Below are 72,089 nucleotides of genomic sequence, written 5' to 3'. Positions count from 1 at the left end.
TGCCCTAATCATATCTCTCAGTTGCTTAGAAAAAAGAATAAAAATTTTTTAATCAATCAGCTGGAGAACAAAAAAAAAAGCTTTAATTTCAGATATTTTTTTCAATTTTTTTTTGTATTGTATTCTTTGGAAAGCTTACATTTTCAGCTTTGATTAAATGCCCTAATCATATCTCTCAGTTGCTTAGAAAAAAGAATAAAAATTTTTTAATCAATCAGCTGGAGAACAAAAAAAAAAGCTTTAATTTCAGATATTTTTTTTTGTATTGTATTCGTTGGAAAGCTTACATTTTCAGCTTTGATTAAATGCCCTAATCATATCTCTCAGTTGCTTAGAAAAAAGAATAAAAATTTTTTAATCAATCAGCTGGAGAACAAAAAAAAAAGCTTTAATTTCAGATATTTTTTTCAATTTTTTTTTGTATGACAACCTATAATAAATTGTATATCGTTTGAAAGCTTACATTTTCAGCTTTAATTAAATGCCCTAATCATATCTCTCAGTTGCTTCAAAAAAAGAATAAATTTTTTTTAATCAATCAGCTGAGAACGAAAAAAAGCTTTCATTTCAGATATTTTTTTCCATTTTTTTTTGTATGACAACCTATAATAAATTGTATATCGTTTGAAAGCTTACATCTTCAGCTTTAATTAGATGCCCTAATCATATCTCTCAGTTGCTTAGAAAAAAGAATTAAATTTTTTTAATCAATCAGCTGGAGAACAAAAAAAAAGGCTTTAATTTCAGATATTTTTTTCAATTTTTTTTTGTATGACAACCTATAATCAATTGTATATCGTTGGAAAGCTTACATCTTCAGCTTTAATTAGATTTCCCAATCATATCTCTCAGTTGCTTAGAAAAAAGAATAAAAATTTTTTAATCAATCAGCTGGAGAACGAAAAAAAAAGCTTTAATTTCAGATATTTTTTTCCATTTTTTTTTGTATGACAACCTATAATAAATTGTATATCGTTGGAAAGCTTACATCTTCAGCTTTAATTAAATGCCCTAATCATATCTCTCAGTTGCTTAGAAAAAAGAATACAAATTTTTTAATCAATCAGCTGGAGAACAAAAAAAAAGCTTTAATTTCAGATATTTTTTTCAATTTTTGTTTGTATGACAACCTATAATAAATTGTATATCGTTGGAAAGCTTACATTTTCAGCTTTAATTAAATGCCCTAATCATATCTCTCAGTTGCTTAGAAAAAAGAATAAAAATTTTTTAATCAATCAGCTGGAGAACAAAAAAAAAAGCTTTAATTTCAGATATTTTTTTTCAATTTTTTTTTGTATGACAACCTATAATAAAAAGAATAAAAATTTTTTAATCAATCAGCTGGAGAACAAAAAAAAAAGCTTTAATTTCAGATATTTTTTTCAATTTTTTCTTGTATGACAACCTATAATAAATTGTATATCGTTGGAAAGCTTACTTTTTCAGCTTTAATTAAATGCCCTAATCATATCTCTCAGTTGCTTCAAAAAAGGAATAAAAATTTTTTAATCAATCAGCTGGAGAACGAAAAAAAAAGCTTTAATTTCAGATATTTTTTTTTAATTTTTTTTTGTATGACAACCTATAATAAATTGTATATCGTTGGAAAGCTTACATTTTCAGCTTTAATTAAATGCCCTAATCATATCTCTCAGTTGCTTAGAAAAAAGAATAAAAATTTTTCAATCAATCAGCTGGAGAACAAAAAAAAAAGCTTTAATTTCAGATATTTTTTCAATTTTTTTGGATGACAACCTATAATAAATTGTATATCGTTGGAAAGCTTACATTTTCAGCTTTAATTAAATGCCCTAATCATATCTCTCAGTTGCTTAGAAAAAAGAATAAAATTTTTTTAATCAATCAGCTGGAGAACGAAAAAAAAAGCTTTCATTTCAGATATTTTTTTCCATTTTTTTTTGTATGACAACCTATAATAAATTGTATATCGTTGGAAAGCTTACATCTTCAGCTTTAATAAGATGCCCTAATCATATCTCTCAGTTGCTTAGAAAAAAGAATAAAATTTTTTTAATCAATCAGCTGCAGAACAAAAAAATAGTTTTAATTTCAGATATTTTTTTCAATTTTTTTTTTGTATGACAACCTATAATAAATTGTATATCGTTGGAAAGCTTACATTTTCAGCTTTAATTAAATGCCCTAATCATATCTCTCAGTTGCTTAGAAAAAAGAATAAAAATTTTTTAATCAATCAGCTGGAGAACAAAAAAAAAAGCTTTAATTTCAGATATTTTTTTCAATTTTTTTTTGTATGACAACCTATAATAAATTGTATATCGTTGGAAAGCTTACATCTTCAGCTTTAATTCGATGCCCTAATCATATCTCTCAGTTGCTTAAAAAAAAGTTAAAATTTTTTAATCAATCAGCTGGAGAACACAAAAAAAAGCTTTAATTTCAGATATTTTTTTCAATTTTTTTTTTTGTATGACAACCTATAATAAATTGTATATCGTTGGAAAGCTTACATCTTCAGCTTTAATTAAATGCCCTAATCATATCTCTCAGTTGCTTAGAAAAAAGAATAAAAATTTTTAATCAATTAGCTGGAGAACAAAAAAAAGCTTTAATTTCAGATATTTTTTTCAATTTTTTTTTGTATGACAACCTATAATAAATTGTATATTGTTGGAAAGCTTACATTTTCAGCTTTAATTAAATGCCCTAATCATATCTCTCAGTTGCTTAAAAAAAAGAATAAAAATTTTTTAATCAATCAGCTGGAGAACAAAAAAAAAAGCTTTAATTTCAGATATTTTTTCAATTTTTTCTTGTATGACAACCTATAATAAATTGTATATCGTTGGAAAGCTTACATTTTCAGCTTTAATTAAATGCCCTAATCATATCTCTCAGTTGCTTCAAAAAAGGAATAAAAATTTTTTAATCAATCAGCTGGAGAACGAAAAAAAAAGCTTTAATTTCAGATATTTTTTTCAATTTTTTTTTGTATGACAACCTATAATAAATTGTATATCGTTGGAAAGCTTACATTTTCAGCTTTAATTAAATGCCCTAATCATATCTCTCAGTTGCTTAAAAAAAAGAATAAAAATTTTTTAATCAATCAGCTGGAGAACAAAAAAAAAAGCTTTAATTTCAGATATTTTTTCAATTTTTTTTTGTATGACAACCTATAATAAATTGTATATCGTTGGAAAGCTTACATTTTCAGCTTTAATTAAATGCCCTAATCATATCTCTCAGTTGCTTCAAAAAAAGAATAAAAATTTTTTAATCAATCAGCTGGAGAACGAAAAAAAAAGCTTTAATTTCAGATATTTTTTTCCATTTTTTTTTGTATGACAACCTATAATAAATTGTATATCGTTGGAAAGCTTACATCTTCAGCTTTAATTAAATGCCCTAATCATATCTCTCAGTTGCTTAGAAAAAAGAATAAAATTTTTTTAACCAATCAGCTGCAGAACAAAAAAATAGCTTTAATTTCAGATATTTTTTTCAATTTTTTTTTTGTATGACAACCTATAATAAATTGTATATTGTTGGAAAGCTTACATTTTCAGCTTTAATTAAATGCCCTAATCATATCTCTCAGTTGCTTAGAAAAAAGAATAAAATTTTTTTAATCAATCAGCTGGAGAACGAAAAAAAAAGCTTTCATTTCAGATATTTTTTTCTTTTTTTCAATTTTTTTTTTGTATGACAACCTATAATAAATTGTATATCGTTGGAAAGCTTACATCTTCAGCTTTAATTAAATGCCCTAATCATATCTCTCAGTTGCTTAGAAAAAAGAATAAAATTTTTTTAATCAATCAGCTGCAGAACAAAAAAATAGTTTTAATTTCAGATATTTTTTTCAATTTTTTTTTGTATGACAACCTATAATAAATTGTATATCGTTGGAAAGCTTACATTTTCAGCTTTAATTAAATGCCCTAATCATATCTCTCAGTTGCTTAGAAAAAAGAATAAAAATTTTTTAATCAATCAGCTGGAGAACAAAAAAAAAAGCTTTAATTTCAGATATTTTTTTCAATTTTTTTTGTATGACAACCTATAATAAATTGTAAATCGTTGAAAAGCTTACATTTTCAGCTTTAATTAAATGCCCTAATCATATCTCTCAGTTGCTTCAAAAAAAGAATACAAATTTTTTAATCAATCAGCTGGAGAACGAAAAAAAAAGCTTTCATTTCAGATATTTTTTTCCATTTTTTTTTGTATGACAACCTATAATAAATTGTATATCGTTGGAAAGCTTACATCTTCAGCTTTAATAAGATGCCCTAATCATATCTCTCAGTTGCTTAGAAAAAAGAATAAAATTTTTTTAATCAATCATCTGCAGAACAAAAAAATAGCTTTAATTTCAGATATTTTTTTTAATTTTTTTTTGTATGACAACCTATAATAAATTGTATATCGTTGGAAAGCTTACATCTTCAGCTTTAATTAGATGCCCTAATCATATCTCTCAGTTGCTTAGAAAAAAGAATAAAAATTTTTTAATCAATCAGCTGGAGAACAAAAAAAAAGCTTTAATTTCAGATATTTTTTTCAATTTTTTTTTGTATGACAACCTATAATAAATTGTAAATCGTTGGAAAGCTTACATTTTCAGCTTTAATTAAATGCCCTAATCATATCTCTCAGTTGCTTCAAAAAAAGAATACAAATTTTTTAATCAATCAGCTGAAGAACACAAAAAAAAGCTTTAATTTCAGATATTTTTTTCAATTTTTTTTTGTATGACAACCTATAATAAATTGTATATCGTTGGAAAGCTTACATTTTCAGCTTTAATTAAATGCCCTAATCATATCTCTCAGTTGCTTCAAAAAAAGAATAAAAATTTTTTAATCAATCAGCTGGAGAACAAAAAAAAAAGCTTTAATTTCAGATATTTTTTTCAATTTTTTCTTGTATGACAACCTATAATAAATTGTATATCGTTGGAAAGCTTACATTTTCAGCTTTAATTAAATGCCCTAATCATATCTCTCAGTTGCTTCAAAAAAGGAATAAAAATTTTTTAATCAATCAGCTGGAGAACGAAAAAAAAAGCTTTAATTTCAGATATTTTTTTCAATTTTTTTTTGTATGACAACCTATAATAAATTGTATATCGTTGGAAAGCTTACATTTTCAGCTTTAATTAAATGCCCTAATCATATCTCTCAGTTGCTTAAAAAAAAGAATAAAAATTTTTTAATCAATCAGCTGGAGAACAAAAAAAAAAGCTTTAATTTCAGATATTTTTTCAATTTTTTTTTGTATGACAACTTATAATAAATTGTATATCGTTGGAAAGCTTACATTTTCAGCTTTAATTAAATGCCCTAATCATATCTCTCAGTTGCTTCAAAAAAAGAATAAAAATTTTTTAATCAATCAGCTGGAGAACGAAAAAAAAAGCTTTAATTTCAGATATTTTTTTCAATTTTTTTTTGTATGACAACCTATAATAAATTGTATATCGTTGGAAAGCTTACATTTTCAGCTTTAATTAAATGCCCTAATCATATCTCTCAGTTGCTTAAAAAAAAGAATAAAAATTTTTTAATCAATCAGCTGGAGAACAAAAAAAAAAGCTTTAATTTCAGATATTTTTTCAATTTTTTTTTGTATGACAACCTATAATAAATTGTATATCGTTGGAAAGCTTACATTTTCAGCTTTAATTAAATGCCCTAATCATATCTCTCAGTTGCTTAGAAAAAAGAATAAAAATTTTTTAATCAATCAGCTGGAGAACAAAAAAAAAAGCTTTAATTTCAGATATTTTTTTCAATTTTTTTTTGTATGACAACCTATAATCAATTGTATATCGTTGGAAAGCTTACATCTTCAGCTTTAATAAGATGCCCTAATCATATCTCTCAGTTGCTTAGAAAAAAGAATAAAATTTTTTTAATCAATCAGCTGCAGAACAAAAAAATAGTTTTAATTTCAGATATTTTTTTCAATTTTTTTTTGTATGACAACCTATAATAAATTGTATAGCTTTAATTAAATGCCCTAATCATATCTCTCAGTTGCTTAGAAAAAAGAATAAAAATTTTTTAATCAATCAGCTGGAGAACAAAAAAAAAAGCTTTAATTTCAGATATTTTTTTCAATTTTTTTTTGTATGACAACCTATAATAAATTGTAAATCGTTGGAAAGCTTACATTTTCAGCTTTAATTAAATGCCCTAATCATATCTCTCAGTTGCTTCAAAAAAAGAATACAAATTTTTTAATCAATCAGCTGGAGAACGAAAAAAAAAGCTTTCATTTCAGATATTTTTTTCCATTTTTTTTTTGTATGACAACCTATAATAAATTGTATATCGTTGGAAAGCTTACATCTTCAGCTTTAATAAGATGCCCTAATCATATCTCTCAGTTGCTTAGAAAAAAGAATAAAATTTTTTTAATCAATCATCTGCAAAACAAAAAAATAGCTTTAATTTCAGATATTTTTTTTAATTTTTTTTTGTATGACAACCTATAATAAATTGTATATCGTTGGAAAGCTTACATCTTCAGCTTTAATTAGATGCCCTAATCATATCTCTCAGTTGCTTAGAAAAAAGAATAAAAATTTTTTAATCAATCAGCTGGAGAACAAAAAAAAAAGCTTTAATTTCAGATATTTTTTTCAATTTTTTTTTGTATGACAACCTATAATAAATTGTAAATCGTTGGAAAGCTTACATTTTCAGCTTTAATTAAATGCCCTAATCATATCTCTCAGTTGCTTCAAAAAAAGAATACAAATTTTTTAATCAATCAGCTGAAGAACACAAAAAAAAGCTTTAATTTCAGATATTTTTTTCAATTTTTTTTTGTATGACAACCTATAATAAATTGTATATCGTTGGAAAGCTTACATCTTCAGCTTTAATTAAATGCCCTAATCATATCTCTCAGTTGCTTCAAAAAAAGAATAAAAATTTTTTAATCAATCAGCTGGAGAACAAAAAAATAGCTTTAATTTCAGATATTTTTTTCAATTTTTTCTTGTATCACAACCTATAATAAATTGTATATCGTTGGAAAGCTTACATTTTCAGCTTTAATTAAATGCCCTAATCATATCTCTCAGTTGCTTCAAAAAAAGAATAAAAATTTTTTAATCAATCAGCTGGAGAACAAAAAAAAAAGCTTTAATTTCAGATATTTTTTTCAATTTTTTTTTGTATGACAACCTATAATAAATTGTATATCGTTGGAAAGCTTACATTTTCAGCTTTAATTAAATGCCCTAATCATATCTCTCAGTTGCTTAAAAAAAAGAATAAAAATTTTTTAATCAATCAGCTGGAGAACAAAAAAAAAAGCTTTAATTTCAGATATTTTTTCAATTTTTTTTTGTATGACAACCTATAATAAATTGTATATCGTTGGAAAGCTTACATTTTCAGCTTTAATTAAATGCCCTAATCATATCTCTCAGTTGCTTAGAAAAAAGAATAAAAATTTTTTAATCAATCAGCTGGAGAACAAAAAAAAAAGCTTTAATTTCAGATATTTTTTTCAATTTTTTTTTGTATGACAACCTATAATAAATTGTATATCGTTGGAAAGCTTACATTTTCAGCTTTAATTAAATGCCCTAATCATATCTCTCAGTTGCTTAGAAAAAAGAATAAAAATTTTTTAATCAATCAGCTGGAGAACAAAAAAAAAAGCTTTAATTTCAGATATTTTTTTCAATTTTTTTTTGTATGACAACCTATAATAAATTGTAAATCGTTGGAAAGCTTACATTTTCAGCTTTAATTAAATGCCCTAATCATATCTCTCAGTTGCTTCAAAAAAAGAATAAAAATTTTTTAATCAATCAGCTGGAGAACAAAAAAATAGCTTTAATTTCAGATATTTTTTTCAATTTTTTCTTGTATGACAACCTATAATAAATTGTATATCGTTGGAAAGCTTACATTTTCAGCTTTAATTAAATGCCCTAATCATATCTCTCAGTTGCTTCAAAAAAAGAATAAAAATTTTTTAATCAATCAGCTGGAGAACAAAAAAAAAAGCTTTAATTTCAGATATTTTTTTCAATTTTTTTTTGTATGACAACCTATAATAAATTGTATATCGTTGGAAAGCTTACATTTTCAGCTTTAATTAAATGCCCTAATCATATCTCTCAGTTGCTTAAAAAAAAGAATAAAAATTTTTTAATCAATCAGCTGGAGAACAAAAAAAAAAGCTTTAATTTCAGATATTTTTTCAATTTTTTTTTGTATGACAACCTATAATAAATTGTATATCGTTGGAAAGCTTACATTTTCAGCTTTAATTAAATGCCCTAATCATATCTCTCAGTTGCTTAGAAAAAAGAATAAAAATTTTTTAATCAATCAGCTGGAGAACAAAAAAAAAAGCTTTAATTTCAGATATTTTTTTCAATTTTTTTTTGTATGACAACCTATAATAAATTGTATATCGTTGGAAAGCTTACATTTTCAGCTTTAATTAAATGCCCTAATCATATCTCTCAGTTGCTTAGAAAAAAGAATAAAAATTTTTTAATCAATCAGCTGGAGAACAAAAAAAAAAGCTTTAATTTCAGATATTTTTTTCAATTTTTTTTTGTATGACAACCTATAATAAATTGTAAATCGTTGGAAAGCTTACATTTTCAGCTTTAATTAAATGCCCTAATCATATCTCTCAGTTGCTTCAAAAAAAGAATACAAATTTTTTAATCAAACAGCTGGAGAACGAAAAAAAAAGCTTTCATTTCAGATATTTTTTTCCATTTTTTTTTGTATGACAACCTATAATAAATTGTATATCGTTGGAAAGCTTACATCTTCAGCTTTAATAAGATGCCCTAATCATATCTCTCAGTTGCTTAGAAAAAAGAATAAAAGTTTTTTAATCAATCAGCTGCAGAACAAAAAAATAGTTTTAATTTCAGATATTTTTTTCAATTTTTTTTTGTATGACAACCTATAATAAATTGTATATCGTTGGAAAGCTTACATTTTCAGCTTTAATTAAATGCCCTAATCATATCTCTCAGTTGCTTAGAAAAAAGAATACAAATTTTTTAATCAATCAGCTGGAGAACAAAAAAAAAAGCTTTAATTTCAGATATTTTTTTCAATTTTTTTTTGTATGACAACCTATAATAAATTGTATATCGTTGGAAAGCTTACATCTTCAGCTTTAATTCGATGCCCTAATCATATCTCTCAGTTGCTTAAAAAAAGAATAAAATTTTTTAATCAATCAGCTGGAGAACACAAAAAAAAGCTTTAATTTCAGATATTTTTTTCAATTTTTTTTTTGTATGACAACCTATAATAAATTGTATATCGTTGGAAAGCTTACATCTTCAGCTTTAATTAAATGCCCTAATCATATCTCTCAGTTGCTTAGAAAAAAGAATAAAAATTTTTAATCAATTAGCTGGAGAACAAAAAAAAGCTTTAATTTCAGATATTTTTTTCAATTTTTTTTTGTATGACAACCTATAATAAATTGTATATCGTTGGAAAGCTTACATCTTCAGCTTTAATTAAATGCCCTAATCATATCTCTCAGTTGCTTCAAAAAAAGAATAAAAATTTTTTAATCAATCAGCTGGAGAACAAAAAAATAGCTTTAATTTCAGATATTTTTTTCAATTTTTTCTTGTATGACAACCTATAATAAATTGTATATCGTTGGAAAGCTTACATTTTCAGCTTTAATTAAATGCCCTAATCATATCTCTCAGTTGCTTCAAAAAAAGAATAAAAATTTTTTAATCAATCAGCTGGAGAACAAAAAAAAAAGCTTTAATTTCAGATATTTTTTTCAATTTTTTTTTGTATGACAACCTATAATAAATTGTATATCGTTGGAAAGCTTACATTTTCAGCTTTAATTAAATGCCCTAATCATATCTCTCAGTTGCTTAAAAAAAAGAATAAAAATTTTTTAATCAATCAGCTGGAGAACAAAAAAAAAGCTTTAATTTCAGATATTTTTTCAATTTTTTTTTCTATGACAACCTATAATAAATTGTATATCGTTGGAAAGCTTACATTTTCAGCTTTAATTAAATGCCCTAATCATATCTCTCAGTTGCTTAGAAAAAAGAATAAAAATTTTTTAATCAATCAGCTGGAGAACAAAAAAAAAAGCTTTAATTTCAGATATTTTTTTCAATTTTTTTTTGTATGACAACCTATAATAAATTGTATATCGTTGGAAAGCTTACATTTTCAGCTTTAATTAAATGCCCTAATCATATCTCTCAGTTGCTTAGAAAAAAGAATAAAAATTTTTTAATCAATCAGCTGGAGAACAAAAAAAAAAGCTTTAATTTCAGATATTTTTTTCAATTTTTTTTTGTATGACAACCTATAATAAATTGTAAATCGTTGGAAAGCTTACATTTTCAGCTTTAATTAAATGCCCTAATCATATCTCTCAGTTGCTTCAAAAAAAGAATACAAATTTTTTAATCAAACAGCTGGAGAACGAAAAAAAAAGCTTTCATTTCAGATATTTTTTTCCATTTTTTTTTGTATGACAACCTATAATAAATTGTATATCGTTGGAAAGCTTACATCTTCAGCTTTAATAAGATGCCCTAATCATATCTCTCAGTTGCTTAGAAAAAAGAATAAAAGTTTTTTAATCAATCAGCTGCAGAACAAAAAAATAGTTTTAATTTCAGATATTTTTTTCAATTTTTTTTTGTATGACAACCTATAATAAATTGTATATCGTTGGAAAGCTTACATTTTCAGCTTTAATTAAATGCCCTAATCATATCTCTCAGTTGCTTAGAAAAAAGAATACAAATTTTTTAATCAATCAGCTGGAGAACAAAAAAAAAAGCTTTAATTTCAGATATTTTTTTCAATTTTTTTTTGTATGACAACCTATAATAAATTGTATATCGTTGGAAAGCTTACATCTTCAGCTTTAATTCGATGCCCTAATCATATCTCTCAGTTGCTTAAAAAAAGAATAAAATTTTTTAATCAATCAGCTGGAGAACACAAAAAAAAGCTTTAATTTCAGATATTTTTTTCAATTTTTTTTTTGTATGACAACCTATAATACATAGTATATCGTTGGAAAGCTTACATCTTCAGCTTTAATTAAATGCCCTAATCATATCTCTCAGTTGCTTAGAAAAAAGAATAAAAATTTTTAATCAATTAGCTGGAGAACAAAAAAAAGCTTTAATTTCAGATATTTTTTTCAATTTTTTTTTGTATGACAACCTATAATAAATTGTATATCGTTGGAAAGCTTACATTTTCAGCTTTAATTAAATGCCCTAATCATATCTCTCAGTTGCTTAAAAAAAAGAATAAAAATTTTTTAATCAATCAGCTGGAGAACAAAAAAAAAAGCTTTAATTTCAGATATTTTTTCAATTTTTTCTTGTATGACAACCTATAATAAATTGTATATCGTTGGAAAGCTTACATTTTCAGCTTTAATTAAATGCCCTAATCATATCTCTCAGTTGCTTCAAAAAAGGAATACAAATTTTTTAATCAATCAGCTGGAGAACAAAAAAAAAAGCTTTAATTTCAGATATTTTTTCAATTTTTTTTTGTATGACAACCTATAATAAATTGTATATCGTTGGAAAGCTTACATTTTCAGCTTTAATTAAATGCCCTAATCATATCTCTCAGTTGCTTAAAAAAAAGAATAAAAATTTTTTAATCAATCAGCTGGAGAACAAAAAAAAAAGCTTTAATTTCAGATATTTTTTCAATTTTTTTTTGTATGACAACCTATAATAAATTGTATATCGTTGGAAAGCTTACATTTTCAGCTTTAATTAAATGCCCTAATCATATCTCTCAGTTGCTTAAAAAAAAGAATAAAAATTTTTTAATCAATCAGCTGGAGAACAAAGAAAAAAGCTTTAATTTCAGATATTTTTTTCAATTTTTTTTTGTATGACAACCTATAATAAATTGTAAATCGTTGGAAAGCTTACATTTTCAGCTTTAATTAAATGCCCTTATCATATCTCTTAGTTGCTTCAAAAAAAGAATACAAATTTTTTAATCAATCAGCTGGAGAACGAAAAAAAAAGCTTTCATTTCAGATATTTTTTTCCATTTTTTTTTGTATGACAACCTATAATAAATTGTATATCGTTGGAAAGCTTACATCTTCAGCTTTAATAAGATGCCCTAATCATATCTCTCAGTTGCTTAGAAAAAAGAATAAAATTTTTTTAATCAATCAGCTGCAGAACAAAAAAATAGTTTTAATTTCAGATATTTTTTTCAATTTTTTTTTGTATGACAACTTATAATAAATTGTATATCGTTGGAAAGCTTACATTTTCAGCTTTAATTAAATGCCCTAATCATATCTCTCAGTTGCTTGGAAAAAAGAATAAAAATTTTTTAATCAATCAGCTGGAGAACAAAAAAAAAAGCTTTAATTTCAGATATTTTTTTCAATTTTTTTTTGTATGACAACCTATAATAAATTGTAAATCGTTGGAAAGCTTACATTTTCAGCTTTAATTAAATGCCCTAATCATATCTCTCAGTTGCTTCAAAAAAAGAATACAAATTTTTTAATCAATCAGCTGAAGAACACAAAAAAAAGCTTTAATTTCAGATATTTTTTTCAATTTTTTTTTGTATGACAACCTATAATAAATTGTATATCGTTGGAAAGCTTACATCTTCAGCTTTAATTAAATGCCCTAATCATATCTCTCAGTTGCTTCAAAAAAAGAATAAAAATTTTTTAATCAATATAATAAATTGTATATCGTTGGAAAGCTTACATTTTCAGCTTTAATTAAATGCCCTAATCATATCTCTCAGTTGCTTCAAAAAAGGAATAAAAATTTTTTAATCAATCAGCTGGAGAACGAAAAAAAAAGCTTTAATTTCAGATATTTTTTTCAATTTTTTTTTGTATGACAACCTATAATAAATTGTATATCGTTGGAAAGCTTACATTTTCAGCTTTAATTAAATGCCCTAATCATATCTCTCAGTTGCTTAAAAAAAAGAATAAAAATTTTTTAATCAATCAGCTGGAGAACAAAAAAAAAAGCTTTAATTTCAGATATTTTTTCAATTTTTTTTTGTATGACAACTTATAATAAATTGTATATCGTTGGAAAGCTTACATTTTCAGCTTTAATTAAATGCCCTAATCATATCTCTCAGTTGCTTCAAAAAAAGAATAAAAATTTTTTAATCAATCAGCTGGAGAACAAAAAAAAAAGCTTTAATTTCAGATATTTTTTCAATTTTTTTTTGTATGACAACCTATAATAAATTGTATATCGTTGGAAAGCTTACATTTTCAGCTTTAATTAAATGCCCTAATCATATCTCTCAGTTGCTTCAAAAAAAGAATAAAAATTTTTTAATCAATCAGCTGGAGAACGAAAAAAGAAGCTTTAATTTCAGATATTTTTTTCCATTTTTTTTTGTATGACAACCTATAATAAATTGTATATCGTTGGAAAGCTTACATCTTCAGCTTTAATAAGATGCCCTAATCATATCTCTCAGTTGCTTCAAAAAAAGAATACAAATTTTTTAATCAATCAGCTGGAGTACGAAAAAAAAGCTTTAATTTCAGATATTTTTTTCCATTTTTTTTTGTATGACAACCTATAATAAATTGTATATCATTGGAAAGCTTACATTTTCAGCTTTAATTAAATGCCCTAATCATATCTCTCAGTTGCTTAGAAAAAAGAATAAAATTTTTTTAACCAATCAGCTGCAGAACAAAAAAATAGCTTTAATTTCAGATATTTTTTTCAATTTTTTTTTGTATGACAACCTATAATAAATTGTATATTGTTGGAAAGCTTACATTTTCAGCTTTAATTAAATGCCCTAATCATATCTCTGAGTTGCTTAGAAAAAAGAATAAAATTTTTTTAATCAATCAGCTGGAGAACGAAAAAAAAAGCTTTCATTTCAGATATTTTTTCCATTTTTTTTTTGTATGACAACCTATAATAAATTGTATATCGTTGGAAAGCTTACATCTTCAGCTTTAATAAGATGCCCTAATCATATCTCTCAGTTGCTTAGAAAAAAGAATAAAATTTTTTTAATCAATCAGATGCAGAACAAAAAAATAGTTTTAATTTCAGATATTTTTTTCAATTTTTTTTTGTATGACAACCTATAATAAATTGTATATCGTTGGAAAGCTTACATTTTCAGCTTTAATTAAATGCCCTAATCATATCTCTCAGTTGCTTAGAAAAAAGAATAAAAATTTTTTAATCAATCAGCTGGAGAACAAAAAAAAAAGCTTTAATTTCAGATATTTTTTTCAATTTTTTTTTGTATGACAACCTATAATAAATTGTAAATCGTTGGAAAGCTTACATTTTCAGCTTTAATTAAATGCCCTAATCATATCTCTCAGTTGCTTCAAAAAAAGAATACAAATTTTTTAATCAATCAGCTGGAGAACGAAAAAAAAAGCTTTCATTTCAGATATTTTTTTCCATTTTTTTTTGTATGACAACCTATAATAAATTGTATATCGTTGGAAAGCTTACATCTTCAGCTTTAATAAGATGCCCTAATCATATCTCTCAGTTGCTTAGAAAAAAGAATAAAATTTTTTTAATCAATCAGCTGCAGAACAAAAAAATAGTTTTAATTTCAGATATTTTTTTCAATTTTTTTTTGTATGACAACCTATAATAAATTGTATATCGTTGGAAAGCTTACATTTTCAGCTTTAATTAAATGCCCTAATCATATCTCTCAGTTGCTTGGAAAAAAGAATAAAAATTTTTTAATCAATCAGCTGGAGAACAAAAAAAAAAGCTTTAATTTCAGATATTTTTTTCAATTTTTTTTTGTATGACAACCTATAATAAATTGTAAATCGTTGGAAAGCTTACATTTTCAGCTTTAATTAAATGCCCTAATCATATCTCTCAGTTGCTTCAAAAAAAGAATACAAATTTTTTAATCAATCAGCTGAAGAACACAAAAAAAAGCTTTAATTTCAGATATTTTTTTCAATTTTTTTTTGTATGACAACCTATAATAAATTGTATATCGTTGGAAAGCTTACATCTTCAGCTTTAATTAAATGCCCTAATCATATCTCTCAGTTGCTTCAAAAAAAGAATAAAAATTTTTTAATCAATCAGCTGGAGAACAAAAAAAAAAGCTTTAATTTCAGATATTTTTTTCAATTTTTTCTTGTATGACAACCTATAATAAATTGTAAATCGTTGGAAAGCTTACATTTTCAGCTTTAATTAAATGCCCTAACCATATTTCTCAGTTGCTTCAAAAAAGGAATAAAAATTTTTTAATCAATCAGCTGGAGAACGAAAAAAAAAGCTTTAATTTCAGATATTTTTTTCAATTTTTTTTTGTATGACAACCTATAATAAATTGTATATCGTTGGAAAGCTTACATTTTCAGCTTTAATTAAATGCCCTAATCATATCTCTCAGTTGCTTAAAAAAAAGAATAAAAATTTTTTAATCAATCAGCTGGAGAACAAAAAAAAAAGCTTTAATTTCAGATATTTTTTCAATTTTTTTTTGTATGACAACTTATAATAACTTGTATATCGTTGGAAAGCTTACATTTTCAGCTTTAATTAAATGCCCTAATCATATCTCTCAGTTGCTTCAAAAAAAGAATAAAAATTTTTTAATCAATCAGCTGGAGAACGAAAAAAAAAGCTTTAATTTCAGATATTTTTTTCCATTTTTTTTTGTATGACAACCTATAATAAATTGTATATCGTTGGAAAGCTTACATCTTCAGCTTTAATTAAATGCCCTAATCATATCTCTCAGTTGCTTAGAAAAAAGAATAAAATTTTTTTAACCAATCAGCTGCAGAACAAAAAAATAGCTTTAATTTCAGATATTTTTTTCAATTTTTTTTTGTATGACAACCTATAATAAATTGTATATCGTTGGAAAGCTTACATTTTCAGCTTTAATTAAATGCCCTAATCATATCTCTCAGTTGCTTAGAAAAAAGAATAAAATTTTTTTAATCAATCAGCTGGAGAACGAAAAAAAAAGCTTTCATTTCAGATATTTTTTTCCATTTTTTTTTGTATGACAACCTATAATAAATTGTATATCGTTGGAAAGCTTACATCTTCAGCTTTAATAAGATGCCCTAATCATATCTCTCAGTTGCTTAGAAAAAAGAATAAAATTTTTTTAATCAATCAGCTGCAGAACAAAAAAATAGTTTTAATTTCAGATATTTTTTTCAATTTTTTTTTGTATGACAACCTATAATAAATTGTATATCGTTGGAAAGCTTACATTTTCAGCTTTAATTAAATGCCCTAATCATATCTCTCAGTTGCTTAGAAAAAAGAATAAAAATTTTTTAATCAATCAGCTGGAGAACAAAAAAAAAAGCTTTAATTTCAGATATTTTTTTCAATTTTTTTTTGTATGACAACCTATAATAAATTGTAAATCGTTGGAAAGCTTACATTTTCAGCTTTAATTAAATGCCCTAATCATATCTCTCAGTTGCTTCAAAAAAAGAATACAAATTTTTTAATCAATCAGCTGGAGAACGAAAAAAAAAGCTTTCATTTCAGATATTTTTTTCCATTTTTTTTTGTATGACAACCTATAATAAATTGTATATCGTTGGAAAGCTTCCATCTTCAGCTTTAATAAGATGCCCTAATCATATCTCTCAGTTGCTTAGAAAAAAGAATAAAAATTTTTTAATCAATCAGCTGGAGAACAAAAAAAAAAGCTTTAATTTCAGATATTTTTTTCAATTTTTTTTTGTATGACAACCTATAATAAATTGTATATCGTTGGAAAGCTTACATTTTCAGCTTTAATTAAATGCCCTAATCATATCTCTCAGTTGCTAAGAAAAAAGAATAAAAATTTTTTAATCAATCAGCTGGAGAACAAAAAAAAAAGCTTTAATTTCAGATATTTTTTTCAATTTTTTTTTGTATGACAACCTATAATAAATTGTAAATCGTTGGAAAGCTTACATTTTCAGCTTTAATTAAATGCCCTAATCATATCTCTCAGTTGCTTAGAAAAAAGAATAAAAATTTTTTAATCAATCAGCTGGAGAACAAAAAAAAAAAGCTTTAATTTCAGATATTTTTTTCAATTTTTTTTTGTATGACAACCTATAATAAATTGTAAATCGTTGGAAAGCTTACATTTTCAGCTTTAATTAAATGCCCTAATCATATCTCTCAGTTGCTTAGAAAAAAGAATAAAAATTTTTTAATCAATCAGCTGGAGAACAAAAAAAAAAGCTTTAATTTCAGATATTTTTTTCAATTTTTTTTTGTATGACAACCTATAATAAATTGTATATCGTTGGAAAGCTTACATTTTCAGCTTTAATTAAATGCCCTAATCATATCTCTCAGTTGCTAAGAAAAAAGAATAAAAATTTTTTAATCAATCAGCTGGAGAACAAAAAAAAAAAGCTTTAATTTCAGATATTTTTTTCAATTTTTTTTTGTATGACAACCTATAATAAATTGTAAATCGTTGGAAAGCTTACATTTTCAGCTTTAATTAAATGCCCTAATCATATCTCTCAGTTGCTTCAAAAAAAGAATACAAATTTTTTAATCAATCAGCTGAAGAACACAAAAAAAAGCTTTAATTTCAGATATTTTTTTCAATTTTTTTTTGTATGACAACCTATAATAAATTGTATATCGTTGGAAAGCTTACATCTTCAGCTTTAATTAAATGCCCTAATCATATCTCTCAGTTGCTTCAAAAAAAAAATAAAAATTTTTTAATCAATCAGCTGGAGAACAAAAAAAAAAGCTTTAATTTCAGATATTTTTTTCAATTTTTTCTTGTATGACAACCTATAATAAATTGTATATCGTTGGAAAGCTTACATTTTCAGCTTTAATTAAATGCCCTAATCATATCTCTCAGTTGCTTAGAAAAAAGAATAAAAATTTTTTAATCAATCAGCTGGAGAACGAAAAAAAAAAGCTTTAATTTCAGATATTTTTTTCAATTTTTTTTTGTATGACAACTTATAATAAATTGTATATCGTTGGAAAGCTTACATTTTCAGCTTTATTTAAATGCCCTAATCATATCTCTCAGTTGCTTCAAAAAAAGAATACAAATTTTTTAATCAATCAGCTGGAGAACGAAAAAAAAAGCTTTAATTTCAGATATTTTTTTCCATTTTTTTTTGTATGACAACCTATAATAAATTGTATATCGTTGGAAAGCTTACATCTTCAGCTTTAATTAGATGCCCTAATCATATCTCTCAGTTGCTTAGAAAAAAGAATAAAAATTTTTTAATCAATCAGCTGGAGAACAAAAAAAAAAGCTTTAATTTCAGATATTTTTTTCAATTTTTTCTTGTATGACAACCTATAATAAATTGTATATCGTTGGAAAGCTTACATCTTCAGCTTTAATTAAATGCCCTAATCATATCTCTCAGTTGCTTAGAAAAAAGAATAAAATTTTTTTAATCAATCAGCTGCAGAACAAAAAAATAGTTTTAATTTCAGATATTTTTTTCAATTTTTTTTTGTATGACAACCTATAATAAATTGTATATCGTTGGAAAGCTTACATTTTCAGCTTTAATTAAATGCCATAATCATATCTCTCAGTTGCTTAGAAAAAAGAATAAAAATTTTTTAATCAATCAGCTGGAGAACAAAAAAAAAAGCTTTAATTTCTTTAATAGCTATAATAAATTGTAAATCGTTGGAAAGCTTACATTTTCAGCTTTAATTAAATGCCCTAATCATATCTCTCAGTTGCTTAGAAAAAAGAATAAAAATTTTTTAATCAATCAGCTGGAGAACAAAAAAAAAAGCTTTAATTTCAGATATTTTTTTCAATTTTTTTTTGTATGACAACCTATAATAAATTGTAAATCGTTGGAAAGCTTACATTTTCAGCTTTAATTAAATGCCCTAATCATATCTCTCAGTTGCTTAGAAAAAAGAATAAAAATTTTTTAATCAATCAGCTGGAGAACAAAAAAAAAAGCTTTAATTTCAGATATTTTTTTCAATTTTTTTTTGTATGACAACCTATAATAAATTGTATATCGTTGGAAAGCTTACATTTTCAGCTTTAATTAAATGCCCTAATCATATCTCTCAGTTGCTAAGAAAAAAGAATAAAAATTTTTTAATCAATCAGCTGGAGAACAAAAAAAAAAGCTTTAATTTCAGATATTTTTTTCAATTTTTTTTTGTATGACAACCTATAATAAATTGTAAATCGTTGGAAAGCTTACATTTTCAGCTTTAATTAAATGCCCTAATCATATCTCTCAGTTGCTTCAAAAAAAGAATACAAATTTTTTAATCAATCAGCTGAAGAACACAAAAAAAAGCTTTAATTTCAGATATTTTTTTCAATTTTTTTTTGTATGACAACCTATAATAAATTGTATATCGTTGGAAAGCTTACATCTTCAGCTTTAATTAAATGCCCTAATCATATCTCTCAGTTGCTTCAAAAAAAGAATAAAAATTTTTTAATCAATCAGCTGGAGAACAAAAAAAAAAGCTTTAATTTCAGATATTTTTTTCAATTTTTTCTTGTATGACAACCTATAATAAATTGTATATCGTTGGAAAGCTTACATTTTCAGCTTTAATTAAATGCCCTAATCATATCTCTCAGTTGCTTAGAAAAAAGAATAAAAATTTTTTAATCAATCAGCTGGAGAACGAAAAAAAAAAGCTTTAATTTCAGATATTTTTTTCAATTTTTTTTTGTATGACAACTTATAATAAATTGTATATCGTTGGAAAGCTTACATTTTCAGCTTTATTTAAATGCCCTAATCATATCTCTCAGTTGCTTCAAAAAAAGAATACAAATTTTTTAATCAATCAGCTGGAGAACGAAAAAAAAAGCTTTAATTTCAGATATTTTTTTCCATTTTTTTTTGTATGACAACCTATAATAAATTGTATATCGTTGGAAAGCTTACATCTTCAGCTTTAATTAGATGCCCTAATCATATCTCTCAGTTGCTTAGAAAAAAGAATAAAAATTTTTTAATCAATCAGCTGGAGAACAAAAAAAAAAGCTTTAATTTCAGATATTTTTTTCAATTTTTTCTTGTATGACAACCTATAATAAATTGTATATCGTTGGAAAGCTTACATCTTCAGCTTTAATTAAATGCCCTAATCATATCTCTCAGTTGCTTAGAAAAAAGAATAAAATTTTTTTAATCAATCAGCTGCAGAACAAAAAAATAGTTTTAATTTCAGATATTTTTTTCAATTTTTTTTTGTATGACAACCTATAATAAATTGTATATCGTTGGAAAGCTTACATTTTCAGCTTTAATTAAATGCCCTAATCATATCTCTCAGTTGCTTAGAAAAAAGAATAAAAATTTTTTAATCAATCAGCTGGAGAACAAAAAAAAAAGCTTTAATTTCAGATATTTTTTTCAATTTTTTTTTGTATGACAACCTATAATAAATTGTAAATCGTTGGAAAGCTTATATTTTCAGCTTTAATTAAATGCCCTAATCATATCTCTCAGTTGCTTAGAAAAAAGAATAAAAATTTTTTAATCAATCAGCTGGAGAACAAAAAAAAAAGCTTTAATTTCAGATATTTTTTTCAATTTTTTCTTGTATGACAACCTATAATAAATTGTATATCGTTGGAAAGCTTACATTTTCAGCTTTAATTAAATGCCCTAATCATATCTCTCAGTTGCTTCAAAAAAGGAATAAAAATTTTTTAATCAATCAGCTGGAGAACGAAAAAAAAAGCTTTAATTTCAGATATTTTTTTCAATTTTTTTTTGTATGACAACCTATAATAAATTGTATATCGTTGGAAAGCTTACATTTTCAGCTTTAATTAAATGCCCTAATCATATCTCTCAGTTGCTTAAAAAAAAGAATAAAAATTTTTTAATCAATCAGCTGGAGAACAAAAAAAAAAGCTTTCATTTCAGATATTTTTTCAATTTTTTTTTGTATGACAACCTATAATAAATTGTATATCGTTGGAAAGCTTACATTTTCAGCTTTAATTAAATGCCCTAATCATATCTCTCAGTTGCTTCAAAAAAAGAATAAAAATTTTTTAATCAATCAGCTGGAGAACGAAAAAAAAAGCTTTAATTTCAGATATTTTTTTCCATTTTTTTTTGTATGACAACCTATAATAAATTGTATATCGTTGGAAAGCTTACATCTTCAGCTTTAATTAGATGCCCTAATCATATCTCTCAGTTGCTTACAAAAAAGAATAAAATTTTTTTAACCAATCAGCTGCAGAACAAAAAATTGCTTTAATTTCAGATATTTTTTTTTGTATGACAACCTATAATAAATTGTATATCGTTGGAAAGCTTACATTTTCAGCTTTAATTAAATGCCCTAATCATATCTCTCAGTTGCTTAGAAAAAAGAATAAAATTTTTTTAATCAATCAGCTCGAGAACGAAAAAAAAAGCTTTCATTTCAGATATTTTTTTCCATTTTTTTTTTGTATGACAACCTATAATAAATTGTATATCGTTGGAAAGCTTACATCTTCAGCTTTAATAAGATGCCCTAATCATATCTCTCAGTTGCTTAGAAAAAAGAATAAAATTTTTTTAATCAATCAGCTGCAGAACAAAAAAATAGTTTTAATTTCAGATATTTTTTTCAATTTTTTTTTGTATGACAACCTATAATAAATTGTATATCGTTGGAAAGCTTACATTTTCAGCTTTAATTAAATGCCCTAATCATATCTCTCAGTTGCTCAGAAAAAAGAATAAAAAATTTTTAATCAATCAGCTGGAGAACAAAAAAAAAGCTTTAATTTCAGATATTTTTTTCAATTTTTTTTTGTATGACAACCTATAATAAATTGTATATCGTTGGAAAGCTTACATTTTCAGCTTTAATTAAATGCCCTAATCATATCTCTCAGTTGCTTCAAAAAAAGAATACAAATTTTTTAATCAATCAGCTGGAGAACACAAAAAAAAGCTTTAATTTCAGATATTTTTTTCAATTTTTTTTTGTATGACAACCTATAATAAATTGTATATCGTTGGAAAGCTTACATCTTCAGCTTTAATTAAATGCCCTAATCATATCTCTCAGTTGCTTAGAAAAAAGAATAAAAATTTTTAATCAATTAGCTGGAGAACAAAAAAAAAGCTTTAATTTCAGATATTTTTTTCAATTTTTTTTTGTATGACAACCTATAATAAATTGTATATCGTTGGAAAGCTTACATTTTTAGCTTTAATTAAATGCCCTAATCATATCTCTCAGTTGCTTAGAAAAAAGAATAAAAATTTTTAATCAATCAGCTGGAGAACAAAAAAAAAAAGCTTTAATTTCAGATATTTTTTTCATTTTTTTTTGTATGACAATCTATAATAAATTGTATATCGTTGGAAAGCTTACATTTTCAGCTTTAATTAAATGCCCTAATCATATCTCTCAGTTGCTTAGAAAAAAGAATAAAAATCAATCAGCTGGAGAACAAAAAAAAAAGCTTTAATTTCAGATATTTTTTTTTGTATGACAACCTATAATAAATTGTATATCGTTGGAAAGCTTACATTTTCAGCTTTAATTAAATGCCCTAATCATATCTCTCAGTTGCTTCAAAAAAAGAATAAAAATTTTTTAATCAATCAGCTGAAGAACAAAAAAAAAAGCTTTAATTTCAGATATTTTTTTCAATTTTTTTTTTGTATGACAACCTATAATAAATTGTAAATCGTTGGAAAGCTTACATCTTCAGCTTTAATTAAATTCCCTAATCATATCTCTCAGTTGCTTAGAAAAAAGAATAAAAAATTTTAATCAATCAGCTGGAGAACAAAAAAAAGGTTTCATTTCAGATATATTTTTCAATTTTTTTTTGTATGACAACCTATAATACATTGTATATCGTTGGAAAGCTTACATCTTCAGCTTTAATTCGATGCCCTAATCATATCTCTCAGTTGCTTAGAAAAAGAATAAAATTTTTTAATCAATCAGCAGGAGAACAAAAAAAAAAGCTTTAATTTCAGATATTTTTTTCAATTTTTTTTTGTATGACAACCTATAATAAATTGTATATCGTTGGAAAGCCTACATTTTCAGCTTTAATTAAATGCCCTAATCATATCTCTCAGTTGCTTAGAAAAAAGAATAAAAATTTTTTAATCAATCAGCTGGAGAACAAAAAAAAAAGCTTTAATTTCAGGCATTTTTTTCAATTTTTTTTGTATGACAACCTATAATAAATTGTATATCGTTGGAAAGCTTACATTTTCGGCTTTAATTAAATGCCCTAATCATATCTCTCAGTTGCTTCAAAAAAAGAATAAAAATTTTTTAATCAATCAGCTGGAGAACAAAAAAAAAAGCTTTAATTTCAGATATTTTTTTCAATTTTTTTTGTATGACAACCTATAATAAATTGTATATCGTTGGAAAGCTTACATTTTCGGCTTTAATTAAATGCCCTAATCATATCTCTCAGTTGCTTCAAAAAAAGAATACAAATTTTTTAATCAATCAGCTGGAGAACAAAAAAAAAAGCTTTCATTTCAGATATTTTTTTCAATTTTTTTTGTATGACAACCTATAATACATAGTATATCGTTGGAAAGCTTACATCTTCAGCTTTAATTCGATGCCCTAATCATATCTCTCAGTTGCTTAAAAAAAGAATAAAATTTTTAAATCAATCAGCAGGAGAACAAAAAAAAAGCTTTAATTTCAGATATTTTTTTCAATTTTTTTTTGTATGACAACCTATAAAAAATTGTATATCGTTGGAAAGCTTACATTTTCAGCTTTAATTAAATGCCCTAATCATATCTCTCAGTTCCTTCAAAAAAAGAATAAAAATTTTTTAATCAATCAGCTGGAGAACGAAAAAAAAAGCTTTCATTTCAGATATTTTTTTCCATTTTTTTTGTATGACAACCTATAATAAATTGTATATCGTTGGAAAGCTTACATTTTCGGCTTTAATTAAATGCCCTAATCATATCTCTCAGTTGCTTCAAAAAAAGAATACAAATTTTTTAATCAATCAGCTGGAGAACAAAAAAAAAAGCTTTCATTTCAGATATTTTTTTCAATTTTTTTTTGTATGACAACCTATAATACATTGTATATCGTTGGAAAGCTTACATCTTCAGCTTTAATTCGATGCCCTAATCATATCTCTCAGTTGCTTAAAAAAAGAATAAAATTTTTAAATCAATCAGCAGGAGAACAAAAAAAAAGCTTTAATTTCAGATATTTTTTTCAATTTTTTTTTTGTATGACAACCTATAAAAAATTGTATATCGTTGGAAAGCTTACATTTTCAGCTTTAATTAAATGCCCTAATCATATCTCTCAGTTGCTTCAAAAAAAGAATAAAAATTTTTTAATCAATCAGCTGGAGAACGAAAAAAAAAGCTTTAATTTCAGATATTTTTTTCCATTTTTTTTTGTATGACAACCTATAATAAATTGTATATCGTTGGAAAGCTTACATCTTCAGCTTTAATTAAATGCCCTAATCATATCTCTCAGTTGCTTAGAAAAAAGAATAAAAATTTTTTAATCAATCAGCTGGAGAACGAAAAAAAAAGCTTTAATTTCAGATATTTTTTTCAATTTTTTTTTGTATGACAACCTATAATACATTGTATATCGTTGGAAAGCTTACATCTTCAGCTTTAATTCGATGCCCTAATCATATCTCTCAGTTGCTTAGAAAAAGAATAAAATTTTTTAATCAATCAGCAGGAGAACAAAAAAAAAAGCTTTAATTTCAGATATTTTTTTCAATTTTTTTTGTATGACAACCTATAATAAATTGTATATCGTTGGAAAGCTTACATTTTCAGCTTTAATTAAATGCCCTAATCATATCTCTCAGTTGCTTAGAAAAAAGAATAAAAATTTTTTAATCAATCAGCTGGAGAACAAAAAAAAAAAGCTTTAATTTCAGGTATTTTTTTCAATTTTTTTTGTATGACAACCTATAATAAATTGTATATCGTTGGAAAGCTTACATCTTCAGCTTTAATAAGATGCCCTAATCATATCTCTCAGTTGCTTCAAAAAAAGAATAAAAATTTTTTAATCAATCAGCTGGAGAACAAAAAAAAAAGCTTTAATTTCAGATATTTTTTTCAATTTTTTTTGTATGACAACCTATAATAAATTGTATATCGTTGGAAAGCTTACATTTTCGGCTTTAATTAAATGCCCTAATCATATCTCTCAGTTGCTTCAAAAAAAGAATACAAATTTTTTAATCAATCAGCTGGAGAACAAAAAAAAAAGCTTTCATTTCAGATATTTTTTTCAATTTTTTTTTGTATGACAACCTATAATACATAGTATATCGTTGGAAAGCTTACATCTTCAGCTTTAATTCGATGCCCTAATCATATCTCTCAGTTGCTTAAAAAAAGAATAAAATTTTTAAATCAATCAGCAGGAGAACAAAAAAAAAGCTTTAATTTCAGATATTTTTTTCAATTTTTTTTTGTATGACAACCTATAAAAAATTGTATATCGTTGGAAAGCTTACATTTTCAGCTTTAATTAAATGCCCTAATCATATCTCTCAGTTGCTTCAAAAAAAGAATAAAAATTTTTTAATCAATCAGCTGGAGAACGAAAAAAAAAGCTTTCATTTCAGATATTTTTTTCCATTTTTTTTGTATGACAACCTATAATAAATTGTATATCGTTGGAAAGCTTACATTTTCGGCTTTAATTAAATGCCCTAATCATATCTCTCAGTTGCTTCAAAAAAAGAATACAAATTTTTTAATCAATCAGCTGGAGAACAAAAAAAAAAGCTTTCATTTCAGATATTTTTTTCAATTTTTTTTTGTATGACAACCTATAATACATAGTATATCGTTGGAAAGCTTACATCTTCAGCTTTAATTCGATGCCCTAATCATATCTCTCAGTTGCTTAAAAAAAGAATAAAATTTTTAAATCAATCAGCAGGAGAACAAAAAAAAAGCTTTAATTTCAGATATTTTTTTCAATTTTTTTTTGTATGACAACCTATAAAAAATTGTATATCGTTGGAAAGCTTACATTTTCAGCTTTAATTAAATGCCCTAATCATATCTCTCAGTTGCTTCAAAAAAAGAATAAAAATTTTTTAATCAATCAGCTGGAGAACGAAAAAAAAAGCTTTCATTTCAGATATTTTTTTCCATTTTTTTTGTATGACAACCTATAATAAATTGTATATCGTTGGAAAGCTTACATTTTCGGCTTTAATTAAATGCCCTAATCATATCTCTCAGTTGCTTCAAAAAAAGAATACAAATTTTTTAATCAATCAGCTGGAGAACAAAAAAAAAAGCTTTCATTTCAGATATTTTTTTCAATTTTTTTTTGTATGACAACCTATAATACATTGTATATCGTTGGAAAGCTTACATCTTCAGCTTTAATTAAATGCCCTAATCATATCTCTCAGTTGCTTAAAAAAAGAATAAAATTTTTAAATCAATCAGCAGGAGAACAAAAAAAAAGCTTTAATTTCAGATATTTTTTTCAATTTTTTTTTGTATGACAACCTATAAAAAATTGTATATCGTTGGAAAGCTTACATTTTCAGCTTTAATTAAATGCCCTAATCATATCTCTCAGTTGCTTCAAAAAAAGAATACAAATTTTTTAATCAATCAGCTGGAGAACGAAAAAAAAAAGCTTTAATTTCAGATATTTTTTTCCATTTTTTTTTGTATGACAACCTATAATAAATTGTATATCGTTGGAAAGCTTACATCTTCAGCTTTAATTAAATGCCCTAATCATATCTCTCAGTTGCTTAGAAAAAAGAATAAAATTTTTTTAATCAATCAGCTGGAGAACGAAAAAAAAAGCTTTCATTTCAGATATTTTTTTCCATTTTTTTTTGTATGACAACCTATAATAAATTGTATATCGTTGGAAAGCTTACATTTTCAGCTTTAATTAAATGCCCTAATCATATCTCTCAGTTGCTTAGAAAAAAGAATAAAATTTTTTTAATCAATCAGCTGGAGAACGAAAAAAAAAGCTTTCATTTCAGATATTTTTTTCCATTTTTTTTTGTATGACAACCTATAATAAATTGTATATCGTTGGAAAGCTTACATCTTCAGCTTTAATAAGATGCCCTAATCATATCTCTCAGTTGCTTAGAAAAAAGAATAAAATTTTTTTAATCAATCAGCTGCAGAACAAAAAAATAGTTTTAATTTCAGATATTTTTTTCAATTTTTTTTTGTATGACAACCTATAATAAATTGTATATCGTTGGAAAACTTACATTTTCAGCTTTAATTAAATGCCCTAATCATATCTCTCAGTTGCTTAGAAAAAAGAATAAAAATTTTTTAATCAATCAGCTGGAGAACAAAAAAAAAAGCTTTAATTTCAGATATTTTTTTCAATTTTTTTTTGTATGACAACCTATAAAAAATTGTATATCGTTGGAAAGCTTACATTTTCAGCTTTAATTAAATGCCCTAATCATATCTCTCAGTTGCTTCAAAAAAAGAATAAAAATTTTTTAATCAATCAGCTGGAGAACGAAAAAAAAAGCTTTCATTTCAGATATTTTTTTCCATTTTTTTTGTATGACAACCTATAATAAATTGTATATCGTTGGAAAGCTTACATTTTCGGCTTTAATTAAATGCCCTAATCATATCTCTCAGTTGCTTCAAAAAAAGAATACAAATTTTTTAATCAATCAGCTGGAGAACAAAAAAAAAAGCTTTCATTTCAGATATTTTTTTCAATTTTTTTTTGTATGACAACCTATAATACATTGTATATCGTTGGAAAGCTTACATCTTCAGCTTTAATTCGATGCCCTAATCATATCTCTCAGTTGCTTAAAAAAAGAATAAAATTTTTAAATCAATCAGCAGGAGAACAAAAAAAAAGCTTTAATTTCAGATATTTTTTTCAATTTTTTTTTGTATGACAACCTATAAAAAATTGTATATCGTTGGAAAGCTTACATTTTCAGCTTTAATTAAATGCCCTAATCATATCTCTCAGTTGCTTCAAAAAAAGAATAAAAATTTTTTAATCAATCAGCTGGAGAACGAAAAAAAAAGCTTTAATTTCAGATATTTTTTTCCATTTTTTTTTGTATGACAACCTATAATAAATTGTATATCGTTGGAAAGCTTACATCTTCAGCTTTAATTAAATGCCCTAATCATATCTCTCAGTTGCTTAGAAAAAAGAATAAAATTTTTTTAATCAATCAGCTGGAGAACGAAAAAAAAAGCTTTCATTTCAGATATTTTTTTCCATTTTTTTTTGTATGACAACCTATAATAAATTGTATATCGTTGGAAAGCTTACATTTTCAGCTTTAATTAAATGCCCTAATCATATCTCTCAGTTGCTTAGAAAAAAGAATAAAATTTTTTTAATCAATCAGCTGGAGAACGAAAAAAAAAGCTTTCATTTCAGATATTTTTTTCAATTTTTTTTTGTATGACAACCTATAATAAATTGTATATCGTTGGAAAGCTTACATCTTCAGCTTTAATAAGATGCCCTAATCATATCTCTCAGTTGCTTAGAAAAAAGAATAAAATTTTTTTAATCAATCAGCTGCAGAACAAAAAAATAGTTTTAATTTCAGATATTTTTTTCAATTTTTTTTTGTATGACAACCTATAATAAATTGTATATCGTTGGAAAACTTACATTTTCAGCTTTAATTAAATGCCCTAATCATATCTCTCAGTTGCTTAGAAAAAAGAATAAAAATTTTTTAATCAATCAGCTGGAGAACAAAAAAAAAAGCTTTAATTTCAGATATTTTTTTCAATTTTTTTTTGTATGACAACCTATAAAAAATTGTATATCGTTGGAAAGCTTACATTTTCAGCTTTAATTAAATGCCCTAATCATATCTCTCAGTTGCTTCAAAAAAAGAATAAAAATTTTTTAATCAATCAGCTGGAGAACGAAAAAAAAAGCTTTCATTTCAGATATTTTTTTCCATTTTTTTTGTATGACAACCTATAATAAATTGTATATCGTTGGAAAGCTTACATTTTCGGCTTTAATTAAATGCCCTAATCATATCTCTCAGTTGCTTCAAAAAAAGAATACAAATTTTTTAATCAATCAGCTGGAGAACAAAAAAAAAAGCTTTCATTTCAGATATTTTTTTCAATTTTTTTTTGTATGACAACCTATAATACATAGTATATCGTTGGAAAGCTTACATCTTCAGCTTTAATTCGATGCCCTAATCATATCTCTCAGTTGCTTAAAAAAAGAATAAAATTTTTAAATCAATCAGCAGGAGAACAAAAAAAAAGCTTTAATTTCAGATATTTTTTTCAATTTTTTTTTGTATGACAACCTATAAAAAATTGTATATCGTTGGAAAGCTTACATTTTCAGCTTTAATTAAATGCCCTAATCATATCTCTCAGTTGCTTCAAAAAAAGAATAAAAATTTTTTAATCAATCAGCTGGAGAACGAAAAAAAAAGCTTTCATTTCAGATATTTTTTTCCATTTTTTTTGTATGACAACCTATAATAAATTGTATATCGTTGGAAAGCTTACATTTTCGGCTTTAACTAAATGCCCTAATCATATCTCTCAGTTGCTTCAAAAAAAGAATACAAATTTTTTAATCAATCAGCTGGAGAACAAAAAAAAAAGCTTTCATTTCAGATATTTTTTTCAATTTTTTTTTGTATGACAACCTATAATACATTGTATATCGTTGGAAAGCTTACATCTTCAGCTTTAATTCGATGCCCTAATCATATCTCTCAGTTGCTTAAAAAAAGAATAAAATTTTTAAATCAATCAGCAGGAGAACAAAAAAAAAGCTTTAATTTCAGATATTTTTTTCAATTTTTTTTTGTATGACAACCTATAAAAAATTGTATATCGTTGGAAAGCTTACATTTTCAGCTTTAATTAAATGCCCTAATCATATCTCTCAGTTGCTTCAAAAAAAGAATAAAAATTTTTTAATCAATCAGCTGGAGAACGAAAAAAAAAGCTTTAATTTCAGATATTTTTTTCCATTTTTTTTTGTATGACAACCTATAATAAATTGTATATCGTTGGAAAGCTTACATCTTCAGCTTTAATTAAATGCCCTAATCATATCTCTCAGTTGCTTAGAAAAAAGAATAAAATTTTTTTAATCAATCAGCTGGAGAAAAAAAAAAAAAGCTTTCATTTCAGATATTTTTTTCCATTTTTTTTTGTATGACAACCTATAATAAATTGTATATCGTTGGAAAGCTTACATTTTCAGCTTTAATTAAATGCCCTAATCATATCTCTCAGTTGCTTAGAAAAAAGAATAAAATTTTTTTAATCAATCAGCTGGAGAACGAAAAAAAAAGCTTTCATTTCAGATATTTTTTTCCATTTTTTTTTGTATGACAACCTATAATAAATTGTATATCGTTGGAAAGCTTACATCTTCAGCTTTAATAAGATGCCCTAATCATATCTCTCAGTTGCTTAGAAAAAAGAATAAAATTTTTTTAATCAATCAGCTGCAGAACAAAAAAATAGTTTTAATTTCAGATATTTTTTTCAATTTTTTTTTGTATGACAACCTATAATAAATTGTATATCGTTGGAAAACTTACATTTTCAGCTTTAATTAAATGCCCTAATCATATCTCTCAGTTGCTTAGAAAAAAGAATAAAAATTTTTTAATCAATCAGCTGGAGAACAAAAAAAAAAGCTTTAATTTCAGATATTTTTTTCAATTTTTTTTTGTATGACAACCTATAATAAATTGTAAATCGTTGGAAAGCTTACATTTTCAGCTTTAATTAAATGCCCTAATCATATCTCTCAGTTGCTTCAAAAAAAGAATACAAATTTTTTAATCAATCAGCTGGAGAACGAAACAAAAAGCTTTAATTTCAGATATTTTTTTCAATTTTTTTTTGTATGACAACTTATAATAAATTGTAAATCGTTGGAAAGCTTACATTTTCAGCTTTAATTAAATGCCCTAATCATATCTCTCAGTTGCTTCAAAAAAAGAATACAAATTTTTTAATCAATCAGCTGAAGAACACAAAAAAAAGCTTTAATTTCAGATATTTTTTTCAATTTTTTTTTGTATTTTTTTCAGATATTTTTTTCCATTTTTTTTTGTATGACAACCTATAATAAATTGTATATCGTTGGAAAGCTTACATCTTCAGCTTTAATAAGATGCCCTAATCATATCTCTCAGTTGCTTAGAAAAAAGAATAAAATTTTTTTAATCAATCAGCTGCAGAACAAAAAAATAGTTTTAATTTCAGATATTTTTTTCAATTTTTTTTTGTATGACAACCTATAATAAATTGTATATCGTTGGAAAACTTACATTTTCAGCTTTAATTAAATGCCCTAATCATATCTCTCAGTTGCTTAGAAAAAAGAATAAAAATTTTTTAATCAATCAGCTGGAGAACAAAAAAAAAAGCTTTAATTTCAGATATTTTTTTCAATTTTTTTTTGTATGACAACCTATAATAAATTGTATATCGTTGGAAAGCTTACATTTTCAGCTTTAATTAAATGCCCTAATCATATCTCTCAGTTGCTAAGAAAAAAGAATAAAAATTTTTTAATCAATCAGCTGGAGAACAAAAAAAAAAGCTTTAATTTCAGATATTTTTTTCAATTTTTTTTTGTATGACAACCTATAATAAATTGTAAATCGTTGGAAAGCTTACATTTTCAGCTTTAATTAAATGCCCTAATCATATCTCTCAGTTGCTTCAAAAAAAGAATACAAATTTTTTAATCAATCAGCTGAAGAACACAAAAAAAAGCTTTAATTTCAGATATTTTTTTCAATTTTTTTTTGTATGACAACCTATAATAAATTGTATATCGTTGGAAAGCTTACATCTTCAGCTTTAATTAAATGCCCTAATCATATCTCTCAGTTGCTTCAAAAAAAGAATAAAAATTTTTTAATCAATCAGCTGGAGAACAAAAAAAAAAGCTTTAATTTCAGATATTTTTTTCAATTTTTTCTTGTATGACAACCTATAATAAATTGTATATCGTTGGAAAGCTTACATTTTCAGCTTTAATTAAATGCACTAATCATATCTCTCAGTTGCTTCAAAAAAGGAATACAAATTTTTTAATCAATCAGCTGGAGAACGAAACAAAAAGCTTTAATTTCAGATATTTTTTTCAATTTTTTTTTGTATGACAACTGTACAGATCTGTTATTGATAACTAATATCACTTTGAACATTTAATATAGCAGAGCAAGTTTTGTTATATATTTTATTAATTGTTTTATATTATTTGTTATTACTTCAATATTAATTAAACTGTTCACATGAATAAATATTCTCTATATATTTGCGTGTTGATAATTGATTGAAGACGGACATATTATTTAAGGATCGTTACATTGGCGACTAGGTAAATGCATTTTGATTATTATTATAAAAAAAATGACGACATAACATCAATGTTTTGTAACAGATAGATAAAAATAAATTGAAAAGTTTTGCAAAAATAAATTAATGCAAAATATGTTAATTCAAAGCTGATAAAAGTCTGCAAAAAAGTTAATGCAAAGTTTTAAAAAAATTTGAGATACAAAAAAAAAAAAAAAATGCAAAAAAGTTGATGCAAATAAATACTAAAATAATAAAAATTGCAAAAAAGTTGATGCAAACAGGTAAATAAAAATAAATTGCAAAAAAAATTTTGATGCAAAATATAGAATGTAGTATTAAATGTTAAAAAAAAAGTTTATTTACAAAAAAGAGAAGTTATGAATACAAAATAAATTCATAATTTTTTTTATAGGTAATATAAAAAGATAAAAGAATACAGAAATTAAATACAGAAATTACAAAAAAAAAAAAAAAAAAAATAAAAAAACAAAAGAACCAAAAATAAAAAAAAAAAAAAACTGTCAAGCCAAGAAATAAAAGAAAACAAAGAAAATAAATATAAAGATGAGTGAAACCATAAAACCATTTTTGTGCGAAGCTATCGATAAATCGTTGATTCGAATAGAATGGGAAAAATGGTTCCGGAGTTTCCAATTATATCTCAAGTCTGAAGAAATTATTTATCCTGACAAAAAGAAAAATAAACTCCTTCATTTAGGAGGCCCTCAACTTCAGGAGGTAATTTTTAATATTCCGGGTGCTTTAGTGGAAGAAGTTCCGGAGGGAACAGTGGGGGATAAATATACAATTTTAGTAGATAAATTAAATAGTTACTTTTCACCAAAGCGAAATTCTACATTCGAAAGACATTTATTTCGATCACTCAAACCAGAAGAAGGGGAAAATTTCAACAAATTTATAATGAGACTTAGAAATCAGGCAACTAAATGATCTTTTGGTACCACACAACAAGAAATTTTAGATATAAACTTGAAAGACAAAATTATAGATGTGTGGGCGGTAGATGATCTTAAGAAACGACTTCTTGAAAATGAATATTCTTTAGATGAAATTCTGGAAAAATGTATTGTTCATGAGCAAATTAAATGTCAAACAGATAAGATGGCTTATTCTACTTTACCAAATGAAGTTAGTAAAGTATTTTCAAACAAAAACAACAGGGTCAGATTTTCGAGTTTTGGTAAGGAATGTTTCAGATGCAGTCGAACAGACCATCTAGGAGACGATCAACTTTGTCCAGCAAGAAATTCCAAATGTAACAAATGTGGGTTCTTGGGCCATTTTGCAAAAATGTGTAAAACCAAATCAAATAAACGTAGGGATGTGAACATAACATGGAACAATCCAAACTCTAAGCGACGACGAATAGAGACTTCAAAGATTCAGTTCATTGAAGAAAAAGATGTCATCGATAAGGATCGTAAAAAAATTGATGAGTATGATTGTTTACAAGTAACAAATGATTTCAATGAACCTATGAGCGAAAAAATCTACTGCTATATTGGGAGCACTAGATTGTTAATGCTTATTGACTCTGGTTCAAGATTTAATTTACTTAGTGAAAGTGATTGGGAGAAATTTCAATCAAATCCTACAATATTGGGAAATTTACGTACAAAATCTGAAAATCGATTTAGAGCGTACGCTGGTAATGAATTGCTAGAAGTAAAGTTTGTTTTTGAATCTCCAATAAGTATAGATAAACGAAGAGAAATTATTTCCTCTTTTTACGTTATCAAAAATGCTAAACAGTCTTTACTGGGTCGAGAAACAGCAATTAAACTAGGGGTCTTGAAACTAGGAATCGATGTGAATCAACTAGAGGTCCAACAACCATTTCCAAAAATAAAAGATATAATTATACACCTTTCAATCGATATTTCTGTAAGACCTGTTCAACAACCTATGAGACGCGTTCCATCAGCATTAGAGGATAAAGTCGAGGCCAAACTCAAAGAAGCAATCGATTTAGATATAATTGAGTCTGTACATGGACCAAGTCCTTGGATTTCACCAATAGTGATTACTCACAAAGAATCCGGTGAAATTCGTTGACATGCGTCAAGCTAATTTTGCTATACAGAGAGAAAACTATCCTCTACCGACTTTTGACTCTATTATGACTAAATTAAAAGGAGCACAGTATTTTTCGCGATTAGATCTAAAAAACGCCTATCATCAATTAGAACTGGCTGAGGAGAGTAGAGAAATCACAACTTTCATCACTCATAAGGGTTTATTTCGTTACAAAAGGCTACTTTTTGGCGTCAATTCAGCTCCGGAGATATTCCAGAAGACAATGGAGAACATTTTAGTCTCATGTCAAAACACCCTCAACTATTTAGATGACGTTATCATTTTTGGACAAACAGAGGAAGAACACAACAAAGAACTTGAACAAATATCAAGAGATACGATTTATAAGAAAAATAACTTCATCCAAAATTATTTCAATTTTAGAAGAAATATTTAGTCGATTAGGATATCCAAAATCAATAAAAGCTGATAATGGACGACAATTTGTTAGCGAAGAATTCAAACTTTTCTGCAAAAACAACAATACCTATAAATCTTATCACATCGCCTCCATATTGGCCACAGGCAAATGGCGAGGTTGAAAACATGAATCGATCGATATTGAAAAGACTACAAATTGCAAATGGAAATGGAACCGATTACAAGAAAGAAATTCAAAAGTTTATTCTTATGTATAATGTTACACCACATGGCACTACTGGAAAAGCACCATCTGAGCCTCTTTATAGTAGACTGATAAGAGACAAGATTCCTTCTGTTCAGGATATAGACGCAGAATCAGTTGACTCAGAAGTACGAGATTTTGACTTAGTCAATAAAGAGAAGGGAAAGCAGGTAGCAGATAAGAAACGGGGTGCAAAAATCAGTGAAATTAAAGTTGGAGATAAAGTACTTGTTCGCAACATGGTTTCCCAAAATAAATTGACACCAACTTTCACTTCGACCGAGTTTAAAGTAATCGAACTTTCCCCTAACGAAGTAACAGTACGAACGGAAGATGGAAGAGTCTTAAGACGAAACATCAGCCATGTTAAGAAGATTCCATTGTATTCTAATTCAGAACAAGAACAATTTGATACCACTCAAAATGTTTCCATGTCCTCTCCTGACGCAGATGTTATCTAAATAGATTATAAGATTCAATCTAATGAACAAAGAAGGGATGTACAGATCTGTTATTGATAACTAATATCACTTTGAACATTTAATATAGCAGAGCAAGTTTTGTTATATATTTTATTAATTGTTTTATATTATTTGTTATTACTTCAATATTAATTAAACTGTTCACATGAATAAATATTCTCTATATATTTGCGTGTTGATAATTGATTGAAGACGGACATATTATTTAAGGATCGTTACAACAACTTATAATAAATTGTATATCGTTGGAAAGCTTACATTTTCAGCTTTATTTAAATGCCCTAATCATATCTCTCAGTTGCTTCAAAAAAAGAATAAAAATTTTTTAATCAATCAGCTGGAGAACGAAAAAAAAAGCTTTAATTTCAGATATTTTTTTCCATTTTTTTTTGTATGACAACCTATAATAAATTGTATATCGTTGGAAAGCTTACATCTTCAGCTTTAATTAGATGCCCTAATCATATCTCTCAGTTGCTTTGAAAAAAGAATAAAAATTTTTTAACCAATCAGCTGCAGAACAAAAAATTGCTTTAATTTCAGATATTTTTTTCAATTTTTTTTTGTATGACAACCTATAATAAATTGTATATCGTTGGAAAGCTTACATTTTCAGCTTTAATTAAATGCCCTAATCATATCTCTCAGTTGCTTAGAAAAAAGAATAAAATTTTTTTAATCAATCAGCTGGAGAACGAAAAAAAAAGCTTTCATTTCTGATATTTTTTTCCATTTTTTTTTGTATGACAACCTATAATAAATTGTATATCGTTGGAAAGCTTACATCTTCAGCTTTAATAAGATGCCCTAATCATATCTCTCAGTTGCTTAGAAAAAAGAATAAAATTTTTTTATTCAATCAGCTGCAGAACAAAAAAATAGTTTTAATTTCACATATTTTTTTCAATTTTTTTTTGTATGACAACCTATAATAAATTGTAAATCGTTGGAAAGCTTACATTTTCAGCTTTAATTAAATGCACTAATCATATCTCTCAGTTGCTTCAAAAAAAGAATACAAATTTTTTAATCAATCAGCTGAAGAACACAAAAAAAAGCTTTAATTTCAGATATTTTTTTCAATTTTGTTTTGTATGACAACCTATAATAAATTGTATATCGTTGGAAAGCTTACATTTTCAGCTTTAATTAAATGCCCTAATCATATCTCTCAGTTGCTTAGAAAAAAGAATAAAAATTTTTTAATCAATCAGCTGGAGAACAAAAAAAAAAAGCTTTAATTTCAGATATTTTTTTCAATTTTTTTTTGTATGACAACCTATAATAAATTGTAAATCGTTGGAAAGCTTACATTTTCAGCTTTAATTAAATGCCCTAATCATATCTCTCAGTTGCTTCAAAAAAAGAATACAAATTTTTTAATCAATCAGCTGGAGAACGAAAAAAAAAGCTTTCATTTCAGATATTTTTTTCCATTTTTTTTTGTATGACAACCTATAATAAATTGTATATCGTTGGAAAGCTTACATCTTCAGCTTTAATAAGATGCCCTAATCATATCTCTCAGTTGCTTAGAAAAAAGAATAAAAATTTTTTAATCAATCAGCTGGAGAACAAAAAAAAAAGCTTTAATTTCAGATATTTTTTTCAATTTTTTCTTGTATGACAACCTATAATAAATTGTAAATCGTTGGAAAGCTTACATTTTCAGCTTTAATTAAATGCCCTAATCATATCTCTCAGTTGCTTCAAAAAAGGAATAAAAATTTTTTAATCAATCAGCTGGAGAACGAAAAAAAAAGCTTTAATTTCAGATATTTTTTTCAATTTTTTTTTGTATGACAACCTATAATAAATTGTATATCGTTGGAAAGCTTACATTTTCAGCTTTAATTAAATGCCCTAATCATATCTCTCAGTTGCTTAAAAAAAAGAATAAAATTTTTTAATCAATCAGCTGGAGAACAAAAAAAAAAGCTTTAATTTCAGATATTTTTTCAATTTTTTTTTGTATGACAACTTATAATAACTTGTATATCGTTGGAAAGCTTACATTTTCAGCTTTAATTAAATGCCCTAATCATATCTCTCAGTTGCTTCAAAAAAAGAATAAAAATTTTTTAATCAATCAGCTGGAGAACGAAAAAAAAAGCTTTAATTTCAGATATTTTTTTCAATTTTTTTTTGTATGACAACCTATAATAAATTGTATATCGTTGGAAAGCTTACATTTTCAGCTTTAATTAAATGCCCTAATCATATCTCTCAGTTGCTTAAAAAAAAGAATAAAAATTTTTTAATCAATCAGCTGGAGAACAAAAAAAAAAGCTTTAATTTCAGATATTTTTTCAATTTTTTTTTGTATGACAACCTATAATAAATTGTATATCGTTGGAAAGCTTACATTTTCAGCTTTAATTAAATGCCCTAATCATATCTCTCAGTTGCTTCAAAAAAAGAATAAAAATTTTTTAATCAATCAGCTGGAGAACGAAAAAAAAAGCTTTAATTTCAGATATTTTTTTCCATTTTTTTTTGTATGACAACCTATAATAAATTGTATATCGTTGGAAAGCTTACATCTTCAGCTTTAATTAAATGCCCTAATCATATCTCTCAGTTGCTTAGAAAAAAGAATAAAATTTTTTTAACCAATCAGCTGCAGAACAAAAAAATAGCTTTAATTTCAGATATTTTTTTCAATTTTTTTTTGTATGACAACCTATAATAAATTGTATATCGTTGGAAAGCTTACATTTTCAGCTTTAATTAAATGCCCGTATCATATCTCTCAGTTGCTTAGAAAAAAGAATAAAATTTTTTTAATCAATCAGCTGGAGAACGAAAAAAAAAGCTTTCATTTCAGATATTTTTTTCCATTTTTTTTTGTATGACAACCTATAATAAATTGTATATCGTTGGAAAGCTTACATCTTCAGCTTTAATAAGATGCCCTAATCATATCTCTCAGTTGCTTAGAAAAAAGAATAAAATTTTTTTAATCAATCAGCTGCAGAACAAAAAAATAGTTTTAATTTCAGATATTTTTTTCAATTTTTTTTTGTATGACAACCTATAATAAATTGTATATCGTTGGAAAGCTTACATTTTCAGCTTTAATTAAATGCCCTAATCATATCTCTCAGTTGCTTAGAAAAAAGAATAAAAATTTTTTAATCAATCAGCTGGAGAACAAAAAAAAAAGCTTTAATTTCAGATATTTTTTTCAATTTTTTTTTGTATGACAACCTATAATAAATTGTAAATCGTTGGAAAGCTTACATTTTCAGCTTTAATTAAATGCCCTAATCATATCTCTCAGTTGCTTCAAAAAAAGAATACAAATTTTTTAATCAATCAGCTGGAGAACGAAAAAAAAAGCTTTCATTTCAGATATTTTTTTCCATTTTTTTTTGTATGACAACCTATAATAAATTGTATATCGTTGGAAAGCTTCCATCTTCAGCTTTAATAAGATGCCCTAATCATATCTCTCAGTTGCTTAGAAAAAAGAATAAAAATTTTTTAATCAATCAGCTGGAGAACAAAAAAAAAAGCTTTAATTTCAGATATTTTTTTCAATTTTTTTTTGTATGACAACCTATAATAAATTGTATATCGTTGGAAAGCTTACATTTTCAGCTTTAATTAAATGCCCTAATCATATCTCTCAGTTGCTAAGAAAAAAGAATAAAAATTTTTTAATCAATCAGCTGGAGAACAAAAAAAAAAGCTTTAATTTCAGATATTTTTTTCAATTTTTTTTTGTATGACAACCTATAATAAATTATAAATCGTTGGAAAGCTTACATTTTCAGCTTTAATTAAATGCCCTAATCATATCTCTCAGTTGCTTCAAAAAAAGAATAAAAATTTTTTAATCAATCAGCTGAAGAACACAAAAAAAAGCTTTAATTTCAGATATTTTTTTCAATTTTTTTTTGTATGACAACCTATAATAAATTGTATATCGTTGGAAAGCTTACATCTTCAGCTTTAATTAAATTGTAAATCGTTGGAAAGCTTACATTTTCAGCTTTAATTAAATGCCCTAATCATATCTCTCAGTTGCTTAGAAAAAAGAATAAAAATTTTTTAATCAATCAGCTGGAGAACAAAAAAAAAAGCTTTAATTTCAGATATTTTTTTCAATTTTTTTTTGTATGACAACCTATAATAAATTGTATATCGTTGGAAAGCTTACATTTTCAGCTTTAATTAAATGCCCTAATCATATCTCTCAGTTGCTAAGAAAAAAGAATAAAAATTTTTTAATCAATCAGCTGGAGAACAAAAAAAAAAGCTTTAATTTCAGATATTTTTTTCAATTTTTTTTTGTATGACAACCTATAATAAATTGTAAATCGTTGGAAAGCTTACATTTTCAGCTTTAATTAAATGCCCTAATCATATCTCTCAGTTGCTTCAAAAAAAGAATACAAATTTTTTAATCAATCAGCTGAAGAACACAAAAAAAAGCTTTAATTTCAGATATTTTTTTCAATTTTTTTTTGTATGACAACCTATAATAAATTGTATATCGTTGGAAAGCTTACATCTTCAGCTTTAATTAAATGCCCTAATCATATCTCTCAGTTGCTTCAAAAAAAGAATAAAAATTTTTTAATCAATCAGCTGGAGAACAAAAAAAAAAGCTTTAATTTCAGATATTTTTTTCAATTTTTTCTTGCATGACAACCTATAATAAATTGTATATCGTTGGAAAGCTTACATTTTCAGCTTTAATTAAATGCACTAATCATATCTCTCAGTTGCTTCAAAAAAGGAATAAAAATTTTTTAATCAATCAGCTGGAGAACGAAAAAAAAAGCTTTAATTTCAGATATTTTTTTCAATTTTTTTTTGTATGACAACTTATAATGAATTGTATATCGTTGGAAAGCTTACATTTTCAGCTTTATTTAAATGCCCTAATCATATCTCTCAGTTGCTTCAAAAAAAGAATACAAATTTTTTAATCAATCAGCTGGAGAACGAAAAAAAAAGCTTTAATTTCAGATATTTTTTTCCATTTTTTTTTGTATGACAACCTATAATAAATTGTATATCGTTGGAAAGCTTACATCTTCAGCTTTAATTAGATGCCCTAATCATATCTCTCAGTTGCTTAGAAAAAAGAATAAAAATTTTTTAACCAATCAGCTGCAGAACAAAAAATTGCTTTAATTTCAGATATTTTTTTCAATTTTTTTTTGTATGACAACCTATAATAAATTGTATATCGTTGGAAAGCTTACATTTTCAGCTTTAATTAAATGCCCTAATCATATCTCTCAGTTGCTTAGAAAAAAGAATAAAATTTTTTTAATCAATCAGCTGGAGAACGAAAAAAAAAAGCTTTCATTTCAGATATTTTTTTCCATTTTTTTTGTATGACAACCTATAATAAATTGTATATCGTTGGAAAGCTTACATCTTCAGCTTTAATAAGATGCCCTAATCATATCTCTCAGTTGCTTAGAAAAAAGAATAAAATTTTTTTAATCAATCAGCTGCAGAACAAAAAAATAGTTTTAATTTCACATATTTTTTTCAATTTTTTTTTGTATGACAACCTATAATAAATTGTATATCGTTGGAAAGCTTACATTTTCAGCTTTAATTAAATGCCCTAATCATATCTCTCAGTTGCTCAGAAAAAAGAATAAAAATTTTTTAATCAATCAGCTGGAGAACAAAAAAAAAAGCTTTAATTTCAGATATTTTTTTCAATTTTTTTTTGTATGACAACCTATAATAAATTGTATATCGTTGGAAAGCTTACATTTTCAGCTTTAATTAAATGCCCTAATCATATCTCTCAGTTGCTTCAAAAAAAGAATACAAATTTTTTAATCAATCAGCTGGAGAACACAAAAAAAAGCTTTAATTTCAGATATTTTTTTCCATTTTTTTTTGTATGACAACCTATAATAAATTGTATATCGTTGGAAAGCTTACATCTTCAGCTTTAATTAAATGCCCTAATCATATCTCTCAGTTGCTTAGAAAAAAGAATAAAATTTTTTTAATCAATCAGCTGCAGAACAAAAAAATAGTTTTAATTTCAGATATTTTTTTCAATTTTTTTTTGTATGACAACCTATAATAAATTGTATATCGTTGGAAAGCTTACATTTTCAGCTTTAATTAAATGCCCTAATCATATCTCTCAGTTGCTTAGAAAAAAGAATAAAAATTTTTTAATCAATCAGCTGGAGAACAAAAAAAAAAGCTTTAATTTCAGATATTTTTTTCAATTTTTTTTTGTATGACAACCTATAATAAATTGTAAATCGTTGGAAAGCTTACATTTTCAGCTTTAATTAAATGCCCTAATCATATCTCTCAGTTGCTTAGAAAAAAGAATAAAAAATTTTTAATCAATCAGCTGGAGAACAAAAAAAAAAGCTTTAATTTCAGATATTTTTTTCAATTTTTTCTTGTATGACAACCTATAATAAATTGTATATCGTTGGAAAGATTACATTTTCAGCTTTAATTAAATGCCCTAATCATATCTCTCAGTTGCTTCAAAAAAGGAATAAAAATTTTTTAATCAATCAGCTGGAGAACGAAAAAAAAAGCTTTAATTTCAGATATTTTTTTCAATTTTTTTTTGTATGACAACCTATAATAAATTGTATATCGTTGGAAAGCTTACATTTTCAGCTTTAATTAAATGCCCTAATCATATCTCTCAGTTGCTTAAAAAAAAGAATAAAAATTTTTTAATCAATCAGCTGGAGAACAAAAAAAAAAGCTTTCATTTCAGATATTTTTTCAATTTTTTTTTGTATGACAACCTATAATAAATTGTATATCGTTGGAAAGCTTACATTTTCAGCTTTAATTAAATGCCCTAATCATATCTCTCAGTTGCTTCAAAAAAAGAATAAAAATTTTTTAATCAATCAGCTGGAGAACGAAAAAAAAAGCTTTAATTTCAGATATTTTTTTCCATTTTTTTTTGTATGACAACCTATAATAAATTGTATATCGTTGGAAAGCTTACATCTTCAGCTTTAATTAGATGCCCTAATCATATCTCTCAGTTGCTTACAAAAAAGAATAAAATTTTTTTAACCAATCAGCTGCAGAACAAAAAATTGCTTTAATTTCAGATATTTTTTCAATTTTTTTTTGTATGACAACCTATAATAAATTGTATATCGTTGGAAAGCTTACATTTTCAGCTTTAATTAAATGCCCTAATCATATCTCTCAGTTGCTTAGAAAAAAGAATAAAATTTTTTTAATCAATCAGCTCGAGAACGAAAAAAAAAGCTTTCATTTCAGATATTTTTTTCCATTTTTTTTTGTATGACAACCTATAATAAATTGTATATCGTTGGAAAGCTTACATCTTCAGCTTTAATAAGATGCCCTAATCATATCTCTCAGTTGCTTAGAAAAAAGAATAAAATTTTTTTAATCAATCAGCTGCAGAACAAAAAAATAGTTTTAATTTCAGATATTTTTTTCAATTTTTTTTTGTATGACAACCTATAATAAATTGTATATCGTTGGAAAGCTTACATTTTCAGCTTTAATTAAATGCCCTAATCATATCTCTCAGTTGCTCAGAAAAAAGAATAAAAATTTTTTAATCAATCAGCTGGAGAACAAAAAAAAAGCTTTAATTTCAGATATTTTTTTCAATTTTTTTTTGTATGACAACCTATAATAAATTGTATATCGTTGGAAAGCTTACATTTTCAGCTTTAATTAAATGCCCTAATCATATCTCTCAGTTGCTTCAAAAAAAGAATACAAATTTTTTAATCAATCAGCTGGAGAACACAAAAAAAAGCTTTAATTTCAGATATTTTTTTCAATTTTTTTTTGTATGACAACCTATAATAAATTGTATATCGTTGGAAAGCTTACATCTTCAGCTTTAATTAAATGCCCTCATCATATCTCTCAGTTGCTTAGAAAAAAGAATAAAAATTTTTAATCAATTAGCTGGAGAACAAAAAAAAAGCTTTAATTTCAGATATTTTTTTCAATTTTTTTTTGTATGACAACCTATAATAAATTGTATATCGTTGGAAAGCTTACATTTTCAGCTTTAATTAAATGCCCTAATCATATCTCTCAGTTGCTTCAAAAAAAGAATAAAAATTTTTTAATCAATCAGCTGAAGAACAAAAAAAAAAGCTTTAATTTCAGATATTTTTTTCAATTTTTTTTTTGTATGACAACCTATAATAAATTGTAAATCGTTGGAAAGCTTACATCTTCAGCTTTAATTAAATTCCCTAATCATATCTCTCAGTTGCTTAGAAAAAAGAATAAAAATTTTTAATCAATCAGCTGGAGAACAAAAAAAAGCTTTCATTTCAGATATTTTTTTCAATTTTTTTTTGTATGACAACCTATAATACATTGTATATCGTTGGAAAGCTTACATCTTCAGCTTTAATTCGATGCCCTAATCATATCTCTCAGTTGCTTAGAAAAAAGAATAAAAATTTTTTAATCAATCAGCAGGAGAACAAAAAAAAAAGCTTTAATTTCAGATATTTTTTTCAATTTTTTTTTGTATGACAACCTATAATAAATTGTATATCGTTGGAAAGCCTACATTTTCAGCTTTAATTAAATGCCCGTATCATATCTCTCAGTTGCTTAGAAAAAAGAATAAAAATTTTTTAATCAATCAGCTGGAGAACAAAAAAAAAAAGCTTTAATTTCAGGTATTTTTTTCAATTTTTTTTGTATGACAACCTATAATAAATTGTATATCGTTGGAAAGCTTACATTTTCGGCTTTAATTAAATGCCCTAATCATATCTCTCAGTTGCTTCAAAAAAAGAATAAAAATTTTTTAATCAATCAGCTGGAGAACAAAAAAAAAAGCTTTAATTTCAGATATTTTTTTCAATTTTTTTTGTATGACAACCTATAATAAATTGTATATCGTTGGAAAGCTTACATTTTCGGCTTTAATTAAATGCCCTAATCATATCTCTCAGTTGCTTCAAAAAAAGAATACAAATTTTTTAATCAATCAGCTGGAGAACAAAAAAAAAAGCTTTCATTTCAGATATTTTTTTCAATTTTTTTTTGTATGACAACCTATAATACATAGTATATCGTTGGAAAGCTTACATCTTCAGCTTTAATTCGATGCCCTAATCATATCTCTCAGTTGCTTAAAAAAAGAATAAAATTTTTAAATCAATCAGCAGGAGAACAAAAAAAAAGCTTTAATTTCAGATATTTTTTTCAATTTTTTTTTGTATGACAACCTATAAAAAATTGTATATCGTTGGAAAGCTTACATTTTCAGCTTTAATTAAATGCCCTAATCATATCTCTCAGTTCCTTCAAAAAAAGAATAAAAATTTTTTAATCAATCAGCTGGAGAACGAAAAAAAAAGCTTTCATTTCAGATATTTTTTTCCATTTTTTTTGTATGACAACCTATAATAAATTGTATATCGTTGGAAAGCTTACATTTTCGGCTTTAATTAAATGCCCTAATCATATCTCTCAGTTGCTTCAAAAAAAGAATACAAATTTTTTAATCAATCAGCTGGAGAACAAAAAAAAAAGCTTTCATTTCAGATATTTTTTTCAATTTTTTTTTGTATGACAACCTATAATACATTGTATATCGTTGGAAAGCTTACATCTTCAGCTTTAATTCGATGCCCTAATCATATCTCTCAGTTGCTTAAAAAAAGAATAAAATTTTTAAATCAATCAGCAGGAGAACAAAAAAAAAGCTTTAATTTCAGATATTTTTTTCAATTTTTTTTTTTGTATGACAACCTATAAAAAATTGTATATCGTTGGAAAGCTTACATTTTCAGCTTTAATTAAATGCCCTAATCATATCTCTCAGTTGCTTCAAAAAAAGAATAAAAATTTTTTAATCAATCAGCTGGAGAACGAAAAAAAAAGCTTTAATTTCAGATATTTTTTTCCATTTTTTTTTGTATGACAACCTATAATAAATTGTATATCGTTGGAAAGCTTACATCTTCAGCTTTAATTAAATGCCCTAATCATATCTCTCAGTTGCTTAGAAAAAAGAATAAAAATTTTTTAATCAATCAGCTGGAGAACGAAAAAAAAAGCTTTAATTTCAGATATTTTTTTCAATTTTTTTTTGTATGACAACCTATAATACATTGTATATCGTTGGAAAGCTTACATCTTCAGCTTTAATTCGATGCCCTAATCATATCTCTCAGTTGCTTAGAAAAAGAATAAAATTTTTTAATCAATCAGCTGGAGAACAAAAAAAAAAGCTTTAATTTCAGATATTTTTTTCAATTTTTTTTTGTATGACAACCTATAATAAATTGTATATCGTTGGAAAGCTTACATTTTCAGCTTTAATTAAATGCCCTAATCATATCTCTCAGTTGCTTAGAAAAAAGAATAAAAATTTTTTAATCAATCAGCTGGAGAACAAAAAAAAAAGCTTTAATTTCAGGTATTTTTTTCAATTTTTTTTGTATGACAACCTATAATAAATTGTATATCGTTGGAAAGCTTACATCTTCAGCTTTAATAAGATGCCCTAATCATATCTCTCAGTTGCTTCAAAAAAAGAATACAAATTTTTTAATCAATCAGCTGGAGAACAAAAAAAAAAGCTTTCATTTCAGATATTTTTTTCAATTTTTTTTTGTATGACAACCTATAATACATAGTATATCGTTGGAAAGCTTACATCTTCAGCTTTAATTCGATGCCCTAATCATATCTCTCAGTTGCTTAAAAAAAGAATAAAATTTTTAAATCAATCAGCAGGAGAACAAAAAAAAAGCTTTAATTTCAGATATTTTTTTCAATTTTTTTTTGTATGACAACCTATAAAAAATTGTATATCGTTGGAAAGCTTACATTTTCAGCTTTAATTAAATGCCCTAATCATATCTCTCAGTTGCTTCAAAAAAAGAATAAAAATTTTTTAATCAATCAGCTGGAGAACAAAAAAAAAAGCTTTCATTTCAGATATTTTTTTCCATTTTTTTTGTATGACAACCTATAATAAATTGTATATCGTTGGAAAGCTTACATTTTCGGCTTTAATTAAATGCCCTAATCATATCTCTCAGTTGCTTCAAAAAAAGAATACAAATTTTTTAATCAATCAGCTGGAGAACAAAAAAAAAAGCTTTCATTTCAGATATTTTTTTCAATTTTTTTTTGTATGACAACCTATAATACATAGTATATCGTTGGAAAGCTTACATCTTCAGCTTTAATTCGATGCCCTAATCATATCTCTCAGTTGCTTAAAAAAAGAATAAAATTTTTAAATCAATCAGCAGGAGAACAAAAAAAAAGCTTTAATTTCAGATATTTTTTTCAATTTTTTTTTGTATGACAACCTATAAAAAATTGTATATCGTTGGAAAGCTTACATTTTCAGCTTTAATTAAATGCCCTAATCATATCTCTCAGTTGCTTCAAAAAAAGAATAAAAATTTTTTAATCAATCAGCTGGAGAACGAAAAAAAAAGCTTTCATTTCAGATATTTTTTTCCATTTTTTTTGTATGACAACCTATAATAAATTGTATATCGTTGGAAAGCTTACATTTTCGGCTTTAATTAAATGCCCTAATCATATCTCTCAGTTGCTTCAAAAAAAGAATACAAATTTTTTAATCAATCAGCTGGAGAACAAAAAAAAAAGCTTTCATTTCAGATATTTTTTTCAATTTTTTTTTGTATGACAACCTATAATACATTGTATATCGTTGGAAAGCTTACATCTTCAGCTTTAATTCGATGCCCTAATCATATCTCTCAGTTGCTTAAAAAAAGAATAAAATTTTTAAATCAATCAGCAGGAGAACAAAAAAAAAGCTTTAATTTCAGATATTTTTTTCAATTTTTTTTTGTATGACAACCTATAAAAAATTGTATATCGTTGGAAAGCTTACATTTTCAGCTTTAATTAAATGCCCTAATCATATCTCTCAGTTGCTTCAAAAAAAGAATAAAAATTTTATAATCAATCAGCTGGAGAACGAAAAAAAAAGCTTTAATTTCAGATATTTTTTTCCATTTTTTTTTGTATGACAACCTATAATAAATTGTATATCGTTGGAAAGCTTACATCTTCAGCTTAAATTAAATGCCCTAATCATATCTCTCAGTTGCTTAGAAAAAAGAATAAAATTTTTTTAATCAATCAGCTGGAGAACGAAAAAAAAAGCTTTCATTTCAGATATTTTTTTCCATTTTTTTTTGTATGACAACCTATAATAAATTGTATATCGTTGGAAAGCTTACATTTTCAGCTTTAATTAAATGCCCTAATCATATCTCTCAGTTGCTTAGAAAAAAGAATAAAATTTTTTTAATCAATCAGCTGGAGAACGAAAAAAAAAGCTTTCATTTCAGATATTTTTTTCCATTTTTTTTTGTATGACAACCTATAATAAATTGTATATCGTTGGAAAGCTTACATCTTAAGCTTTAATAAGATGCCCTAATCATATCTCTCAGTTGCTTAGAAAAAAGAATAAAATTTTTTTAATCAATCAGCTGCAGAACAAAAAAATAGTTTTAATTTCAGATATTTTTTTCAATTTTTTTTTGTATGACAACCTATAATAAATTGTATATCGTTGGAAAACTTACATTTTCAGCTTTAATTAAATGCCCTAATCATATCTCTCAGTTGCTTAGAAAAAAGAATAAAAATTTTTTAATCAATCAGCTGGAGAACAAAAAAAAAAGCTTTAATTTCAGATATTTTTTTCAATTTTTTTTTGTATGACAACCTATAATAAATTGTAAATCGTTGGAAAGCTTACATTTTCAGCTTTAATTAAATGCCCTAATCATATCTCTCAGTTGCTTCAAAAAAAGAATACAAATTTTTTAATCAATCAGCTGGAGAACGAAAAAAAAAGCTTTCATTTCAGATATTTTTTTCCATTTTTTTTTGTATGACAACCTATAATACATTGTATATCGTTGGAAAGCTTCCATCTTCAGCTTTAATAAGATGCCCTAATCATATCTCTCAGTTGCTTAGAAAAAAGAATAAAAATTTTTTAATCAATCAGCTGGAGAACAAAAAAAAAAGCTTTAATTTCAGATATTTTTTTCAATTTTTTTTTGTATGACAACCTATAATAAATTGTAAATCGTTGGAAAGCTTACATTTTCAGCTTTAATTAAATGCCCTAATCATATCTCTCAGTTGCTTAGAAAAAAGAATAAAAATTTTTTAATCAATCAGCTGGAGAACAAAAAAAAAAGCTTTAATTTCAGATATTTTTTTCAATTTTTTTTTGTATGACAACCTATAATAAATTGTATATCGTTGGAAAGCTTACATTTTCAGCTTTAATTAAATGCCCTAATCATATCTCTCAGTTGCTAAGAAAAAAGAATAAAAATTTTTTAATCAATCAGCTGGAGAACAAAAAAAAAAGCTTTAATTTCAGATATTTTTTTCAATTTTTTTTTGTATGACAACCTATAATAAATTGTAAATCGTTGGAAAGCTTACATTTTCAGCTTTAATTAAATGCCCTAATCATATCTCTCAGTTGCTTCAAAAAAAGAATACAAATTTTTTAATCAATCAGCTGAAGAACACAAAAAAAAGCTTTAATTTCAGATATTTTTTTCAATTTTTTTTTGTATGACAACCTATAATAAATTGTATATCGTTGGAAAGCTTACATCTTCAGCTTTAATTAAATGCCCTAATCATATCTCTCAGTTGCTTCAAAAAAAGAATAAAAATTTTTTAATCAATCAGCTGGAGAACAAAAAAAAAAGCTTTAATTTCAGATATTTTTTTCAATTTTTTCTTGTATGACAACCTATAATAAATTGTATATCGTTGGAAAGCTTACATTTTCAGCTTTAATTAAATGCACTAATCATATCTCTCAGTTGCTTCAAAAAAGGAATACAAATTTTTTAATCAATCAGCTGGAGAACGAAACAAAAAGCTTTAATTTCAGATATTTTTTTCAATTTTTTTTTGTATGACAACTTATAATAAATTGTATATCGTTGGAAAGCTTACATTTTCAGCTTTATTTAAATGCCCTAATCATATCTCTCAGTTGCTTCAAAAAAAGAATAAAAATTTTTTAATCAATCAGCTGGAGAACGAAAAAAAAAGCTTTAATTTCAGATATTTTTTTCCATTTTTTTTTGTATGACAACCTATAATAAATTGTATATCGTTGGAAAGCTTACATCTTCAGCTTTAATTCGATGCCCTAATCATATCTCTCAGTTGCTTAGAAAAAAGAATAAAAATTTTTTAACCAATCAGCTGCAGAACAAAAAATTGCTTTAATTTCAGATATTTTTTTCAATTTTTTTTTGTATGACAACCTATAATAAATTGTAAATCGTTGGAAAGCTTACATTTTCAGCTTTAATTAAATGCCCTAATCATATCTCTCAGTTGCTTAGAAAAAAGAATAAAAATTTTTTAATCAATCAGCTGGAGAACAAAAAAAAAAGCTTTAATTTCAGATATTTTTTTCAATTTTTTCTTGTATGACAACCTATAATAAATTGTATATCGTTGGAAAGCTTACATTTTCAGCTTTAATTAAATGCCCTAATCATATCTCTCAGTTGCTTCAAAAAAGGAATAAAAAATTTTTAATCAATCAGCTGGAGAACGAAAAAAAAAGCTTTAATTTCAGATATTTTTTTCAATTTTTTTTTGTATGACAACCTATAATAAATTGTATATCGTTGGAAAGCTTACATTTTCAGCTTTAATTAAATGCCCTAATCATATCTCTCAGTTGCTTAAAAAAAAGAATAAAAATTTTTTAATCAATCAGCTGGAGAACAAAAAAAAAGCTTTAATTTCAGATATTTTTTCAATTTTTTTTTGTATGACAACCTATAATAAATTGTATATCGTTGGAAAGCTTACATTTTCAGCTTTAATTAAATGCCCTAATCATATCTCTCAGTTGCTTCAAAAAAAGAATAAAAATTTTTTAATCAATCAGCTGGAGAACGAAAAAAAAAGCTTTAATTTCAGATATTTTTTTCCATTTTTTTTTGTATGACAACCTATAATAAATTGTATATCGTTGGAAAGCTTACATCTTCAGCTTTAATTCGATGCCCTAATCATATCTCTCAGTTGCTTACAAAAAAGAATAAAATTTTTTTAACCAATCAGCTGCAGAACAAAAAATTGCTTTAATTTCAGATATTTTTTCAATTTTTTTTTGTATGACAACCTATAATAAATTGTATATCGTTGGAAAGCTTACATTTTCAGCTTTAATTAAATGCCCTAATCATATCTCTCAGTTGCTTAGAAAAAAGAATAAAATTTTTTTAATCAATCAGCTCGAGAACGAAAAAAAAAGCTTTCATTTCAGATATTTTTTTCCATTTTTTTTTGTATGACAACCTATAATAAATTGTATATCGTTGGAAAGCTTACATCTTCAGCTTTAATAAGATGCCCTAATCATATCTCTCAGTTGCTTAGAAAAAAGAATAAAATTTTTTTAATCAATCAGCTGCAGAACAAAAAAAAAGCTTTAATTTCAGATATTTTTTTCAATTTTTTTTTGTATGACAACCTATAATAAATTGTATATCGTTGGAAAGCTTACATTTTCAGCTTTAATTAAATGCCCTAATCATATCTCTCAGTTGCTCAGAAAAAAGAATAAAAATTTTTTAATCAATCAGCTGGAGAACAAAAAAAAAGCTTTAATTTCAGATATTTTTTTCAATTTTTTTTGTATGACAACCTATAATAAATTGTATATCGTTGGAAAGCTTACATCTTCAGCTTTAATTAAATGCCCTAATCATATCTCTCAGTTGCTTAGAAAAAAGAATAAAAATTTTTAATCAATTAGCTGGAGAACAAAAAAAAAGCTTTAATTTCAGATATTTTTTTCAATTTTTTTTTGTATGACAACCTATAATAAATTGTATATCGTTGGAAAGCTTACATTTTCAGCTTTAATTAAATGCCCTAATCATATCTCTCAGTTGCTTCAAAAAAAGAATAAAAATTTTTTAATCAATCAGCTGAAGAACAAAAAAAATAGCTTTAATTTCAGATATTTTTTTCAATTTTTTTTTTGTATGACAACCTATAATAAATTGTAAATCGTTGGAAAGCTTACATCTTCAGCTTTAATTAAATTCCCTAATCATATCTCTCAGTTGCTTAGAAAAAAGAATAAAAATTTTTAATCAATCAGCTGGAGAACAAAAAAAAAGCTTTCATTTCAGATATTTTTTTCAATTTTTTTTTGTATGACAACCTATAATACATTGTATATCGTTGGAAAGCTTACATCTTCAGCTTTAATTCGATGCCCTAATCATATCTCTCAGTTGCTTAGAAAAAGAATAAAATTTTTTAATCAATCAGCAGGAGAACAAAAAAAAAAGCTTTAATTTCAGATATTTTTTTCAATTTTTTTTTGTATGACAACCTATAATAAATTGTATATCGTTGGAAAGCTTACATTTTCAGCTTTAATTAAATGCCCTAATCATATCTCTCAGTTGCTTAGAAAAAAGAATAAAAATTTTTTAATCAATCAGCTGGAGAACAAAAAAAAAAAAGCTTTAATTTCAGGTATTTTTTTCAATTTTTTTTGTATGACAACCTATAATAAATTGTATATCGTTGGAAAGCTTACATTTTCGGCTTTAATTAAATGCCCTAATCATATCTCTCAGTTGCTTCAAAAAAAGAATAAAAATTTTTTAATCAATCAGCTGGAGAACAAAAAAAAAAGCTTTAATTTCAGATATTTTTTTCAATTTTTTTTGTATGACAACCTATAATAAATTGTATATCGTTGGAAAGCTTACATTTTCGGCTTTAATTAAATGCCCTAATCATATCTCTCAGTTGCTTCAAAAAAAGAATACAAATTTTTTAATCAATCAGCTGGAGAACAAAAAAAAAAGCTTTCATTTCAGATATTTTTTTCAATTTTTTTTTGTATGACAACCTATAATACATTGTATATAGTTGGAAAGCTTACATCTTCAGCTTTAATTCGATGCCCTAATCATATCTCTCAGTTGCTTAAAAAAAGAATAAAATTTTTAAATCAATCAGCAGGAGAACAAAAAAAAAGCTTTAATTTCAGATATTTTTTTCAATTTTTTTTTGTATGACAACCTATAAAAAATTGTATATCGTTGGAAAGCTTACATTTTCAGCTTTAATTAAATGCCCTAATCATATCTCTCAGTTGCTTCAAAAAAAGAATAAAAATTTTTTAATCAATCAGCTGGAGAACGAAATAAAAAGCTTTCATTTCAGATATTTTTTTCCATTTTTTTTGTATGACAACCTATAATAAATTGTATATCGTTGGAAAGCTTACATTTTCGGCTTTAATTAAATGCCCTAATAATATCTCTCAGTTGCTTCAAAAAAAGAATACAAATTTTTTAATCAATCAGCTGGAGAACAAAAAAAAAAGCTTTCATTTCAGATATTTTTTTCAATTTTTTTTTGTATGACAACCTATAATACATTGTATATCGTTGGAAAGCTTACATCTTCAGCTTTAATTCGATGCCCTAATCATATCTCTCAGTTGCTTAAAAAAAGAATAAAATTTTTAAATCAATCAGCAGGAGAACAAAAAAAAAGCTTTAATTTCAGATATTTTTTTCAATTTTTTTGTATGACAACCTTTAATAAATTGTATATCGTTGGAAAGCTTACATTTTCGGCTTTAATTAAATGCCCTAATCATATCTCTCAGTTGCTTCAAAAAAAGAATACAAATTTTTTAATCAATCAGCTGGAGAACAAAAAAAAAAGCTTTCATTTCAGATATTTTTTTCAATTTTTTTTTGTATGACAACCTATAATACATTGTATATCGTTGGAAAGCTTACATCTTCAGCTTTAATTCGATGCCCTAATCATATCTCTCAGTTACTTAAAAAAAGAATAAAATTTTTAAATCAATCAGCAGGAGAACAAAAAAAAAGCTTTAATTTCAGATATTTTTTTCCATTTTTTTTGTATGACAACCTATAATAAATTGTATATCGTTGGAAAGCTTACATCTTCAGCTTTAATTAGATGCCCTAATCATATATCTTAGTTGCTTAGAAAAAAGAATAAAATTTTTTTAATCAATCAGCTGCAGAACAAAAAAATAGCTTTAATTTCAGATATTTTTTTCAATTTTTTTTTTGTATGACAACCTATAATAAATTGTATATCGTTGGAAAGCTTACATTTTCAGCTTTAATTAAATGCCCTAATCATATCTCTCAGTTGCTTAGAAAAAAGAATAAAAATTTTTTAATCAATCAGCTGGAGAACGAAAAAAAAGCTTTCATTTCAGATATTTTTTTCCATTTTTTTTGTATGACAACCTATAATAAATTGTATATCGTTGGAAAGCTTACATCTTCAGCTTTAATTCGATGCCCTAATCATATCTCTCAGTTGCTTAGAAAAAAGAATAAAAATTTTTTAATCAATCAGCTGGAGAACAAAAAAAAAAGCTTTAATTTCAGATATTTTTTTCAATTTTTTTTTGTATGACAACCTATAATAAATTGTATATCGTTGGAAAGCTTACATTTTCAGCTTTAATTAAATGCCCTAATCATATCTCTCAGTTGCTTCAAAAAAAGAATAAAAATTTTTTAATCAATCAGCTGGAGAACAAAAAAAAAGCTTTAATTTCAGATATTTTTTTCAATTTTTTTTTTTGTATGACAACCTATAATAAATTGTAAATCGTTGGAAAGCTTACATCTTCAGCTTTAATTCGATGCCCTAATCATATCTGTCAGTTGCTTAGAAAAAAGAATAAAAATTTTTAATCAATCAGCTGGAGAACAAAAAAAAAGCTATCATTTCAGATATTTTTTTCAATTTTTTTTTGTATGACAACCTATAATACATTGTATATCGTTGGAAAGCTTACATCTTCAGCTTTAATTAAATGCTCTAATCATATCTCTTAGTTGCTTAGAAAAAAGAATAAACATTTTTTAATCAATCAGCTGGAGAACAAAAAAAAAGCTTTAATTTCAGATATTTTTTTCAATTTTTTTTGTATGACAACCTATAATAAATTGTATATCGTTAGAAAGCTTACATTTTCAGCTTTAATTAAATGTCCCAATCATATCTCTCAGTTGCTTAGAAAAAAGAATAAAAATTTTTTAATCAATCAGCTGGAGAACGAAAAAAAAAGCTTTAATTTCAGATATTTTTTTCCATTTTTTTTGTATGACAACCTATAATAAATTGTATATCGTTGGAAAGCTTACATTTTCAGCTTTAATTAAATGCCCTAATCATATCTCTCAGTTGCTTCAAAAAAAGAATAAAAATTTTTTAATCAATCAGCTGGAGAACAAAAAAAAAAGCTTTAATTTCAGATATTTTTTTCAATTTTTTTTTTGTATGACAACCTATAATAAATTGTAAATCGTTGGAAAGCTTACATCTTCAGCTTTAATTAAATGCCCTTATCATATCTCTCAGTTGCTTAGAAAAAAGAATAAAAATTTTTAATCAATCAGCTGGAGAACAAAAAAAAAGCTTTCATTTCAGATATTTTTTTCAATTTTTTTTTGTATGACAACCTATAATACATTGTATATCGTTGGAAAGCTTACATCTTCAGCTTTAATTCGATGCCCTAATCATATCTCTCAGTTGCTTAGAAAAAGAATAAAATTTTTTAATCAATCAGCAGGAGAACAAAAAAAAAAGCTTTAATTTCAGATATTTTTTTCAATTTTTTTTTGTATGACAACCTATAATTAATTGTATATCGTTGGAAAGCTTACATTTTCAGCTTTAATTAAATGCCCTAATCATATCTCTCAGTTGCTTGAAAAAAGAATAAAAATTTTTTAATCAATCAGCTGGAGAACAAAAAAAAAAGCTTTAATTTCAGATATTTTTTTCAATTTTTTTTGTATGACAACCTATAATAAATTGTATATCGTTGGAAAGCTTACATTTTCGGCTTTAATTAAATGCCCTAATCATATCCCTCAGTTGCTTCAAAAAAAGAATACAAATTTTTTAATCAATCAGCTGGAGAACAAAAAAAAAAAAGCTTTAATTTCAGATATTTTTTTCAATTTTTTTTGTATGACAACCTATAATAAATTGTATATCGTTGGAAAGCTTACATTTTCGGCTTTAATTAAATGCCCTAATCATATCTCTCAGTTGCTTCAGAAAAAGAATACAAATTTTTTAATCAATCAGCTGGAGAACAAAAAAAAAAGCTTTCATTTCAGATATTTTTTTCAATTTTTTTTTGTCTGACAACCTATAATACATTGTATATCGTTGGAAAGCTTACATCTTCAGCTTTAATTCGATGCCCTAATCATATCTCTCAGTTGCTTAAAAAAAGAATAAAATTTTTTAATCAATCAGCTGGAGAACAAAAAAAAAGCTTTAATTTCAGATATTTTTTTCAATTTTTTTTTGTATGACAACCTATAAAAAATTGTATATCGTTGGAAAGCTTACATTTTCAGCTTTAATTAAATGCCCTAATCATATCTCTCAGTTGCTTCAAAAAAAGAATAAAAATTTTTTAATCAATCAGCTGGAGAACGAAAAAAAAAGCTTTCATTTCAGATATTTTTTTCCATTTTTTTTGTATGACAACCTATAATAAATTGTATATCGTTGGAAAGCTTACATCTTCAGCTTTAATTAGATGCCCTAATCATATATCTCAGTTGCTTAGAAAAAAGAATAAAATTTTTTTAATCAATCAGCTGCAGAACAAAAAAATAGCTTTAATTTCAGATATTTTTTTCAGTTTTTTTTTGTATGACAACCTATAATAAATTGTATATCGTTGGAAAGCTTACATTTTCAGCTTTAATTAAATGCCCTAATCATATCTCTCAGTTGCTTAGAAAAAAGAATAAAAATTTTTTAATCAATCAGCTGCAGAACAAAAAAAAAAGCTTTAATTTCAGATATTTTTTTCAATTTTTTTTTGTATGACAACCTATAATAAATTGTATATCGTTGGAAAGCTTACATTTTCAGCTTTAATTAAATGCCCTAATCATATCTCTCAGTTGCTTCAAAAAAAGAATAAAAATTTTTTAATCAATCAGCTGGAGAACAAAAAAAAAAGCTTTAATTTCAGATATTTTTTTCAATTTTTCTTTGTATGACAACCTATAATAAATTGTATATCGTTGGAAAGCTTACATTTTCAGCTTTAATTAAATGCCCTAATCATATCTCTCAGTTGCTTAGAAAAAAGAATAAAAATTTTTTAATCAATCAGCTGGAGAACAAAAAAAAAAAAGCTTTAATTTCAGATATTTTTTTCAATTTTTTTTTGTATGACAACCTATAATAAATTGTATATCGTTGGAAAGCTTACATTTTCAGCTTTAATTAAATGCCCTAATCATATCTCTCAGTTGCTTAGAAAAAAGAATAAAAATTTTTTAATCAATCAGCTGGAGAACAAAAAAAAAAGCTTTAATTTCAGATATTTTTTCAATTTTTTTTGTATGACAACCTATAATAAATTGTATATCGTTGGAAAGCTTACATCTTCAGCTTTAATTCGATGCCCTAATCATATCTCTCAGTTGCTTAGAAAAAAGAATAAAAATTTTTTAATCAATCAGCTGGAGAACAAAAAAAAAAGCTTTAATTTCAGATATTTTTTTCAATTTTTTTTTGTATGACAACCTATAATAAATTGTATATCGTTGGAAAGCTTACATTTTCAGCTTTAATTAAATGCCCTAATCATATCTCTCAGTTGCTTCAAAAAAAGAATAAAAATTTTTTAATCAATCAGCTGGAGAACAAAAAAAAAGCTTTAATTTCAGATATTTTTTTCAATTTTTTTTTGTATGACAACCTATAATAAATTGTAAATCGTTGGAAAGCTTACATCTTCAGCTTTAATTCGATGCCCTAATCATATCTGTCAATTGCTTAGAAAAAAGAATAAAAATTTTTTAATCAATCAGCTGGAGAACAAAAAAAAAGCTTTCATTTCAGATATTTTTTTCAATTTTTTTTGTATGACAACCTATAATACATTGTATATCGTTGGAAAGCTTAGATTTTCAGCTTTAATTAAATGCCCTAATCATATCTCTCAGTTGCTTAGAAAAAAGAATAAAAATTTTTTAATCAATCAGCTGGAGAACAAAAAAAAAGCTTTAATTTCAGATATTTTTTTCCATTTTTTTTTGTATGACAACCTATAATAAATTGTATATCGTTGGAAAGCTTACATCTTTAGCTTTAATTAAATGCCCTAATCATATCTCTCAGTTGCTTAGAAAAAAGAATACAAATTTTTTAATCAATCAGCTGGAGAACAAAAAAAAAGCTTTAATTTCAGATATTTTTTTCAATTTTTGTTTGTATGACAACCTATAATAAATTGTATATCGTTGGAAAGCTTACATCTTCAGCTTTAATTAAATGTCCCAATCATATCTCTCAGTTGCTTAGAAAAAAGAATAAAAATTTTTTAATCAATCAGCTGGAGAACGAAAAAAAAAAGCTTTAATTTCAGATATTTTTTTCCATTTTTTTTTTGTATGACAACCTTTAATAAATTGTATATCGTTGGAAAGCTTACATCTTCAGCTTTAATTAAATGCCCTAATCATATCTCTCAGTTGCTTAGAAAAAAGAATACAAATTTTTTAATCAATCAGCTGGAGAACGAAAAAAAAAACCTTTAATTTCAGATATTTTTTTCCATTTTTTTTTGTATGACAACCTATAATAAACTGTAAATCGTTGGAAAGCTTACATCTTCAGCTTTAATTCGATGCCCTAATCATATCTGTCAGTTGCTTAGAAAAAAGAATAAAAATTTTTTAATCAATCAGCTGGAGAACGAAAAAAAAAAGCTTTAATTTCAGATATTTTTTTCCATTTTTTTTGTATGACAACCTTTAATAAATTGTATATCGTTGGAAAGCTTACATCTTCAGCTTTAATTAAATGCCCTAATCATATCTCTCAGTTGCTTAGAAAAAAGAATACAAATTTTTTAATCAATCAGCTGGAGAACAAAAAAAAAGCTTAAATTTCAGATATTTTTTTCAATTTTTTTTTGTATGACAACCTATAATAAATTGTAAATCGTTGGAAAGCTTACATCTTCAGCTTTAATTCGATGCCCTAATCATATCTGTCAGTTGCTTAGAAAAAAGAATAAAAATTTTTAATCAATCAGCTGGAGAACAAAAAAAAAGCTTTCATTTCAGATATTTTTTTCAATTTTTTTTTGTATGACAACCTATAATACATTGTATATCGTTGGAAAGCTTACATTTTCAGCTTTAATTAAATGCCCTAATCATATCTCTCAGTTGCTTCAAAAAAAGAATAAAAATTTTTTAATCAATCAGCTGGAGAACAAAAAAAAAGCTTTAATTTCAGATATTTTTTTCAATTTTTTTTTGTATGACAACCTATAATCAATTGTATATCGTTGGAAAGCTTACATCTTCAGCTTTAATTAAATGCCCTAATCATATCTCTCAGTTGCTTAGAAAAAAGAATACAAATTTTTTAATCAATCAGCTGGAGAACAAAAAAAAAGCTTTAATTTCAGATATTTTTTTCAATTTTTGTTTGTATGACAACCTATAATAAATTGTATATCGTTGGAAAGCTTACATTTTCAGCTTTAATTAAATGCCCTAATCATATATCTCAGTTGCTTTGAAAAAAGAATAAAAATTTTTTAATCAATCAGCTGCAGAACAAAAAAATAATTTTAATTTCAGATATTTTTTTCAATTTTTTTTGTATGACAACCTATAATAAATTGTATATCGTTGGAAAGCTTACATTTTCAGCTTTAATTAAATGCCCTAATCATATCTCTCAGTTGCTTAGAAAAAAGAATAAAAATTTTTTAATCAATCAGCTGGAGAACAAAAAAAAAAGCTTTAATTTCAGATATTTTTTTCAATTTTTTTTGTATGACAACCTATAATAAATTGTATATCGTTGGAAAGCTTACATTTTCAGCTTTAATTAAATGCCCTAATCATATCTCTCTGTTGCTTCAAAAAAAGAATACAAATTTTTTAATCAATCAGCTAGAGAACACAAAAAAAAGCTTTGATTTCAGATATTTTTTTCAATTTTTTTTTGTATGACAACCTATAATAAATTGTATATCGTTGGAAAGCTTACATCTTCAGCTTTAATTAAATGCCCTAATCATATCTCTCAGTTGCTTAGAAAAAAGAATAAAAATTTTTAATCAATTAGCTGGAGAACAAAAAAAAAGCTTTAATTTCAGATATTTTTTTCAATTTTTTTTTGTATGACAACCTATAATAAATTGTATATCGTTGGAAAGCTTACATTTTCAGCTTTAATTAAATGCCCTAATCATATCTCTCAGTTGCTTCAAAAAAAGAATAAAAATTTTTTAATCAATCAGCTGGAGACCAAAAAAAAAGCTTTAATTTCAGATATTTTTTTCAATTTTGTTTTTGTATGACAACCTATAATAAATTGTAAATCGTTGGAAAGCTTACATCTTCAGCTTTAATTCGATGCCCTAATCATATCTCTCAGTTGCTTAGAAAAAAGAATAAAAATTTTTAATCAATCAGCTGGAGAACAAAAAAAAAGCTTTCATTTCAGATATTTTTTTCAATTTTTTTTTGTATGACAACCTATAATACATTGTATATCGTTGGAAAGCTTACATCTTCAGCTTTAATTCGATGCCCTAATCATATCTCTCAGTTGCTTAGGAAAAGAATAAAATTTTTTAATCAATCAGCTAGAGAACACAAAAAAAAGCTTTAATTTCAGATATTTTTTTCAATTTTTTTTGTATGACAACCTATAATAAATTGTATATCGTTGGAAAGCTTACATTTTCAGCTTTAATTAAATGCCCTAATCATATCTCTCAGTTGCTTCAAAAAAAGAATACAAATTTTTTAATCAATCAGCTAGAGAACACAAAAAAAAGCTTTAATTTCAGATTTTTTTTTCAATTTTTTTTTGTATGACAACCTATAATAAATTGTATATCGTTGGAAAGCTTACATCTTCAGCTTTAATTTAATGCCCTAATCATATCTCTCAGTTGCTTAGAAAAAAGAATAAAAATTTTTAATCAATTAGCTGGAGAACAAAAAAAAGCTTTAATTTCAGATATTTTTTTCAATTTTTTTTTGTATGACAACCTATAATAAATTGTATATCGTTGGAAAGCTTACATTTTCAGCTTTAATTAAATGCCCTAATCATATCTCTCAGTTGCTTCAAAAAAAGAATAAAAATTTTTTAATCAATCAGCTGGAGAACAAAAAAAAAAGCTTTAATTTCAGATATTTTTTTCAATTTTGTTTTTGTATGACAACCTATAATAAATTGTAAATCGTTGGAAAGCTTACATCTTCAGCTTTAATTCGATGCCCTAATCATATCTCTCAGTTGCTTAGAAAAAAGAATAAAAATTTTTAATCAATCAGCTGGAGAACAAAAAAAAAGCTTTCATTTCAGATATTTTTTTCAATTTTTTTTTGTATGACAACCTATAATACATTGTATATCGTTGGAAAGCTTACATCTTCAGCTTTAATTCGATGCCCTAATCATATCTCTCAGTTGCTTAGAAAAAGAATAAAATTTTTTAATCAATCAGCAGGAGAACAAAAAAAAAAGCTTTAATTTCAGATATTTTTTTCAATTTTTTTTTGTATGACAACCTATAATAAATTGTATATCGTTGGAAAGCTTACATTTTCAGCTTTGATTAAATGCCCTAATCATATCTCTCAGTTGCTTAGAAAAAAGAATAAAAATTTTTTAATCAATCAGCTGGAGAACAAAAAAAAAAAGCTTTAATTTCAGATATTTTTTTCCATTTTGTTTTGTATGACAACCTATAATAAATTGTATATCGTTGGAAAGCTTACATTTTCGGCTTTAATTAAATGCCCTAATCATATCTCTCAATTGCTTCAAAAAAAGAATACAAATTTTTTAATCAATCAGCTGGAGAACAAAAAAAAAAGCTTTAATTTCAGATATTTTTTTAATTTTTTTTTTGTATGACAACCTATAATAAATTGTATATCGTTGGAAAGCTTACATTTTCAGCTTTAATTAAATGCCCTAATCATATCTCTCAGTTGCTTAGAAAAAAGAATAAAAATTTTTAATCAATCAGCTGGAGAACAAAAAAAAAGCTTTCATTTCAGATATTTTTTTCAATTTTTTTTTGTATGACAATTTATAATAAATTGTATATCGTTGGAAAGCTTACATCTTCAGCTTTAATTAAATGCCCTAATCATATCTCTCAGTTGCTTAGAAAAAAGAATAAAAATTTTTAATCAATTAGCTGGTAAACAAAAAAAAGCTTTAATTTCAGATATTTTTTTCAATTTTTTTTTTTATGACAACCTATAATAAATTGTATATCGTTGGAAAGCTTACATTTTCGGCTTTAATTAAATGCCCTAATCATATCTCTCAGTTGCTTCAAAAAAAGAATAAAAATTTTTTAATCAATCAGCTGGAGAACAAAAAAAAAGCTTTAATTTCAGATATTTTTTTCAATTTTGTTTTTGTATGACAACCTATAATAAATTGTAAATCGTTGGAAAGCTTACATCTTCAGCTTTAATTCGATGCCCTAATCATATCTCTCAGTTGCTTAGAAAAAAGAATAAAAATTTTTAATCAATCAGCTGGAGAACAAAAAAAAAGCTTTCATTTCAGATATTTTTTTCAATTTTTTTTTGTATGACAACCTATAATACATTGTATATCGTTGGAAAGCTTACATCTTCAGCTTTAATTCGATGCCCTAATCATATCTCTCAGTTGCTTAGAAAAAGAATAAAATTTTTTAATCAATCAGCAGGAGAACAAAAAAAAAGCTTTAATTTCAGATATTTTTTTCAATTTTGTTTTTGTATGACAACCTATAATAAATTGTAAATCGTTGGAAAACTTACATCTTCAGCTTTAATTCGATGCCCTAATCATATCTCTCAGTTGCTTAGAAAAAAGAATAAAAATTTTTAATCAATCAGCTGGAGAACAAAAAAAAAGCTTTCATTTCAGATATTTTTTTCAATTTTTTTTTGTATGACAACCTATAATACATTGTATATCGTTGGAAAGCTTACATCTTCAGCTTTAATTCGATGCCCTAATCATATCTCTCAGTTGCTTAGAAAAAGAATAAAATTTTTTAATCAATCAGCTAGAGAACACAAAAAAAAGCTTTAATTTCAGATATTTTTTTCAATTTTTTTTGTATGACAACCTATAATAAATTGTATATCGTTGGAAAGCTTACATTTTCAGCTTTAATTAAATGCCCTAATCATATCTCTCAGTTGCTTCAAAAAAAGAATACAAATTTTTTAATCAATCAGCTAGAGAACACAAAAAAAAGCTTTAATTTCAGATTTTTTTTTCAATTTTTTTTTGTATGACAACCTATAATAAATTGTATATCGTTGGAAAGCTTACATCTTCAGCTTTAATTCGATGCCCTAATCATATCTCTCAGTTGCTTAGAAAAAAGAATAAAAATTTTTAATCAATTAGCTGGAGAACAAAAAAAAGCTTTAATTTCAGATATTTTTTTCAATTTTTTTTTGTATGACAACCTATAATAAATTGTATATCGTTGGAAAGCTTACATTTTCAGCTTTAATTAAATGCCCTAATCATATCTCTCAGTTGCTTCAAAAAAAGAATAAAAATTTTTTAATCAATCAGCTGGAGAACAAAAAAAAAAGCTTTAATTTCAGATATTTTTTTCAATTTTGTTTTTGTATGACAACCTATAATAAATTGTAAATCGTTGGAAAGCTTACATCTTCAGCTTTAATTCGATGCCCTAATCATATCTCTCAGTTGCTTAGAAAAAAGAATAAAAATTTTTAATCAATCAGCTGGAGAACAAAAAAAAAGCTTTCATTTCAGATATTTTTTTCAATTTTTTTTTGTATGACAACCTATAATACATTGTATATCGTTGGAAAGCTTACATCTTCAGCTTTAATTCGATGCCCTAATCATATCTCTCAGTTGCTTAGAAAAAGAATAAAATTTTTTAATCAATCAGCAGGAGAACAAAAAAAAAAGCTTTAATTTCAGATATTTTTTTCAATTTTTTTTTGTATGACAACCTATAATAAATTGTATATCGTTGGAAAGCTTACATTTTCAGCTTTGATTAAATGCTCTAATCATATCTCTCAGTTGCTTAGAAAAAAGAATAAAAATTTTTTAATCAATCAGCTGGAGAACAAAAAAAAAAAGCTTTAATTTCAGATATTTTTTTCCATTTTTTTTTGTATGACAACCTATAATAAATTGTATATCGTTGGAAAGCTTACATTTTCGGCTTTAATTAAATGCCCTAATCATATCTCTCAGTTGCTTCAAAAAAAGAATACAAATTTTTTAATCAATCAGCTGGAGAACAAAAAAAAAAGCTTTAATTTCAGATATTTTTTTAAATTTTTTTTTGTATGACAACCTATAATAAATTGTATATCGTTGGAAAGCTTACATTTTCAGCTTTAATTAAATGCCCTAATCATATCTCCCAGTTGCTTAGAAAAAAGAATAAAAATTTTTAATCAATCAGCTGGAGAACAAAAAAAAAGCTTTCATTTCAGATATTTTTTTCAATTTTTTTTTGTATGACAATTTATAATAAATTGTATATCGTTGGAAAGCTTACATCTTCAGCTTTAATTAAATGCCCTAATCATATCTCTCAGTTGCTTAGAAAAAAGAATAAAAATTTTTAATCAATTAGCTGGAGAACAAAAAAAAGCTTTAATTTCAGATATTTTTTTCAATTTTTTTTTGTATGACAACCTATAATAAATTGTATATCGTTGGAAAGCTTACATTTTCAGCTTTAATTAAATGCCCTAATCATATCTCTCAGTTGCTTCAAAAAAAGAATACAAATTTTTTAATCAATCAGCTGGAGAACAAAAAAAAAAGCTTTAATTTCAGATATTTTTTTCAATTTTGTTTTTGTATGACAACCTATAATAAATTGTAAATCGTTGGAAAGCTTACATCTTCAGCTTTAATTCGATGCCCTAATCATATCTCTCAGTTGCTTAGAAAAAAGAATAAAAATTTTTAATCAATCAGCTGGAGAAAAAAAAAAAAGCTTTCATTTCAGATATTTTTTTCAATTTTTTTTTGTATGACAACCTATAATACATTGTATATCGTTGGAAAGCTTACATCTTCAGCTTTAATTCGATGCCCTAATCATATCTCTCAGTTGCTTAGAAAAAGAATAAAATTTTTTAATCAATCAGCAGGAGAACAAAAAAAAAAGCTTTAATTTCAGATATTTTTTTCAATTTTTTTTTGTATGACAACCTATAATAAATTGTATATCGTTGGAAAGCTTACATTTTCAGCTTTAATTAAATGCCCTAATCATATCTCTCAGTTGCTTAGAAAAAAGAATAAAAATTTTTTAATCAATCAGCTGGAGAACAAAAAAAAAAAGCTTTAATTTCAGATATTTTTTTCCATTTTTTTTTGTATGACAATTTATAATAAATTGTATATCGTTGGAAAGCTTACATTTTCAGCTTTAATTAAATGCCCTAATCATATCTCTCAGTTGCTTAGAAAAAAGAATAAAAATTTTTAATCAATCAGCTGGAGAACAAAAAAAAAAGCTTTAATTTCAGATATTTTTTTCAATTTTTTTTTGTATGACAACCTATAATAAATTGTATATCGTTGGAAAGCTTACATTTTCAGCTTTAATTAAATGCCCTAATCATATCTCGCAGTTGCTTCAAAAAAAGAATAAAAAATTTTTAATCAATCAGCTGGAGAACAAAAAAAAAAGCTTTAATTTCAGATATTTTTTTCAATTTTTTTTTGTATGACAACCTATAATAAATTGTAAATCGTTGGAAAGCTTACATTTTCAGCTTTAATTCGATGCCCTAATCATATCTCTCAGTTGATTAGAAAAAAGAATAAAAATTTTTAATCAATCAGCTGGAGAACAAAAAAAAAGCTTTCATTTCAGATATTTTTTTCAATTTTTTTTTGTATGACAACCTATAATAAATTGTAAATCGTTGGAAAGCTTACATCTTCAGCTTTAATTCGATACCCTAATCATATCTCTCAGTTGCTTAGAAAAAAGAATAAAAATTTTTAATCAATCACCTGGAGAACAAAAAAAAAGCTTTCATTTCAGATATTTTTTTCAATTTTTTTTTGTATGACAACCTATAATACATTGTATATCGTTGGAAAGCTTACATCTTCAGCTTTAATAAGATGCCCTAATCATATCTCTCAGTTGCTTAGAAAAAGAATAAAATTTTTTAATCAATCAGCAGGAGAACAAAAAAAAAGCTTTAATTTCAGATATTTTTTTCAATTTTTTTTTGTATGACAACCTATAATAAATTGTATATCGTTGGAAAGCTTACATTTTCAGCTTTAATTAAATGCCCTAATCATATCTCTCAGTTGCTTAGAAAAAAGAATAAAAATTTTTTAATCAATCAGCTGGAGAACAAAAAAAAAAGCTTTAATTTCAGATATTTTTTTCAATTTTTTTTGTATGACAACCTATAATAAATTGTATATCGTTGGAAAGCTTACATTTTCGACTTTAATTAAATGCCCTAATCATATCTCTCAGTTGCTTCAAAAAAAGAATACAAATTTTTTAATCAATCAGCTGGAGAACAAAAAAAAAAGCTTTAGTTTCAGATATTTTTTTCAATTTTTTTTTGTATGACAACCTATAATAAATTGTATATCGTTGGAAAGCTTACATTTTCAGCTTTAATTAAATGCCCTAATCATATCTCTCAGTTGCTTAGAAAAAAGAATACAAATTTTTAATCAATCAGCTGGAGAACAAAAAAAAAGCTTTCATTTCAGATATTTTTTTCAATTTTTTTTTGTATGACAACCTATACTACATTGTATATCGTTGGAAAGCTTACATCTTCAGCTTTAATTCGATGCCCTAATCATATCTCTCAGTTGCTTAGAAAAAAGAATAAAAATTTTTAATCAATCAGCTGGAGAAAAAAAAAAAAGCTTTCATTTCAGATATTTTTTTCAATTTTTTTTTTGTATGACAACCTATAATACATTGTATATCGTTGGAAAGCTTACATCTTCAGCTTTAATTCGATGCCCTAATCATATCTCTCAGTTGCTTAGAAAAAGAATAAAATTTTTTAATCAATCAGCAGGAGAACAAAAAAAAAAGCTTTAATTTCAGATATTTTTTTCAATTTTTTTTTGTATGACAACCTATAATAAATTGTATATCGTTGGAAAGCTTACATTTTCAGCTTTAATTAAATGCCCTAATCATATCTCTCAGTTGCTTAGAAAAAAGAATAAAAATTTTTTAATCAATCAGCTGGAGAACAAAAAAAAAAAGCTTTAATTTCAGATATTTTTTTCCATTTTTTTTTGTATGACTATTTATAATAAATTGTATATCGTTGGAAAGCTTACATTTTCAGCTTTAATTAAATGCCCTAATCATATCTCTCAGTTGCTTAGAAAAAAGAATAAAAATTTTTAATCAATCAGCTGGAGAACAAAAAAAAAAGCTTTAATTTCAGATATTTTTTTCAATTTTTTTTTGTATGACAACCTATAATAAATTGTATATCGTTGGAAAGCTTACATTTTCAGCTTTAATTAAATGCCCTAATCATATCTCGCAGTTGCTTCAAAAAAAGAATAAAAAATTTTTAATCAATCAGCTGGAGAACAAAAAAAAAAGCTTTAATTTCAGATATTTTTTTCAATTTTTTTTTGTATGACAACCTATAATAAATTGTAAATCGTTGGAAAGCTTACATCTTCAGCTTTAATTCGATGCCCTAATCATATCTCTCAGTTGATTAGAAAAAAGAATAAAAATTTTTAATCAATCAGCTGGAGAACAAAAAAAAAGCTTTCATTTCAGATATTTTTTTCAATTTTTTTTTGTATGACAACCTATAATAAATTGTAAATCGTTGGAAAGCTTACATCTTCAGCTTTAATTCGATACCCTAATCATATCTCTCAGTTGCTTAGAAAAAAGAATAAAAATTTTTAATCAATCACCTGGAGAACAAAAAAAAAGCTTTCATTTCAGATATTTTTTTCAATTTTTTTTTGTATGACAACCTATAATACATTGTATATCGTTGGAAAGCTTACATCTTCAGCTTTAATAAGATGCCCTAATCATATCTCTCAGTTGCTTAGAAAAAGAATAAAATTTTTTAATCAATCAGCAGGAGAACAAAAAAAAAAGCTTTAATTTCAGATATTTTTTTCAATTTTTTTTTGTATGACAACCTATAATAAATTGTATATCGTTGGAAAGCTTACATTTTCAGCTTTAATTAAATGCCCTAATCATATCTCTCAGTTGCTTAGAAAAAAGAATAAAAATTTTTTAATCAATCAGCTGGAGAACAAAAAAAAAAGCTTTAATTTCAGATATTTTTTTCAATTTTTTTTGTATGACAACCTATAATAAATTGTATATCGTTGGAAAGCTTACATTTTCGACTTTAATTAAATGCCCTAATCATATCTCTCAGTTGCTTCAAAAAAAGAATACAAATTTTTTAATCAATCAGCTGGAGAACAAAAAAAAAAGCTTTAGTTTCAGATATTTTTTTCAATTTTTTTTTGTATGACAACCTATAATAAATTGTATATCGTTGGAAAGCTTACATTTTCAGCTTTAATTAAATGCCCTAATCATATCTCTCAGTTGCTTAGAAAAAAGAATAAAAATTTTTAATCAATCAGCTGGAGAACAAAAAAAAAGCTTTCATTTCAGATATTTTTTTCAATTTTTTTTTGTATGACAACCTATACTACATTGTATATCGTTGGAAAGCTTACATCTTCAGCTTTAATTCGATGCCCTAATCATATCTCTCAGTTGCTTAAAAAAAGAATAAAATTATTTAATCAATCAGCAGGAGAACAAAACAAAAAGCTTTAATTTCAGATATTTTTTTCAATTTTTTTTTATATGACAACCTATAAAAAATTGTATATCGTTGGAAAGCTTACATTTTCAGCTTTAATTAAATGCCCTAATCATATCTCTCAGTTGATTCAAAAAAAGAATAAAAATTTTTTAATCAATCAGCTGGAGAACGAAAAAAAAAGCTTTCATTTAAGATATTTTTTTCCATTTTTTTTGTATGACAACCTATAATAAATTGTATATCGTTGGAAAGCTTACATCTTCAGCTTTAATTAAATGACCTAATCATATATCTCAGTTGCTTAGAAAAAAGAATAAAATTTTTTTAATCAATCAGCTGCAGAACAAAAAAATAGCTTTAATTTCAGATATTTTTTTCAATTTTTTTTTGTATGACAACCTATAATAAATTGTATATCGTTGGAAAGCTTACATCTTCAGCTTTAATTAAATGCCCTAATCATATATCTCAGTTGCTTAGAAAAAAGAATAAAATTTTTTTAATCAATCAGCTGCAGAACAAAAAAATAGCTTTAATTTCAGATATTTTTTTCAATTTTTTTTTGTATGACAACCTATAATAAATTGTATATCGTTGGAAAGCTTACATTTTCAGCTTTAATTAAATGCCCTAATCATATCTCTCAGTTGCTTCAAAAAAAGAATAAAAATTTTTTAATCAATCAGCTGGAGAACGAAAAAAAAAGCTTTAATTTCAGATATTTTTTTCAATTTTTCTTTGTATGACAACCTATAATAAATTGTATATCGTTGGAAAGCTTACATTTTCAGCTTTAATTAAATGCCCTAATCATATCTCTCAGTTGCTTAGAAAAAAGAATAAAAATTTTTTAATCAATCAGCTGGAGAAAAAAAAAAAAGCTTTAATTTCAGATATTTTTTTCAATTTTTTTTTGTATGACAACATATAATAAATTGTATATCGTTGGAAAGCTTACATTTTTAGCTTTAATTAAATGCCCTAATCATATCTCTCAGTTGCTTAGAAAAAAGAATAAAAATTTTTTAATCAATCAGCTGGAGAACAAAAAAAAAAGCTTTAATTTCAGATATTTTTTTAAATTTTTTTTTGTATGACAGCCTATAATAAATTGTATATCGTTGGAAAGCTTACATTTTTAGCTTTAATTAAATGCCCTTATCATATCTCTCAGTTGCTTAGAAAAAAGAATAAAAATTTTTTAATCAATCAGCAGGAGAACAAAAGAAAAAAGCTTTAATTTCAGATATTTTTTTCAATTTTTTTTTTGTATGACAGCCTATAATAAATTGTATATCGTTGGAAAGCTTACATTTTTAGCTTTAATTAAATGCCCTAATCATATCTCTCAGTTGCTTAGAAAAAAGAATAAAAATTTTTTAATCAATCAGCTGGAGAACAAAAAAAAAAAGCTTTAATTTCAGATATTTTTTAAAATTTTTTTTTGTATGACAACCTATAATAAATTGTATATCGTTGGAAAGCTTACATTTCCAGCTTTAATTAAATGCCCTAATCATATCTCTCAGTTGCTTCAAAAAAAGAATACAAATTTTTTAATCAATCAGCTGGAGAACAAAAAAAAAAGCTTTAATTTCAGATATTTTTTTCAATTTTTTTTTGTATGACAACCTATAATAAATTGTATATCGTTGGAAAGCTTACATTTTCAGCTTAAATTAAATGCCCTAATCATATCTCTCAGTTGCTTAGAAAAAAGAATAAAAATTTTTAATCAATCAGCTGGAGAACAAAAAAAAAAGCTTTCTCTCAGTTGCTTAAAAAAAGAATAAAATTATTTAATCAATCAGCAGGAGAACAAAAAAAAAAGCTTTAATTTCAGATATTTTTTTCAATTTTTTTTTGTATGACAACCTATAAAAAATTGTATATCGTTGGAAAGCTTACATTTTCAGCTTTAATTAAATGCCCTAATCATATCTCTCAGTTGATTCAAAAAAAGAATAAAAATTTTTTAATCAATCAGCTGGAGAACGAAAAAAAAAGCTTTCATTTCAGATATTTTTTTCCATTTTTTTTGTATGACAACCTATAATAAATTTTATATCGTTGGAAAGCTTACATCTTCAGCTTTAATTAAATGCCCTAATCATATATCTCAGTTGCTTAGAAAAAAGAATAAAATTTTTTTAATCAATCAGCTGCAGAACAAAAAAATAGCTTTAATTTCAGATATTTTTTTCAATTTTTTTTTGTATGACAACCTATAATAAATTGTATATCGTTGGAAAGCTTACATTTTCAGCTTTAATTAAATGCCCTAATCATATCTCTCAGTTGCTTCAAAAAAAGAATAAAAATTTTTTAATCAATCAGCTGGAGAACAAAAAAAAAAAGCTTTAATTTCAGATATTTTTTTCAATTTTTCTTTGTATGACAACCTATAATAAATTGTATATCGTTGGAAAGCTTACATTTTCAGCTTTAATTAAATGCCCTAATCATATCTCTCAGTTGCTTAGAAAAAAGAATAAAAATTTTTTAATCAATCATCTGGAGAACAAAAAAAAAAGCTTTAATTTCAGATATTTTTTTCAATTTTTTTTTGTATGACAACCTATAATAAATTGTATATCGTTGGAAAGCTTACATTTTCAGCTTTAATTAAATGCCCTAATCATATCTCTCAGTTGCTTCAAAAAAAGAATACAAATTTTTTAATCAATCAGCTGGAGAACAAAAAAAAAAGCTTTAATTTCAGATATTTTTTTCAATTTTTTTTTGTATGACAACCTATAATACATTGTATATCGTTGGAAAGCTTACATCTTCAGCTTTAATTCGATGCCCTAATCATATCTCTCAGTTGCTTAGAAAAAGAATAAAATTTTTTAATCAATCAGCAGGAGAACAAAAGAAAAAAGCTTTAATTTCAGATATTTTTTTCAATTTTTTTTTTGTATGACAGCCTATAATAAATTGTATATCGTTGGAAAGCTTACATTTTTAGCTTTAATTAAATGCCCTAATCATATCTCTCAGTTGCTTAGAAAAAAGAATAAAATTTTTTTAATCAATCAGCTGCAGAACAAAAAAATAGCTTTAATTTCAGATATTTTTTTCAATTTTTTTTTGTATGACAACCTATAATAAATTGTATATCGTTGGAAAGCTTACATCTTCAGCTTTAATTAAATGCCCTAATCATATATCTCAGTTGCTTAGAAAAAAGAATAAAATTTTTTTAATCAATCAGCTGCAGAACAAAAAAATAGCTTTAATTTCAGATATTTTTTTCAATTTTTTTTTGTATGACAACCTATAATAAATTGTATATCGTTGGAAAGCTTACATTTTCAGCTTTAATTAAATGCCCTAATCATATCTCTCAGTTGCTTCAAAAAAAGAATAAAAATTTTTTAATCAATCAGCTGGAGAACGAAAAAAAAAGCTTTAATTTCAGATATTTTTTTCAATTTTTCTTTGTATGACAACCTATAATAAATTGTATATCGTTGGAAAGCTTACATTTTCAGCTTTAATTAAATGCCCTAATCATATCTCTCA

Source organism: Episyrphus balteatus, chromosome 3 (assembly GCF_945859705.1).
Source record: "Episyrphus balteatus chromosome 3, idEpiBalt1.1, whole genome shotgun sequence".
In the NCBI taxonomy this organism is placed as follows: Eukaryota; Metazoa; Arthropoda; class Insecta; order Diptera; family Syrphidae; genus Episyrphus; species Episyrphus balteatus.
The sequence above is the reverse complement of the archived record's forward strand: the minus strand, read 5'-3'. Positions refer to the sequence as shown.